Below are 71,361 nucleotides of genomic sequence, written 5' to 3' on the forward strand. Positions count from 1 at the left end.
TCCCCTTCTCCTCCTGCCCCCAATCCCTCCCAGCATCAAAATCTTTTCCAATGAGTCAACTCTTCTCATGAATTTTTCCTTTAAAATAAATCAAAAACATTTTCCCATGTCACTATATACAACTTTGGGCTTCCCAGGTGGTGCTAGTTGTAAAGAACCCTCCTGCCAATGCAAGAGAGGTAGGTTCGATCGCTGGGTGGGGAAGATCCCCTGCAGGAGGGTATGGTAACCCACTCCCCTATTCCTGCCTGGAGAACCCCATGGACAGAGGAGGCTGGCAGGCTGTAGTCCATAGGGTTGCAACAGAGTCAGACAGGACTTAAGAGACTAAACAACCACCACCACATATACAAATTTACCTATCCTTTAATAAAATCCACCTCACAATTTTCCATTATATAATGGATACAGTTTAATTCACTTAAACTCTCCATTTAAACAATTTCAATGTTTTGCTGAAAAAAATCATTTTCTTCTTTTGCAGGCAAGGCTTGAGATTATTAATCTGGAGGCAAGCAAAAAGCGGGAAATGGTGGATGAGAGGTTCCTACCATAATTCAGCTTTGAGTTTACACCAGAAAGTGGCAGTGCCTTTTTCCACCATGCTTACATCCATCAGACGCTTTTGTCAATCTGGAAGTTGCGACACTTCTAGAAAACACGTACCTTCCCTCTCTATCTTAGCTTATACCAGTCCTTCTCTGGCGTTTTATCTTTGCCTTTTGAAGTTCTATCTTTCCTTCACGATAGCGAACACCACACTACCATGATTAGCCCTGGAAATTATAACTCTCCTTCAATTTCTGATAAAGAGCTGAGTCAGCTCTTTTTTCCTTCCTCCTTCCCTCTTCCTTCTCTTCCACAAAGTACTTTTCTTCCAAAGGCAGGGCGATGCAGGGTAAGAGCAAAGCCTTTGGATCCACCAACGTACTATCTCTGTGACCTTGGTTGCTAACCCACATTCTCAGTGCCTCAAGAGTCTGACCTGTAAATTGGGGAGAAGTGTATTTGGGCGTGATGGGGATTAAAGCAGTTACCAGATGTAAAGCGCTGAGAACAGTGCTTGATGCACAGGAGCACTGAGTATATGTTGACACGCGTTTGATTTCTGGTGGCGAGCAGTCCACTGGGGCAACTAGCCAGGAGAGACGCCCGTCGGCCCGGAGCAACGCAGGCCGAGGCGTGGCGGATGCGGCGAGCCCGCGCCCGCGCCCGCGCCCGCGCCCGCATAGAGGCCGGGGCAGGGGAGCGCGGTCACGTGATAGAGTCAAGATGGCGTTGTCCAGCTGCTTGTGGCTCTTGGCTCTCGCTTTCCTGCTGGGTTCCTGCACTTCCCTGGCGCTGGGGCATCTCGACCCGCCGGCTCCCCTGCCGCTGGTGATCTGGCATGGGATGGGTGAGTGAAGGAGGGAGTGAGAAGAGAGTCAAAAAGGTTTGGCGACCCTTTCCCTCTCCAAGCCTGGGTTCGCGTCTGCAAAGTGCAAGTGTGGAGGGCGAGGACCGTGGTCACACAGCACCGGACCGGCTCCACGTTTTAGGATTTAGGGGTTACCCTGCATTGGAAAGGGAGATGATGAGGAAGGAACTGTCTTTTGGTAAGCGCTCACAGCGGGCTGTGCACTGCGGTAGGATTTTACGCGGTGTCCTGGTTTAATCTCAGGGCAGTGGCGTCAGGGTGCTGCATCCGACTCTCACTCGGGAAGGCAGGGTTGTGCCTGCGTGACCGCGGCATCTCCATCCTTTTGTTCATTCATGCATTGAACAGAGATTTCTTAGGCACCTGTAATTCGTTTATACTTTCGACGCGTAGCTATTGATTACCTACTGGATCCTGAGGATACAGTAAACTAAACAGACTAAATTCTTTGCTCTTTTAGAACTTCCCAGTGGAAGAGACAAACGATAAACAAATAAACATATGTCAAACGGTGGTTCGTGCAATGGAGGGAAATGAAGCAGGGGAGGGGGAGGATAGAGAGTGCAAGTGGGGGCTTGCAGTTTCATAGAGCAAAGTCAGGATTTACTGAAAAAGTGATTATCTGAGCAAAGGCCTGAAGTCCATGAGAGAAGATGCCATGTGAGTATTCGGTGGAAAGATAGCAAATGCAAAGTCATGAGGCGGAAGTATATCTAGTATGTCTACTGTGTTCAGGGAGCAACACTCAGGTCAGTGTAGCTGAAACGCAGTGAATCAGAAGAAAATAGGGGTAGGAGGATGGCCTGCATGTGTTGTTGGGGCTACTAAGGCTACTGTAGGAACTTTGGCTAGAAGAGACGGGACATTATTGTGAGTTTTGAGCAGATGAGTGACATGATCTGATTTGCATTTTAAAGGCACTCTAGTTCTTATATTCCTGATGCTGGGAGTGATTGAAGGCGGGAGGAGAAGGGGATGACAGAGGATGAGATGGTTGGATGGCATCACCGACTCAATGGACATGAGTTTGAACAAGCTCCGGGAGGTGGTGAGGGATAGGGAAGCCTGGCATGCTGCAGTCCATGGGGTCAAAAAGAGTTGGACACAACTGAGTGACTGAACAAAGATAAGTTGCTATATTGAGACTAGATTGTAGGAGGTCATGGACCTTTGCAGGGAAAAAAGTTAGAAAGATTTTACAATAATCTAAACAAGTTGCTGGGAAAGATTGAAGGCAGAAGAAGGGGACAACAGAGGCTGAGATGGTTGGATAGCATCACCGACTCAATGGACATGAGTTTGAGTAAACTCTGGGAGTTGGTGATGGACAGGGAGGCCTGGCGCGCTGCAGTCCATGGGGTTGCAAAGAGTCAGACATGACTGAGCGACTGAACTGAACTGAAACGAGGTGACGGTGACTTGAAAAAGTACAGTAAAAGGGGAGATGTTGAGAAGTAGTCAACATTTGGATACAGTTTGAAGATAGAACCAGTAGGATTTGCTAACAGATTATATATGAGATAAGAAAGGAGTCAAGGATGGTTCCATGGTTTTTGGCCTGGACAGCAAGAAGGATAAGGTTGTCATTTTACCAAAATGGAGGAGCCTGTAGGGTGAACAAATTAGGGGTGAAAATCAAGAATGTGCTTTGGGACTTACTAAATTTGAGATGTTTGTTACATATTCAGGAGATGTAGAGGCATTTGGAGTGTGAAGTCTTGAGACAGATACAGGCTGGAGGATTAAGTTGGGAACCTTTGGCATATGGCTAGTATTTAAAGCCGTGAGACTGGACAGGATCACGTAGGGAATGACGATATTCAGAAGAGGAAAGAGGTCTAAAGGCTGAGTTCTGAGGCATTCCCAGCACCTGGAGGATGAAGAGATGGAATGCATGTGTGCTAAGTCGCTTCAGTCGTGTCTGACTCTTTTGAGCCTGTGGACTGTAGCCCACCAGGCTCCTCTGTCCATGGGATTCTCCAGGCAAGAATTCTGAAGTGGGTTGCCATTTCCTTCTCCAGGGGATCTTCCCAACCCAGGGATCAAACCAGGTTCTTTACCCTTAAGCCACCAGGGAAGCCCCCAAGGGGATGGAGAGGAATTAGCAAAGGAGACAGAGATAGAACAGCTAGGGAGAAGGTGGAGTCAGAAGAGAGCAATGTCTTGAAACCACGTGAAAATGTTTCAAGAGGAAGGGATAGCAAACTGAGAAATGCTGGTGATAGGTCAACGAAGATGAGGCCTAAGAATTGGTTCCTGGATTTAGCAATGGGAAGATCACTAATGACCTTGATTAAACCACTTTTAGGGGAGTGGTGAGAATGAGAACCTTATTGGAATAGGTGAAAGAAACATGTTCAGAGAGGAATTAGAGTCAGTAGTTAGAGACTGTTTTTCAAGAGTCTGTGCCAGGGCCTCGGGCTACTGCAGTGGAGATAAAAGAGAACATGAGAGCTCTGTGTCCTCCCAGAGCACAGCCAGTCTATTTGGAAGCCACCTAAGTAACCCATGATTATAGTTCAGTGTGAGAAACAGAACATGCTTGAGCTCTTTTTCTTCTTTAAAAACGAATTTTTAAGTTTAGCTCTCAGGTTGAAAATGGAATGATTAAGTTCAAAATGGAAAATGATCTTAGCCCACTTATCCTACTCAGCAGTCACTTCGCTTCCTTTTCTTAATTCTTGGTTCCTTGAAACAGGAAGAAAAAAAAGTGCAGAATGTAAGTTCAACGTCAGCACTTACCTGAGCTTTCTTTACTTGTCGTGGTCTAGTCCTGGCCCTAAAGAGAGAGAAGATTTCAAGGTGCTTTGGGGCCTGTGAACCGCAGATGTTCTAGATGATAAGGGACCATGCACCTCTGCTTATTTTCAATTGTGAATTTGGGGTCCCTATGATACCATATTGGGCTTTTGAAGCTATTACGTGAGCTGAGCAAAAAATGTTGTTCTTTTTGTTGTTGTTGAGGGGAAACTCATGTAACATACACTTACCCAGGTTAAAGTACACAGTTCAGTGGCACTTAGTGTATTCATGTTGTACAACCACCGCTTCTCTCTAGTTTCAAAACTTTTTCATCACTGCAGAAAATATGTGTACCCCGTTTTAAGGAATCACTCTTCACCCCGTCTTCCCGTCACCCCAGGAAATGTTCAGTCTGCTTTCTGTTTCAATGGATTTGCCTATTCTGGACGTGTCATATAAAAGGAACTATACAGTATGTGACCTTTCATTTCTGGCTTATTTCACTTAAAATAACGTTTTTGAGGTTCATCCATGTTGTAGCATGTTTCAATACTTTGTTCCTTTTTATGGCAGAATAATATTTTCCTGTATATATCTACCATAATTTGTTTATCCAGTCATCCATTGATGGACTTTTGAGTGTTTTCCACCTTTTAGCTATTACAGATAATGCTGCTTTAAATATTCTTGTACAAGTCTCTGTAGGGACGTATGCTTTCACTTTTCTTGGTTGTGTATTTAGAGTTGAAATTAATGGGTCAGATGGTCATTGTGTCTTTAACTTTTTGAGGAACCATCAAATTGTTTTCCCAGTGGCTGCACCATATTACATTTCCACCAGCAATGTAAAGAGTTCCTATTTCTCCCTATCTTTGCCAACACTTGTTATTTTCTATTTAAACATATATTTATTTATTTATTTATTTTTGGCTGCACTGGGTCTTCGTTGCTGTGTGAGGGCTTTCTCTAGTTGCAGTGCGTGGGCCTCTCATTGAGGGGGCTTCTCTTGTGGTGGTGCACGGGCTCTGGGGCGAGGGGCTCAGTAGTTGTGGCACACAGGCTTAGTTGCCCTGTGGCATGTGGAATCTTCTAGGACCACGTCCCCTGCATTGGTAGGCAGATTCTTAACTACTGGACCACCAGGTAAGTCTGTTATTTTCCATTTTTAAATAAGTTAATTTTTAAAAAAATTGAAGCCTTTAAAGGCATCTTAGTAGGTTTGCATTGGTACCTCATTGTGATTTTGATTTGCATTTCCTTAATGACCAGTGGTGTTGAACATAATTTCGTGTGCTTGTTGGCCATTTGTATATCGTCTTTGAAGAGATGTCTGTTCAAGTCCTTTTCCTATTTTAATGAGATTATCTTCTTGCTGACTCGTAGAGTTCTTTGTATATTCCAGATATTAAACTCATATGAAGTATGTTTTGCAAATATTTTCTTCTGTGTGTTGTCTTTGCATATTTTCATTAATGCCTTTGAAGTACAGAGTTTTAAAAAGTTAAATAATGTGTTTTTACTCATAAGTTTCCATGATTGTCTTTGTTGTCTAGGAGACAGCTGTTGTAATCCCTTAAGTATGGGTGCTATTAAAAAAATGGTTGAGAAGAAAATACCTGGAATTCACGTCTTATCTTTAGAGATTGGGAAGACTCTCAGAGAGGTGAGGCGCTTCACAGTTCTGTTCCTTTGAAGGTTTGCTGACTGATTTCGTAGAATGTACTATTAAAATGCTTTACCTTGCATTTTTAGCAGAAGACCATACAATGATACTTAAGTTCTTGAGTGGCTTATGAGGGTACCAGCCTAAACAAGTTTTCTTCTTAGAGAAGGTGCCAGTGCTTGTGTTCAGCCCTGTCCTTTGATTTCTCTGTGGCTTCTCTTTCAGGATGTGGAGAACAGCTTCTTTTTGAATGTCAACTCCCAAGTAACAACAGTGTGTCAGATTCTTGCTAAGGATCCTAAATTGCAGCAAGGCTACAATGCTATGGGGTTCTCCCAGGGAGGCCAGTTTCTGTAAGTCCCTTTCTGTTACATCATACCACTTATATATCGTATCACATGAAACTGACTGTTTGCCCTTTGATGCAGATAGATCTATCCGTTTAGTGTTTTTGGAATCTTCATCTTCCTTGGATGGGAAGCTCTTCTAAAATAGCCCCTTGAAAGAAGCTCTGTGGAACTTAATTTATTTTCTATGAAGGAATAAAGATTTGTGTTTGGCTGTATCAGAGGAAACTAAATCCTGAAACTTTGTGGCTTTGGGGAACCACAGATTAAGTAACTTAATCTGGGAAGTTTTTTTTTTTTTTAACTTAATTTTGTATTGAGGTATAGTTGATTAGCAGATAATGTTGTTTCAGGTGAACAGTGAAGGGACTCAGCCATACATATATAGGTACCCATTCTCCCCCAGACTCCCCTGGGCAGTTGATTATTGATGATCTATTTCCATCTGACAGTGGAAAGTGATAACCTTTTTTTTTCCTCCAGGCGGGCAGTGGCTCAGAGATGCCCATCACCTCCCATGGTCAATCTCATCTCAGTTGGGGGACAACATCAAGGTAACTTTGTCCTTTTTACCTAAAATATTCTAGCATCTCTGTTTGTACAAGAAGTCAGCCATCCTCCCCCAAATCCTGTTTTTCTAAGTTATAACAGACTAGCCAGCAATGATGACAAAACAGGATCCCAGACACCTGGAACACAGGGGAGTCATTACATTACCACCTACTTTTCTCTAATATAATTGACATGATTTCCTGCAGTTGAGATGGTTGCAGCCGTGTAGCAGGCAGTGGTTGAGGAATTTGGAAAGTCCAACAATCTTTCCTGTTTTCTGACATGAGTGGTGTCCTATTGAATTGGGACTTAGGCAATGATTAGTGTCTAGGCTTTTTTTGTCTGTAAAATTAACAGCAGAGATTAAATCTTTCAAAAAAAAAACCCCAACAGGTTTGCTATTTAGACAGAATTAATAAACTTTTGGGGCAGATGTGTCTTGGGGTAGAACTTTATTTCTGTTCTGATGGATTTAGCTGTTAAGCTGGTTGAGTGTAGGAGCAGGATTCCCCTTATAATCAGGAGATTGGATTCATCCAATTAAGTGTTAATTGGGCAAGTAATTTGGTATCGTAGGGTCCCTTTCACAGAGAGAAGCTAAAACAAGACACTGCCCATCTTATGGGAATTTTTCAGAGGATGAAATAAAATAACAGGTAGGAAAATACTTTTTAAAAGTATATGTTTTATTCAGATGCAAATTGGTAGAAACAGCTTTATCATTCATTCATTGATTCCATGAATATTTATTGAAAACCTCAAAACAAGACAGATAAGGTTTCTGCCTTCATGAAACTTCCATCCTAGTGTGGGGAGACTAGACATGAAACAAGTAAGCAAACAAAATAAATATAGATAGTAGTAACTGTGATAAAGAAAAAAAATACAATAATGGAAGAATAGTGGTTATATTTGTGAAAGGCCTGGGCACTGGAACCAAACTGCTCATGTTCACGTCTTGGCTCCATCACTTACTGTCTAACCTCAGACAAAGTATCTAACTTCTCTATTTAAAAGTTTCCTATCTATAATATGCTCTAAATCATGATTTCTACTCCACAGGGTGGTTGTAAGGATTAAGTTAATTATTGCCAATATATGCTTAGAATTGGTATGTCTGGTACCCCCCAAAATGTTATTGATGAGGACACAGGTATAACTGGGTTGGGGGAGGAACAGGGGTTGAGCACTGCTTGAGACCTGGGCTTCTCAGATATGACTTCTCTAAGCCAAGACCCAAGAGATGAGAATGAGGCCCCCCAATGAAACAGTAAGAGAAGCACATCCTCCGGAGGGGAGTAGGTGCAAAGGGCCTGAGGCAGAAAGGAGAGGGAACACCAGGAGGAAGCTGGTTAAAGTATCAACTCCAAATGCATTATTTCCTTAAGAAATGAATGAATGAAATCAGGATCTATTTCTTGTTTTTGTTTCTCTCAATGCCCTGCACATAGTAGGTATTCAGAACACGATTATGAAAGGCATGAGTATCTGTCTTCTACTGCTGTAGGTGTTTTTGGACTCCCTCGGTGCCCAGGAGAAAGCTCACACATCTGTGACTTCATCAGAAAAACACTGAACGCTGGGGCTTACAACAAAGCTATACAGGAACGGTATGTACGGTTAGCCGAAAAGGATGCAGAACTGTCACTGCATGATAACGTCATGCGGACTCTCATGCTAACCGTGATGCTAGGAGTAGCTGCTAGTGATATTTAAATGATATTCAGATGACTGTGAATATACTATCTGCTTCATTTTATTGTAAATCTAAAACTGCTCTAATAGTAAATTTAAAGAAAGGGAGGACATTTTTCTATATAAGAAGAATGTAATTACATTTTCATCTTTAAAAAAAACAAGCCTATAGAAATTACTCAGGCTAAGAAACTACTGTTAATATTTGAAGGACAGATTCTTTATACTGTCAGCAGCAAAGGCATAACCTCTTACATCAGTGTCCTCGACTACCTATGTTTGGGTGTTTCAAAATATTCAGAATTACTTTTGGAGTAGGTTGTCCTTCAGTTGTTCCCAAACCTAAATTATATGTCACACCCCCTGGGAAATTCGTTAAAAATGAATTCCAGAGCTTCGTCCCTAGAAATTTGGATTTAGTAGGTCTGGAGTATTCTGGGTGATAGCTGAGATTTGGGATTAACTAGTATGGTTATGGGGCTTCCCAGGTGGCACCAGTGGTAAAGAGCCTGCCTGCCAATGCAGGAGACGTAAGAGACTGGGTTTGACCCCAGGGTCAGGGAGATCCCCTGGAGGAGGGCATGGTAACCCTCTCAAGTATTCTTGCCTGGAGAACCCCTTGGACAGGGGAGCCTGGTAGGCTATAGTTCATGGGGTCCCAAAGGAATCAGACATAACTTAGCAACTAAACAACAACAAACCAAAGGAATAAACTGTGATAAACTCACAAGGGCAAAGAGAACAGGAGAGGAGAGAAGAGATGATAAAAAAGATGTCAATATGTTTTTTGAAAGAAAGCAGATGAATGAGTGATCATTGTTTTAGCAGAGCAGAAAATTCGGAAACCTTTATGTCTGTTGAAGGAAACACTGACAAGAAGGGACCAGTTCACTTTTTATAATCTCAGAAAGAGTCAGGAGTTTAACATCTAAGATACTTTGGTGGAGTAAGTGCATGAGACTCTTCGTTGAAAATCTGTAGAAACAATGATCAGACTCCCCGAATCCCTTAAGTGTATGTCCAAGTGACTGCTCGTCCCCAACCCTGACAAGAGAAGCCAAATTTATTTTCTGGAGCAGTTTAACTCAAGAAGTACCAGACTTTGGGATAATAAACACAGGATGGTGATAAGACACCGTATTGAAAACCCACCTCCTCCTGTTTGATTCCCAGAATGATAGCAGCCAGGTTCTTATCTTCTTGGCAGAAGTTTGATGGATCCCTCCCTGAAAAAACTGGTCCCAGAGAGATCTGCAGGTTGATATTTTGCAATCCTCCAACAAATCAGGACTCCTTTGACTACCACGTAGTGAAACCACCAGTAGATAGTTGTCTAAATTAAAAGATGCTTACTCCTTGAAAGAAAAGTTATGACCAATCTAGACAGCATATTAAAAGCAGAGACATTACTTTGTCAACAAAGGTCCATCTAGTCAAGGCTGTGGTTTTTCCAGTGGTCATGTATGGATGTGAGAGTTGGAGTGTAAAGAAAGCTGAGCGCAGAAGAATTGATGCTTTTGAACTGTGGTGCTGGAAAAGACTCTTGAGAGTCCCTTGGACTGCAAGGAGATCCAACCAGTCCATTCTAAAGGAGATCAGTCCTAGGTGTTCTCAGGAAGGACTGATGTTGAAGCTGAAACTCCAATACTTTGGCCACCTCATGCAAAGAGCTGACTCATTTGGAAAGACCCTGATGCTGGGATGGGTTGAGGGCTGGAGGAGAAGAGGACGACAGAGGATGGAATGGTTGGATGGCATCACTGACTCAAAGGACATGGGTTTGGGTAGACTCCGGGAGTTGGTGATGGACAGGGAGGCCTGGCATGCGTCGGTTCATGGGGTCGCAAAGAGTCGGACACGACTGAGCAACTGAACTGAACTGTGTGAAGAACGTCTATTCAGCTCAGTGAAAGTGAAAGTGGCTCAGTTGTGTCCGACTCTTTGTGACCCCATGAACAATACAGTCCATGGAATTCTCCAGGCCAGCATATTGGAGTGGGTAGCTTTTCCTGTCTCCAGGGGATCTTCCCAGCCCAGGGATTGAACCTAGGTCTCCCGCATTGCAGGTGGATTCTTAACCAGCTAAACCACAAGGGAAGCCCAAGAAATCTGGAGCGGGTAGTCTATCCCTTCTCTGGCCGATCTTCCCCACCCAGGAATTGAACCAGGGTCTCCTGCATTGCAGGCAGATTCTTTACCAACTGAGCTATCAGGGAAGCTCTTGTTTAAATATGAACAGTGAGCCAAGGACTGCCACCCCACCCCTCTATCAGACATCTGAGGAAAGCTTCCAAAATAGAAGACAGATCAAAACAACAAAAAGTAAAAAGGGACTTGGAAGAAACAGATGGCAATTCAAGAAGCTGAAGGAAACCTTAAACAAAAAAAAGCCTATATTATTATCTTCAGAGATAAAGAGATCATCCATGACTCTAGAAAAGAATTCAAATAAAACCAGTCATTAAAGAGTAAGAGAGAGATCTTGGAAGTTCAAAATAAGATAGCCCGGGGACTTTCCTGATCCAGTGGTTAAGACTCTGAGTTCCCAATGCAGGGGAGCCTGGGTTTGATCCCTGATCAGGGTACTAGATCCCCCTTAGTACCAGCTAAGGCTGTGGCAGAAAGAAACAAGGTGCAGTGATGGACAGTAATGGAGGAGGTGCCTAGTTTGGCCAGAATGGTCTTTGAAGAAACGATATTTAAGCTAGGTCTCAAGGACAAGAAGGAAGGAGCATAGGAGATGCTAAGGAAAAAGGGATCAGGCAGCAGGAACAGAAGGCTCTTGTCTTTTGTCCCTTCGATCTCTTGGTGGCCTGTGCCCAGGGCCATGCCTCGGGCATACTGACTAATGTGCCGCTTGGTCACCTTTCCTTCTTTTTCTCCCACAGCCTGGTGCAAGCAGAATACTGGCATGACCCCATCAAGGAGGACATATACCGCAACCACAGCATCTTCCTGGCAGATATTAATCAAGAGAGAGTAAGTACCCAACCCAGGCTACCATTATTGCGCATTCCCTTTCCTGTTAGGGGCATTATAAACAGATGAGCAGTGACTGTCCAAAATATCCCAGGCAGAACCCAGGAAACGGAAGTTCTGTATTGGGGGAGGCCGTGCTTATGAGGTTCAGTTCCTTCTAGGGAGGCTGAAATTCACTTGGCTTTCTTCCTGTGGATTCTTCCTCTTGCCTAGTGTTGAAGCAGCAGGGTAAACTCAATAGGTGCTGGCTGGCAGGAACCTCAACTGCCGCCTTACTGAGGGAAGCCTTTCCAGTGGATCGCTTTGGGGTCATATTTTTTCAGAAGAGTGATTTACTTAAGAGACAGACTGCACAGGGGACTGAGTGTGTCCCAGAGATGAACATGGGAGATTCTGGCTCAATTTTTATTGGCTTATCTGGAGGTTTAAAACAAACAAACAAAACCAGAATTTGAAGAGGGGAGCGATGGGAACAGAATAGTATGGCAGAACCACTCAGAGTTTGCAGTTTCTTATTTTGCCTTGGCTTTCTCTGGCTAGCAGTCTTTGACCTATGTGATGGAGACCTGTAGAGCGCAGTGACAGATTCATGGTGGCCATTCATGGTTGCCATCTGTACGCCATGGTTGCTGGGAGCATTGTCAATCAGATGGCATGTTAAGAAAAAGGCTGTACCTGGTGTATTCTGGGCAGGAAGGGAGAAAAGCAGCCCACTACCATGGAGAAGATACCCAGGGTCAGGCAGACCAGAGCACTGTACGGTTTTAATTCCCTGGCTAGAATCTGATGGTAATGATGGTAATCTGATGGATCTTACTATTGACTTTTCCTCCAGGGTGTCAATGAGTCCTATAAGAAAAACCTGATGGCCCTCAAGAAGTTTGTGATGGTGAAATTCCTCAATGATTCCATCGTGGACCCTGTGGATTCTGAGGTAAGACGCTTCTTAGGCCACAACATGCCAGGAGACTGGCAGAGAAAATAGCATTAAAACACAGCTGCCTGGGGACTTCCCTGGTGGTTCAGTGGTTAAAACTCTGTTCTCCCAATGCAGGGGATGCAGGTTCAGTCCCTGGTCAGGGAACTACGATCCCACATGCTGCAACCAAGACCCAATGTAGCCAAATAAATAAATCAATTTTAAAAAAATGAGAAAAAAAAAAAACCCACAGCTGCCTGCTGGGAAGAATTGTCAGTCCCTTCCACCCACATTTGTGTAGAGCAGGGGTTCTGAGGTCTATAAATGGGACACTCAGGGTTATAACCCCCCACAACCCAAAACTGCAAACTTATATACAGTTGACCCTTGAACAACATAGGGGTTAGGGACGCTGGTGCTTTGCACAGTCAAAAATCTACATATAACTTATAGTTGTCCCTCAGCATCCACAGTACTGAACAAAACCCACATATAAGTGGACCCAAGCAGTTCACACCCATGTTGTTCAAGGGTAAGCTGAAGTTGCATTCTCTGAGGAAGGGTCTAGAAATTTTTTATCAGATTTTCAGAGATCTGTGATCCAGAAAAGGTTCAGCAGCACCAGTCTAAAATCTGTAACTCCCTGAGGTTCACATTCACGTTCAGCCTTGACTTGGCTTTGATTTCTTTCCAACCTAATCTTACTTCATTGATCACTTCATCCCCTCTCTGACCAAGTCATAGTGCACTACTTGAAATGCCCTGCTCTGGCAGGTGTTTCTTCTTTTGTGTTCCTTTGTTCATGCTTTAGTCTCTAAAATGCCCTTCCCTGGCCTTCTCCACCTGACGAGCTCCTGTTCAGCTCAAATGTCATTTCCTCCATCCAGAAAGCCACCCTTCTTCTAGGCAGAATTTGCTCCCTCTTAAGAATTATCAGTGTTCATCACACTGTGTCAGAGCACACCACAGCCTGTGGGCTGAATCCACCCTGCACCTGCTTTTGTAAGGCCCACGAAGGAAAATGGTTTTTTTTTTAAATGGTAGAAAAAAGTAAAAAACTTTGATAATGTAAAAATTACATGAATTACAAATTTCAATGTCTATAAATAGTTTCATTAGAATGCAGCCATATTGAGACTTCCCTGGCAGTCCACTGGTTAAGACTCTGAGCTTCCACTGCAGGGGACGTGGGTTTGATCCCTGGCCAGGATCCCACATGCCATGCTGGGATACAGCTGGGGGCTGGTGGGGAAAGACAGAGGAAAAAAAGAATGCAGCCATATTCATTTAAAAAATATTGTCTCGTGGCTTCTTTCGCATTACAATGGCAGTATTTAGTAGTTGCAACCACGTGGCCCCTTAAAGCCTAAATTATTTTGTGTTTGTTGATTATGGAAAAGTTTGCTGACCCCCATGCTAAACAATTAGTTGTGTCTGTGCATTGGACCAGAGCTGCTTAAAAGTTGGGACTGTATACATAAATTCATCTTTGAATGTTTATACAGCACAAGGATTTTCAGAGTAGGTGCTCAGTAACTGTAGGAAGCAGCAATTCTAGGGAATGGGAAAGCTCTTCGGAATGATTAACTCATACCTCAGGATCCACCCTTAAGAAAAAATGACTCGACATGCTTTGTTGTCCCTCCTTGCTACAGCCTTAGGGAGTTGTCAGTAGTCTTAGCTACTAGCCAGTCTTGAAATAGTCTGGCAGTGTGCGCATGTCTGATCTGACCTCCTTTCTTCCTCCTCTCCTGTAGTGGTTTGGATTTTACAGAAGTGGCCAAGCCAAGGAGACCATTCCCTTACAGGAGAGCACCCTCTACACACAGGTAACTGGGGAGGAGCGGTGCAGTCCTTGTCAGCCCGACGCTGGGAGCTGCTAGGTATTTTGGTGACATTCCTGATCCTGTACACTCCGGCACAGCAGGTGCTGTGGGCACGGCTCGTTAGACTACTGATTGTGGCACCAGCTTATCAGGCACTGGTTTACTGGTCTCCATCCTGAAGGTTGAAGGACCTGTTCCTCATGTTTTCAGGCCTGGGCAAGGGACATATCTCTAACTCCTTCTGATAACAGGGTTAGAACTGGCTTCCTTTGCTGAGGCGCAGTCCATCACAAATCCAAAGAGCCCTCACATGACAAAAATATGGAGGGCTGTTACTTCAAAACACTAATATCAATAGATGCTGAAGTCCTGTTTTTAAACCAGGCACTGACAGGGGAAAGCTCCTCCTGCAGGAGACTGGGAGGAACAGAGCTATGAATTTTGTTCAGCAGTGGCAACCCACTCCAGTGATCTTGCCTGGAGAATCCCAGGGACGGGGGAGCCTGGTGGGCTGCTGTCTATGGAATCGCACAAAGTCGAACACGACTGAAGCGACTCAGCAGCAGCAGCAGGCCTTTTTTTCAAGCAGCTTTTCACCACTCCCAGTTCTGGAGTCTCCCACACTCTCAGGCTTTTATCTTGGAGATACTCTTCCTAAAGTGCAGAAATGATGCATCTGAACCACTTGCCTTCTATTCAGATCCCAAGTAATTTCAGAGGCCAATTGTCATCTCTTGACTTCTCTCCTGCCTCTTTCCACCCTACCACGGGTGAGGTAAAAGGAAGCTAGGGTTTGTTAAAAGTTTTGCAAGTTCGAATTAAGAACTTGTCATGAAACTCAAATTGGTGGTTTGATGCTTTTGAACTGTGGTGCTGGAGAAGACTCTTGCGAGTCCCTTGGACAGCAAGGAGATCCAACCAGTCCATCCTAAAGGAGATCAGTCCTGAATGTTCATTGGAAGGACTGATGTTGAAGCTGAAACTGCAATACTTTGGCCACCTGATGTGAAGAGCTGACTCATTTGAAAAGACCCTAATGTTGGGAAAGGTTGAAGGCAGGATGAGAAGGGGACAGAGGATGAGATGGCTGGATGGCATCACTGACTCAAAGGACATGAGTTTGGGTAAACTCCGGGAGTTGGTGATGAACAGGGAGGCCTGGCGTGCTGCAGTCCATGGGGTCGCAAAGAGTCGGACACGACTGAGTGACTGAAGAGCAGGAGCAGCATCCTGGCAGTATCCTGACTGCTCATCTTCCCAACTCCTGTTCTTCAGCACCCCAGCTGTCATGACTTGTTCAGCTGCAGAATGTGGAAGTGTCTGAGTTTTGTTATCTAAGAGTTGGGTATGTTTTAAGTTCTCTAGCTAATATTCTCCCATCTTTGGCTCAGTCCCACTTGACATTTTGAGGCAGTTTTGTCCATGGCTTGCCCACTTATAGGTGGTCCTCCAGAAGCTTTGGGAAACTTTCCAGAAAGCAGAGTATAAAACCCTGTATAGAACCACCTCAGTGGCACATAACTTTTTTTTTTCCCCCAATTATTTGACTCCATAAAAATCAGAAGACACTAGTGGACCACCAACCCATCCCCATGGTGTCCTAAGAGAAGACAAGTCAGCTTAGATACATGGTGGACTAAAATCCTACCACCTAAGGCTTCAAGCAGTGAGAGGAACAGCCATCAAAAACACGTTTTTAATATTAGGGAAAAGAATGGGAGGGAAGTATCCTTGTTGGCATTTCATTTACCTAAATTTTAATACTCAAGAGAAAATACTGCATTTCTGAGAATATCTCATTAACTGTATGATTTTACTGTGAAACCATTAAGCTTAATTATGGCCTTTTTCTCTGCAGGACCGCCTGGGGCTCAAGGCAATGGACAAGGCCGGACAGCTGGTGTTCCTGGCTCTTGAAGGTGACCACCTTCAACTGTCCGAAGAATGGTTTTACGCCCACATCATACCCTTCCTTGAGTGAAACCCTTGTAGTCTGAACCAGAGCTCAGGGAACCCCTCCCACTTCCAAACCAGTTCCCTCTATGCCCAAGCCTGAGCTCAGATCCAGCTAGCAACTAATCCTTTTCTTTAGTCATCATCGAACATGCCCCGCTTGGAAAGATCCAAGATACGAGTCTTATCCTTTGCCTCATCCTATCAGCAGATGGTGTGGAATGTCAGTTTAATTAGCTAACAGCCGTGGAGCTTGTCTTACCACCTTTGATATGGTCAGACTCTTTTAGGAATCAGGAGTTTGCTGCAGGTCAGTGCCAGAGCTTTGCCCAGGCCTGGAAGAGACTGAACAAACTAAACCGATGAGATAGTCTAAGATGAATGACTTTCTCGGGAAAACCTAGCCACATCTCAAGCCGAGGGTCCAATACCCAGGCCTGAGGTATTCACTTAAAATGCTTTCTTAACTGTTCTGGTGATATGACCAGTGCTCGGAAAAGTATTGCTTGGCTAATGCAACCATGTAATTTCTTTAAGGCTGCCCTCCTCTGAGTATGTTACTTTCTGTGTGTCTTGGGTATTATTTTACAAATTCTGGCAGCCCACGATCTTGCCTTGGTAGCACTGTCTCCTTAGGTAGTGATGAATTAGTTGCTCTGTCACAAAAGGAGGGAAGTAGCACCCAGTTGGATTGCTTAAGGCAGGAAGTATACATATTGCTAAACTTAGATGGGGACGGTAGGGAGGTTTAAAGAAAAATGTAAAAATTTAAAAAGGAGGCAGTAGCTGGTTCTTTCCATTCCACCCTTGACAAAGCTATCCCTTCTGAATATGACTGGTGGTCTGGATTCCAGAGTTACTTTATTGCTGGCATTAGCAAAGACTGGGAGGGGAAAAAATGTGAACAGATCAGGCTTTCTAACTTCATCTCAAAAATGTGTATTACCAGCACACTCCAAACTGCTTCTGATGTGTTCTGTGAAAAAAAGATTGCTCAAGAAAGCTTAGGGAACATTCCATAACCCTCTTCTCTTGGAGATCTACCCACCTTAGAATATTAAGGACTCTTGAGAATTTCTGCTGAAGACATCTTAGCCCGACTCCCTTACCCCATGTAATCCTAGCACCACTTTTGGAAGACTGTTCTGCAGAATGCTCTGTCTGTGGAAACGATTTAGCTGCGTCTGAGGGAAGCACTTTATTGAGTGCTACAAAGTTTACCTTCTGGTTTTCCTTCATCTTTCAAGACTTTTCAACTAAAACAAGGGGATGAAAGGCAAGAAGTGGGGACGGGTGAAAACAATTTTATGAAGTTGTCTAAAATAAAGAGTAGTTTCTTATCCTTGGTGTCATTTTTCTTTTCAAAGTTCTTACATTTCTGTTCAGCAAATATCATACATAAATACTAAGTGAGTTTGGTATTAATTTTATTCTATTTTCTGTATAACTTTAAGTACATAAAGGTTTATTTCCACAGGCCTCAGGAAATGGGTAGAAATCACAGGACAATCTCTCTTCCCACCAAAAAAAAGTTGCATATTTTGGTAAAGTGTTTGTCCTAGAGGAAAAACTGAAAGTTGCATTAGCAAGGCTGTGCAAGAGTTTTACACAAGACCTAAAAACAGCCTGCAGTGGAGATTTTAGTCCTTTGTTCAGGTGCCCAGACAGAAGCCCAAAGTTGTGAGCATGACAGTGCCACGGAAGCAGTGAAGGTGGATGACGGGCACCTAGAGTGGAAGGGGAAAGGGGAGCCCGATTTCTGGGAATGGTGCGGTTTTCCTTTTTTTTCTCTCTTTTTAAGTCATCTCTGTAGGAAGGTGCTGGGCAGGGGCCCGAGAGAGAAAGGGTCCGAGACTCCTTTAGCTGGCCTGGGTGCAGGGCACCACCACAGCAGCTAACACAGGACAACCTATGGTCAGGTTTGGGCAGGTGCGGGATGGAATGCAGAAGAAAAGGAATGCTTGTAGGAAATCATTTTGCTAGGAATGCTAGATGGCCAAGCTTCAGCCTTTGGTCCCGTGCAACCCTTGCCTCACTTGTCAGTAGTGAAAATTAGTTTAAGTTAGAAGAACTAACTAGGATCAGCTGCTGTTACCTTCACACTCGTTGTTAGAAAAAGGTTAACTTGTGTGAACATTCTGACCTGTTAATTCCTGGGACTGCTATAGTCTTCCCAAAAGACTATTTGTTGGTCAAATAACCCCAAAGGCTGAAAGCTAAAACACACCTGTCCTGGTCTGCAGTTGCTTAAGAATGGACTGGCGGTGTGGTTGAGCTGATATGAAAGAGCTGCACCTTCCTGCGGAAGATCAACTGACCTGCTAGTCCACCCCAAATCTCAGCCTGAGGTATATTTCAGTGAAGGCAGGTAGCTGTGCTTCTCAAAGCAGAGAAGCAGTTTAAGAGCAGAAAGGTAGAGGAAATCTAAAAAAGAACCATCTTGATACAGATTTATCCCATGGTGTGAGGGAGAGGGCAAGGAACCCAGTGGCACTTCGCTTATCCAGCAATTTCTGTCACTGTGGTGACCAACTTCTGCCCATTCCATAGGGTCTTGAACTGCTCAGGGACTGGGAACTCATTCTGCAAATAGAGAAACAACAAGTTTAAACCTGAGCTAGGCAACATGGAGTTAATTAAATCTTAACACTTTTCTCCCAATGCCTGTTTGCACTAAACTGTGAGAGCAAGTAGGATGTAATGAGAGAAATGGAATCCTCTTGTGAAAGCCTGGCTATGGGGGCTATGGAACTGGCAGCAGCACGTCTCAGAGACCACCTCCCCCACCACTGCCACAGTGAAGGAGCCGTGCAGTGCAGGAATGAGAGCAGGGCCTCCAAAGCTAGACGGAGGTTTGAGTCTATTTCCTACTGACCAGTAACCCTGGACAGCTGTTAACCCTGTGAGGTACAGATGGGAATGTGAATGGCTCAGCAGCGTGCTGTGACTCAACCCCAGTCCTTTCTGCTACCCTGAGCATCTGCTCAACCTAAAAAAGCCAGAAACCACTCTCCTTAGGGGGTCTACTTTGTGGGACCATCTCAGGCTACCATGTGCTCGAGGTGTGCACAGCTGGGTTGGACCCACGTGGTGCAAAATGTCCATCAACTAGCTTTCTCCAACACTAGCCTTTTCGGGCCTTCTGTTTTCACATCATACTACTAAAGGGATCAAGAAACTTACGAAGTCACCGCCTTCTGTAGGAATGAGGACATTCATCTCAGAAGACTTGGCACTGACTATCTCACAATCCAGGGAGTTCTTGCTCAGGTAAACGTGGCAGCCATCTGTTTTGTTGATGGAAATGGTTGGCACTTTACCCATTACCTGCAGAGGAAACCAAGAGCACTGAGTTCTGGCCTCTGGAAGAACAGTTAACTGTAGGAAAAGCTTCCCCTGTTTCACGGGAGCACAGGAACAACTCACAGGTGTACAACAGATACTGGATACTAGGGGTGGGTGGGGATGGTGCTGGAAGCAGCTCACAATAAGGGCCAACTCCCTTCCTGCCACATCCAGAGCAGCTCAGCTTACAGACCCCAGAGAGTCAGATTTCTACCACAGCAACATCTGTGGGTCGGCTGTGTCTCTTTCAATTAATCCCCGAGACCAAAGGAAGGAGCCAAGGTATCGAGTTACCTGAACTTTGACATCCTTACTATTGATTATCTCCACAATGCCCACCACGTCATCAAACACCAGACCAAGTTTCTTACAGTTATCTAGGAGAAGAAAGGGAGCAGGTTAATAGTATAACTTTAAAGGAAAGCACTCTATTAAGAATCTCTAGAAATAGGGGAGGTAGGGTGCCAGCCTTCTTGAGCTCTAGGACAGAGCCTGCCTTGGCCAAGAAGAACTCACCTACTGTAATGGAGTTAATTTTGCCCTTGATTTGCAATGTCGAGTTCACACACTTGAATATGTAAGCCACCTGTTTCAGCTCTGTATCCTCTATCACCAGGTTGGAAACATTCTCCTGATTTTCCTGTTAAAGAGATCCCCTTTTAGGAACCTCATCACTAAGCACACCCCAAAAACCAGACTATGCCAAACTTTCTTTCTTATAATCAAAAGCCTGCACTTGTTTGGCTGTGCCCGTTTAGTCTCTGCCCCTTCTTGTTCCCCCACTCTGGGTATTTTTAACTCACCACTCTCCACTTCTTGCCCTCCAGTTCAAGTAAAGCTGGCTCCTTCTTTGTGACTGGTTTGGGGGGATCTGGTTTAGATGCAGAGAAGGGTTTGGGGCCACTTCGTATCAGACCACTCTGAGCCTTCAAGGCAGGGTTCTTGTGAGTCTTCATGTCATCAGATACGTGTTTCAGGGCTGTAAGAACAACAGCTGCTTTGTTCCTGTCCTTCATACCAGGGCTTTGAGCTGAAGCAATAACCAACTTCTGCTATCAGAAGTTACACTGATCCTTAACCAAAAATTCAAAGCCAAACCCAGAGCCTCTGAGATGTTCTCTCTCATAGCGCTGGAGAAGCACTTTTATAATTCTCTTCTACCTCCAGGTTAAATTATAAAATTCCACTAAAAAATAAGTAAAATGCAGAATATGTATATATGGGGGAGATGGGGATAAAAACACAAGAAAAAGATCTAGAAAGGCACTAAGTATATACTCACAAAATACATACATAGTTTTTGAAGCAATAGAGGAAGAAAAAGTACTATGTGATAATAAAAAAAATTTGGCAAAAGGAAAAATAACCTCATTCACAGCTAACTTACCACCCACCCCCAATCAGTGCTGGCACTTGAAACTTCCCTTCCGATAATTTTTCTATTCATAGTTGTTTTTTATTTAGATGTAAGCATACACACTTAGACCAAAAAAATTTGGTTTAACCAATTAACAGTAGAATTTTTCTCAAGTTAGCCTATAGTTTCTAAAAATATCTTTATTTTTTTAAGGGAAAAAAAAATTCCATAATCACCCTCAATAGGCTGACACATGCCTTGCTTATGAACAGAGCCCAATCTACATAACCAATGCTAGCTTTTTAGCATCACCACTCCATGTGGTTAGTTTTTTTTCTTTAAACACTGCATGGTTCATGGCAGAAAAAAGACTTAACAGTTGCATAATACTCCATCATGAGGAACATACCACAGTTAACCATTTCTCTTAAAGTTGGATATATAGATTGTTATACCATTCTTAGCTACTATAAATAATAATGCCTAAAACTTGTCCTTTGAATATTTTTATAGGTAGATTCCTAGGAGAGTGTTGTATAATTTAGACTTCAACCTACTGTATATGAGAGTGCCTACCTTTTCTATGCCAACATTCGGTCATTCTTATGCAAGTTTTCCATTATGACTAATATACATCCTCGGAGGAAGTTAACCACCCCCTTCCATGATGACTTCCCAAAGAGACCATGTGGTAACATGGAAAAAGCTCTAGGGAAAACCACTGGCACCATGCCTTGGCACAATACAGTAGGTACTCTATATGTGCCCCTTAAATCACTTTCCAATGGGAAGAGAGATTCCCACAACTATAATGACCCATTTTCAATTTCCATTTAAGCCAGCTCTGCTGTCCCTTTAGGCAACCTGAAAGAATGTAACACCCCAAATGAATCTCCCATAAACAAACCATGATTCTGGTTTACAGACTGCCAGGTTGCTAGCTGGTAAGTTCTTGCCAAAACAAGTTGTTTACTGACTCCTCTTGCCAAAGCGTTCACTTACCATGTGTGATGCTCTCCCCCTGATTAATCTGCGCAAACAGTGCTGAGCGTGAAGCAGAGTCATCTGAACCTGAACTGGTGGGGACTGGGGGTGGAGGTGGGCCTGGTGGGGGAGGAGGAGGACCAGATCCAGCAGAGGGTCCAGATGGCAAGCCACTCAGTTCTTTTGCCACAGGCCCCTGGAACAGTAAGTGCAGGGAACACTGTCAACTTTTCTTCCCCTCGGTACCTGCCCCAACAGGACCTTACATGTGTCCAAGATACATGGGATTTTCACTGTAGTCCTTGATGCAATGATTAATGCTCCTGACCCACACCCAACTCAGCTCCATTTTTCCAGCTCTAAACCCAGAGTTCTAAAAATCTTAGTGTATCAGCAATACCTCAGACTTACAAAATCCAAGTTTGATTTTACCATCCCCTGCCTGCTCCCCTTCCTGTACAATCACCCCATTTCTATTTTAGCGAAAGGTATCACCGTCCAAGCTTGGCTGTTAATCATCTTCTCATTAACTCATTCTGTTCTCTTGGTTAGACCTCCCTAAATCTGTTTGTATCAGCCTTTTGCACCATGAGTACTTACATAGTCTGAGCATAAACCCTTGCCCCCAATCTATATACTAAGACTCTTTTAAAGACAAATCTGATCATTACCACTATTTTACTCAAATACCTATTATAGTTTCTTATCATCAATTTAAAAAAAACTATTTATTTGGCTGTGCCAGGTCTTTGTTGTGGCACGTTAGGATCTAGTTCCCTGACCAGGGATTGAACTCAGATCCCCTGCATTAGGAGCGCAGAGTCTTAGCCACTGGACCACCAAGGAAGTCCCCTTATCACTTGTTACAAAGACTAAATGTCTCAACTACTTCCTTTTCAGCCTCTCCTCCTAAAAATTTGACTCTCTCTTCTTACTGAAGGCAGATGACCAATCTCTACATTTATTCTGCGTTTACTTTAAGCTTCGCTGTTACCCATCTCTCCCACTTCCATCCTATACCTGACAAGTCTCAGATGAGAATATGACTCCTGCAAGTACAGTCTCTCCCAGTTGAGAATCACTTTCTCATACTCTGTAGTGTGCACCTTTGTAATAGCACTTGGCTTGGTGATTGGTACTGGGGTTTCGTATCTCTATATTTAAGCTTCCTGAGGGTTGGGATGTTATCTATTCATCTATCTCCCCTCCAGCCCAAGCATGTCCCTGACTCATGTTTACCGACACTGAATAGAACTGAGTAGTCTTTCCCTTACCCTCGCTTTCTTTACTCTTTTACCCCTTTTCCTTCTCTCCTACTTCCTGGAGGAATGACAGGAGGGGATGAGAACTCACCGTTCTGCTCCAGGCCAGTCCGGTGGTATGGAACTCCTTAATGTAAGCCTGCAGCTCTGTCCATATACTCAAGTAAGCTTTGACCCAGTCCACGTGCTTTTTATCCCTGGGAGAATTAAACAACAACTCACTGCAGGCAGTCAGAGTACATTACAACAATGATTCCAGATCCTTCCTATGTATGAGCTCACATTTTCTTGCCTGTGACGCTCCTTAGGCTCTGCTCAATGGCAGCTTTTCTATCATAACTGAGCTTCTCTTTTCTTTCTTAAACCTATTCTCTTACCCTAATTAGACCAAAGTCCATACCGACAGGAACTCTGTATCTCTACCTCTTATAGCAATAAGCCTTAAACTTTTTAAAGTAACAAACTGTTTTTTCAAAGCGTAAGACGTTAGGCATAATCTTATATAAAAAACTAAAAAGAGCATATATTCTGTGCCTGAAGCCATGGTCAAGAGGGCTCTCAAGCATCACTATGGATCTTCAGGACTCCAAGAAACTCAACTGCCTTGTAACACAATGCCTCAGGTCAAAAATATGCCTTCCTCCAGAAAATTTAAAAATAAAACACTTCCCTTTAGGAGGAAAGATGATGCTGTAAAAGTGCTGCACTCAATATGCCAGCAAATTTGGAAAACTTAGCAGTGGCCACAGGACTGGAAAAGGTCAGTTTTCATTCCAATCCCAAAGAAAGGCAATGCCAAAGAATGCTCAGACTACCGCACAATTGCACTCATCTCACACGCTCGTAAAGTAATGCTCAAAATTCTCCAAGCCAGGCTTCAGCAATACGTGAACCGTGAACTCCCTGATGTTCAAGCTGGTTTTAGAAAAGGCAGAGGAACCAGAGATCAAATTGCCAACATCCGCTGGATCATGGAAAAAGCAAGAGAGTTCCAGAAAAACATCTATTTCTGCTTTATTGACTATGCCAAAGCCTTTGACTGTGTGGATCACAATCAACTGTGGAAAATTATGAAAGAGAAGGGAATATCAGACCACCTGACCTGCCTCTTGAGAAACCTATATGCAGGTCAGAAAGCAACAGTTAGAACTGGACATGGAACAACAGACTGGTTCCAAACAGGAAAAGGAGTACATCAAGGCTGTATATTGTCAGCCTGCTTATTTAACTTATAGGCAGAGTACATCATGAGAAACACTGGGCTGGAAGAAGCACAAGCTGGAATCAAGACTGTCGGCAGAAATATCAATAACCTCAGATATACAGATGACACCACCTTTATGGCAGAAAATGAAGAGGAACTAAAGAGCCTCTTGATGAAAGTGAAAGAGGAGAGTGAAAAAGTTGGCTTAAAGCTCAACATTCAGAAAACGAAGATCATGGCATCTGGTCCCATCACTTCATGGGAAATACACGGGGAAACAGTGTCAGACTTTATTTTTTGGGGCTCCAGAATCACTGCAGATGGTGATTGCAGCCATGAAATTAAAAGACGCTTACTCCTTGGAAGGAAAGTTATGACCAACCTAGATAGCATATTCAAAAGCAGAGACATTACTTTGTCAACAAAGGTCCATCTAGTCAAGGCTATGGTTTTTCCAGTAGTCATGTATGGATGTGAGAGTTGGACTGTGAAGAAAGCTGAGCGCCGAAGAATTGATGCTTTTGAACTGTGGTGTTGAAGACTCTTGTGAGTCCCTTGGACTGCAAGGAGATCCAACCAGTCCATTCTCAAGGAGATTAGTCCTGGGTGTTCTCTGGAAGGAATGATGCTAAAGCTGAAACTCCAGTACTTTGGCCACCTCATGCGAAGAGGTGACTCATTGGAAAAGACTCTGATGCTGGGAGGGATTGGGAGCAGGAGGAGAAGGGGACGACAGAGGATGAGATGGCTGGATGGCATCACCGACTCGATGGACGTGAGTTTGAGTACACTCCGGGAGTTGGTGATGGACAGGAAGGCCTGGCGTGCTTCGATTCATGGGGTCACAAAGAGTCGGACACGACTGAGCGACTGAATTGCATCAGTATTAAAGTACACAAGTAGCACTGCGTTGTAGTTCAAGTCTCCTCTCTTACGTATTATTAGCTGGAAGACTTTATGATTACCGAGTGCCAAAGAATTGATGCTTTTGAACTGTGGTGTTGGAGAAGACTCTTGAGAGTCCCTTGGACTGCAAGGAGATCAACCCAGTCCATCCTAAAGGAGATCAGTCCTGAGTATTCAATGGAAGGTCTGATGATGAGGCTCCAATACTCCGTCCACCTGATTGAAAGAACTGACTCACTGGAAAAGACCTTGACACTGGGAAAGATTGAAGGCAGGAGAAGGGGACGACAGATGATGAGATGGTTGGATGGCACGACCGACCCAATGGAGATGAGTTTGAGTAAGCTCTGGGAGTTGGTGATGGACAGGGAGGCCTGGCATGCTACAGACCATGGGGTTGCAAAGAGTCGGACATGACTGAGCGACTAAACTGAACTGAGCATAAAACCCAATTTCCTCAACTGTAAATTGTGGAGTATAATAGTGGGATATAATCAAAACATTGTGATGCTTAATTCCAGATTACTGGAAGGATCAAGGAACTGCCTGGTGTTCTGGGAGATATTTCAGACCCACATGAAGGCTCATTCCTTCAGAGTAGTCACTCAACATATGCTGATTACTGAGGATGAACATAGGGAAGAAAAGAAGGGTTTGGAGAGTACGTAGCCAAGTAACAGGTGTCTGTAGTCACTCCAGCTCAAAACCAGTGATGGAGAAGTTCACACTGGTGGACACATGTGGTCGGACATACAATAACTCCCCTTATTCAATACCTGCAGTGGTCAGGCAGCCTTCCTCTCACTTCACCTGACTATAAGAATAGTCAGGGTCACTTTATAGTAAATCTTGTTGTAACTTTTGCCATTGAGCCAGTTAGAAGTTTTCAACAAAGGAACAAAATATCCACACAGGCAAAAAAAAAAAGGTGGGGGGGGGCATTAGTTCATTTTCATATCCAGCAAAAGCTCCTAAACCTGTAAGGGCAAGGATGAGAAAACTCAAAAGCCCTCTACAAACCCTGGAGAAAAAGCAGAAGAGGAAGAAGAAACACTTCCTGCTTGCAAATGCAGCTTCTATGAGTCAACATCTATCACACTTTCCAAAAAGCAGCCCTGAGAGAAGAGAATCAACACAGCAGCCACAGCCAGTCTTAACTTAACCCAAAGTCCTACTCTAGCAAGTCAAGTAACCAGCTGGGTTTGTTCTTGACCCCTTGAGGACAAGCTGGACTTACACATCTTTGTACTCCTTGAGGACTCGATTTGTATAAAACATGGCAGCATCATTCATTTCCTTCACATAGGGACCAGGCTTGGGAGCCTAGAAAAAGAAAAAGCTGTCAGTGACTCAGGGCCTTTCCAGTCACATTTCCTGGCCTCTGTCCCCTCCCTTCCACAGAGGCTGCGCAGCTCACCATAGCCACCCAACCCAGGGCCTGGATACTTTCGCTGACAGCTGACAGGTGATTGAACAACTTGCTGCCTCGGTTCTTCTCCCGGAAGGTCACCACTTCTTGGATCTGCTCGGAGATGGGTGCCAACAAGTCAGAAAGCTTGTTCTAGAAAAAAAGAGGCAAGAAAAGACAGAGGTTAGAGTCCTTTTATGTTTTATGTTGCTCAACTCTAATCTTGTAAAGCAAGAATTCTTCATGAACTACAACAAGCATGCAAATAAACTCTGTATTTATCTCCAAAGATTCATATGGCTACACTACTACTCTACACCTCCTCAGAGTTCCAACTCCTCAGGCAGGATTTTGTGGTTCTTTATGATCAGGACCCATACACCAGCTGTACCACAAAATTCTACCGTTTCTGTCATTTGTCTTTTCTGTCCCACTAACAGGAGCTACTAGCTCCTTTCTGGGCCCTCACTCATGATGGGCTCCTCTCTCTCCATCCTATCCGCACGATCCTCTGCTTCATGAGGAAGAGCCCTCCAACCCCAGCCACACTGGCCTCCGACAGCATCTCTCATCAGCAGAGCCAATTCTGACCTTACCACGCAACATTTATTAATGGACCCATGTGAACATGTTTTTCTTTCTCATTAATTCTTCAAACACAAGGGGCTTTGTTTTAGCCCTATTTTATAATCTGCACAGCCCTCAACACAGTGCTAGCCATATAGCAGCTGCTGAGAAGAGATCTGCTGAATCAAATGCAATTAGAGGACTTGGCATTTGAGCAGGAAGCTTAGCATAATGGACGAATCTTGTGTTTCTGTGTTTTCATCCTTCTCACAAAGCTTGGTTTCCTGAACATCTCGATTCTCAGATCTCAGTATGAGAACAGTCTAAAGCAGGAGTAGGTAAACTTTCTGTAAAGAGCCAGACCGTAAATATTTCAATCTTTGCAGGCCATACGGGCTCTGTTGCTATTTCTTAACTCTGCTGTTGTAGTGCATAGAGCAACAACAGACAATACTTAAAAGAATGGACATGGCTGTGTTTCAAAAAAAACTTCACTTAAAATAGGTGGTGGGCCAGATCTGGCCTGCAGACTACAGTCTGCCAATCCTTGCTCTAAAGTAAGGGAAATATAATAATATCTCAGCTGCCTGAATTGTTGTGAAAAGTGTGGGGTTGGGAAAAAAGGTTTAGACAAAATGCTTTAACCTTTTGTCTTTTAATTTTTAAGATTAAAAATTAGAATCTAACATATTTAACATTACTTCTGCTACTTTTACATTGTTTAGGCATGTTGAGGGTTCACAGGTTTTAATACAGCATTAGCACGAAAACTTATTTTATTACCCCTCTACCTAGGAGAGCCAAATGCAAAAAAGAAGAAACAAAACAAAACTAAAATGTGTGGCTCTAAGAAAAATCTAAATTTTCTCTAATTTATTTTCATACTTTGGCAGCATAAAATATTGAGGTAAGAATAAAGTTAAAGAGAGATGTCCAACCACTTAGAGTGAGGGGAGAAGCAATTCTTTTATGATCTCCCCAGCAGTCTTACTAATAAAAGCACATCCCCAGTGGAGCAAGAAAATCACTTTCTAGGGCCTAATCAACTTAGGAGACAATATGATGAATCTGGGCTAAGCCAAGAGGCTAGAAAAGACAGTCAGATGGCACATTCCCATAGTGGGGCTTAAAATCGGACTCTCCTGGGACTTGGTGCCTGGTAGGTCTATCTTAACATGTTGTGATAGCTCAGCAGAAAGCCCTCAAGCTGTCCTGCACATCAAACCATAACAAAACCAACCAGTAGTGAACTTACCCCTGCTGGCTGCTGGCACTGAGAGGCTGTAACCAAGAGAGCTCGCTCTAACTTCAGACCTGTGTGGACCATCTCCGCCTGAAAACAAGAGGACAGGAAAAGAATCAGCTATCAGCGACACTTCACAACTGGACGAGTCTTGATAAGAATAACCTGAAACCTCCACGTTCATGTATTCTGGCAGCAACCCAGGCACTTCATGTTGATTTCTTTAAGTAATCCAGATTTCAGGGACTGATAGCAGAATTACATAGACCATTGCTCCTGTTGGAACCAATCAGGGTTGTATATCCAGAGTTGGAAATGAAGATACTTAGGGCTTTCAAAGAAGTCAAGTTTGCAGCTGCACATGTGGTATGAAGGGCACTGAAAAATCTTTCCTACCTCTCATCACCAAAAAAAAATTGTTTTGAAAAACCAGAGGTAGGAGTAAAAGCAAAAGCCTAAGCTTATGCCTCAAATTCTTAAGGTATTTACTCCATAAGGTTAAAGCTATTTTCAAGTATTGGACCATGACCTATCACAGATAATTAAATCAACTTTGTGACACATAATGAGTACTTAAGTGAAGTATAGTAGAACAATGAGTGCAATAATTTCAATTAGAAATTATATATTTTTTAAAGTGCAATACAGGTTGCATAAACACTATTTTGTGAAACATCTATCTTAACTGGTCTTTCCAGGTGGCGCTAGTGGTAAAGAACCTGCCTGCCAACGAAGGAGACGTAAGAGACACGGTTTCCATCCCTGGGTCAGGAAGATCCCTGGATGAGGGCATGGGCAACCCACTGCAGTATCCTTGCCTGGAGAATTCCATGGACAGAGAGCCTGGCAGGCTACAGTCCATAGGTTCGCAAAGAGTTGGACACGACTAAAGAGACTTAGCACACATGCATATCTTGGTTACAAGTATGTATTTCTTACTGAGGGCCATGGACAAATGAATTTTAAGAAGCATGAAGCTATAAGCACTACCACATATAAAACTTCAAAGTCAAGTCATATTTTTTTTTCTGGGTCTGTATTTTTTAAATGTAGAACTGATATATTTTAAACTTTTTCAAACGTTATCTACTGTATAAAGTAAAAATGCAAGCCCCATACTCCTAAGTCCCAGTCCCACTCTCTAGAGTTAACACCACTGCCAACAGATGGTATATAAGAGGCTTCAAACAGATCTTCCAAAGATCAGGCAAACAGTTTTACTGAAGGGTCAGGCTGATCCTAAACATGGTTACTGCTTACAAAGGATCACTGAAAGACTAGCAGGAGGGTTCCGGGTCCCGAAGAGAAAGACAGAGTGGGAGTGGCGGTGACACGTGGGTAGCAGCAGGAAGGGAGGCGGGTGGAGAGCACCTGTCATTGCCTACTTCATATTCTTACTGTGGGCTAAGTGTGAAAATAACTCACATTAGCATAGCTTTAGCATAACTATCAAGCACAGCTTCATAAATGCTAAGTCATGATGATGAGTCCTTTGAATAAGCCACCCCAGGGTTGGTTATATAACATGGTGGGGTAGCATATTCTCACTACCAAGATGAGCAAAGCAAGCTATCTATATAAAAGAAGCCTATCAGAGCATGTGATAAAAGCAGAGGGCCTGGGAAAAAATGTGGAAAACTGTTTCAGTGCATAGACTGAGTTCCTCAGTGCAGGTAGAAGCAGCTAGGAGCCTCTCAAGGGGCTCTTAAACCAAGGATGACTAGGATTTGAAGAAAGCCACCAGTCCTTAAAAGATGGAAAAAAGGGCCAAACCTCCTTACATGTTTCTGCACATCTCCCCCGATCTCTTTACTGATCTTGAGGTACTCTGCCACAGGACCGGCCAGCAGTGAGTCAAACGCTTGCACATATGGAGTTGTTCCTGCTAAAGACAGACACACCACCAAGAATGGTCACACACGAGAAAGAGAGTTTGTTAAAGGCACTTCCAAAGCGGAGAGGCAAGGTAACACAGTAAACAGAAGGCTTGGGGTATAAGTCAGGAGCTTAGCTCCAAAATCACCATTAACTTCTTATGTGATCCTAGCTAAGTCCTCTTTCCTAACTAAGCTTGATTTTTTTAATCAATAGAATGAAAATAAACAAAATTACCCCCCACCAAAGTTCCTTTTAGCCTAACATTCTATAATTCAACTGGTACATGTGCAAAATGGTCAATCTGCCAATAATTTGGAGAGAGGAAATTTTAATATCACTTGTCATTTGACTTATACTAGAGTCATTTTGCTAAAGAAAGAACAGGAAATAGCATACAAGCAGGAAGTTCTCATGTTAAAATAACTTTACCACAGGCCTCCCGGCACAGAAGTCACTTCCTCCCTTATCTTACAGGTGATGAACTTTCTAGACTAAATGTTTCAGCAAGTTAGCTCCAAAGAAGAGAATATACCAAGATAGAAAAATTGCAGGCCAGGACACCAAGTTTCACTCAAAGCATTCTACTGGCATGCATACTGCTTACCTTTTGCAGCACTGTCTCCATACCCACAATGTGTGTCAGAGGCATGGGAGACTGCCTCCAGGCGGCCCACTACTCTCTCCAACCTTTCTACCAGATTTCGCATGTCAGCCATAATGTACCACCTGCTGAAATAGACCAAATGTTATTTGTTGCTTTAATATGACACAGAACCTAGGGAGGAAAAAGAAAAAAGAATGCCCTGGAGATGAAGAAGATGCCAATTCTGAGGAACAGAATCATTTTACAGTAAAATAAGATGGAAGATAGTCTAGCATATTTGCAGAAGCACAGAGACCTCATTAAGCAAAAGAACTACCCAGGAAACAGCGTTAACTGAAAAGCAAATACTTACTCATCCAAATACTTACTGAATATTTACTATGATATCATCAACTAAGTATTTGTGTAAGAATTTAGAAGTTACAAGGAAAAACCACATATGTTTTCTCAGTTTATTAAGCCTCTCAACAACTACTTATGAATGGAAAGATAACTACTACATTCTTAAAGACAGGAAACAATTTCAATGAAGTTAAATGACTTGCCTATAGTCACAAAATTAGTTAGTTGGGAAGCCAGTACTCAAATCAAGTCTTCTGGCTCTAAGTTCAGTGTTTTTTCCTACATCCTGCTGCCTGCATGCAGAATGCCCAAGGCCAAGATGAACAGGATATTTATCCTACCCACAATAACTTATAGTCTAACAGAGAACTATACACTGTGCACTAAAACTATTAAACACAAACAGAAAAAAATTTAAGGTGACATAAGTTGCAGGCAAAATAACAGGATTTCAGAGGAGAGAAGAATATATCAACTGGAAGCGTCAGATAAGGCTATCAAAGAGAAGCTGCCAATTGAGCCAGGCTTCAAAGGAAGATGGGCAGGATCTAGACATGCAGTAGGGAAGGAAAACAAGACATATCCAGAAGGGCTTGTTATAGATCTTTTCACAAATACCAACTTACTGAACTAGCCTCATTCAATGTCTAATATCCTAAAGAAAGGAAGCGCCTCTCTCCTCAAAAGAGAAGGGACCTTTTCTGGTTTGTTTCCTAAACAAGTTTATCCTCTACCATCTAGACCACTACCTGGCAGGTAGAAAGTGTTCAATAAATATTTATGAAGTCAATGAACCTGAAGTATAGAATCTCAGAACTCCAGAGGGACAAGGGTTCTGAAAGTTGCCCACAAACACATATAAGTAAGTGTTAACGTTATCAATATACATCAATATAAAGTGGCTGAGACTGTAAGTGATCTTGTAAAAATCAGTCAAGTGAAATTTGAGCCAAAGACTTGGAGAGATTTCATTTCAAAGCGTTAATCTGGTCAGGTAACTAAAGATGAATGAACTCAACTCCCTTGAAGCCACCTAAAATGACGACAGAATCACAATTCCCTCAAAGATGACGACATGACAGAATACCTCAATTTAACACATTGTCTTCCCTGTGGAAGAGAGAAGCAACTCACGAGATAAACTAAGATCATCCCTGCCCACTCTTTTCTGTGTACAGGCTCTGATCTCTCAGAGGAGTATTGCACCCCAATACTCATTGCAGCACTACTTACAACAGCCAGGACATGGACGCAACCTATATGTCCATCAACAGAGGAATGGATAAAGAAAATATAACATACACACAATGAAATAATACTCAGCCATAAAAAGGAACAAAACAGTGCCATATGAAGAGACACGGACAGACCTAGAGACTGTAATAGAGTGAAGTCAGAAAAACAAGCATCATACAGTATCATTTATATGTGGAATCTAGAAAAATCATACAGAAGAACTTATCTGCAAAGCAGAAATAGAGATACAGATGTAGCGAATAAACTTATGGATACCAGGAGTGGGGAGGAAGGGGGATGGGATGAATTTCGAGATTGGGATTCACATACATACACTACTATATATAAAATACATAGGCTGTATGTTGTTAACCTGCTTCTTATATGCAAAGTACATCATGAGAAATGCTGGACTGAATGAAGCACAAGTTGGAATCAAGATTGCCAGAAGAAATATCAATAACCTCAGATATGCAGATGACACCATCCTTATGACAGAAAGTGAAGAAGAACTAAAGAGCCTCTTGATGAAAGTGAAAGAGGAGAGTGAAAAAGCTGGCTTGAAACTCAACATTGAGAAAGCCAAGGTCATGGAATCTAGTCCCATCACTTCACGGCAAATAGACGGGGAAACAATGGAAACAGTAACAGACTTTATTTTGGGGGGCTCCAAAATCACCGCAGACAATGACTGCAGCTGTGAAATTTTGCTCTAGGTTATGACCAACCTAGACAGCATATTAAAAAGCAGAGACATTACTTTGCCAACAAAGGTCTGTCTAGCCAAAGCTTTGGTTTTTCCAGTAATCATGTATGGATGTGAGAGTTGGACTATAAAGAAAGCTGAGCACTGAAGAATTGATGTTTTTGAACTGTGGTGTTGGAGGAGACTCTTGCGAGTCCCTTGGACTGCAAGGAGATCCAACCAGTCCATCCTAAAGCAAATCAGTCCTAAATATTCATTGGAAGAACTGACGCTGAAGCTGAAACTCCAGTTCTTTGGCCACCTGATTCGAAGAACTGACTCATTTGAAAAGACTTTGATGCTGGGAATGATTGAAGGCAGGAGGGACGACAGAAGATGAGATGGTTGGATGGCATCACTGACTCAATGGACATGAGTTTGAGCAAGCGCTGAGAGCTGGTGACGGACAGGGAAGCCCTGTGTACTGCAGTCCACGGGGTCGCAAAGAGTTGGACACAACTTAGCTGATGTATAAACTGATGTATAAAATAGATAACTAATGAGAACCTACTGTGTAGCACAGGGAACTCTACTCAGTGCTCTGTGGTGACCTAAATGGGAAGGAAATCTAAAAAGAGGGGATATATGTATACATATAACTGATTCACTCTGCTGTACAGCAGAAACTAATACAACATTGTAAAGTAGCCATACTTCAATTAAAAAAAAAAAGACAGTAACCTGGAAACTGTTAAGCAGTACAGTATAGTGGTTAAGAGCATTATTCTTTAGAGAAGTCAGATAGGTTGGGAGTCTCTGTGTCTGAGTGTTACCAAACTTTTTGAACCTCAGCTTCCTTATTTGTAAAACAGGAAGAACAGCATAAAATCCAAAGGGCTGTAGAAAGAATAGGTGAGGAAATACACGTGGAATTGCTTGACTGGCTCAGTCCTGAAACATGGCTAGGATTCCATAAACATTAACTAAATTGTCTTCTTACTAATCTCAAGTCATCACAATCCATAGGCTCTATTTTGTGTATCATAAATAGATGCCCCTTGTCCTCATCCTGATTTATAAAAATTCAGCCATCATGACTTTGCCTAGATTACTGCAATAACCTCTTCACTAGTCCTCTAATTTCAGTAACACACCCTCTTATCCATTCTTCTCCTTATTACCACAGTGACTCAGAGTAACGTCCAAACAAGGGTTTCCACAATCTGGCCCTGTTTTATTTCCCACCACTCCGCCAGTTTTATCTCCTGCCACACCTTTACTCAACATTCCACAGCAACCCAAACTACTGGCATGTTCCAGAAAGAGTTCTGCTTTCTCTCACTTTTAAGACTTTTCAATGCTATCCACTCTGCTTGGTTGCTTTCCCATCCCAACCTGTTCCTTATCTCATAACTCCTACTGCCTTTTTCAAATTCAGCTATGCTTTCACCTCCTCTAGGTTTCTTCCAGTTTGGTATGCTTTCCAGTACTTTGGCCACCTCATACGAAGAGTTGACTCATTGGAAAAGACTCTGATGCTGGGAGGGATTGGGGGCAGGAAGAGAAGGGGACGACAGAGGATGAGATGGCTGGATGGCATCACTGACTCGATGGACGCGAGTCTGAGTGAACTCCGGGAGATGGTGATGGACAGGGAGGCCTGGCGTGCTGCGATTCATGGGGTTGCAAAGAGTCGGACACGACTGAGCTACTGAACTGAACTGATGCTTTCCCTTGTCAATCTGCCCCTAGAATTCTTACCATCCATTAAATCTCAGCCAAGATATCAATCTCACCAAGAAGCATTTCCATATGTCTCCCACAATATTTCATTTTGTACTTATTTCTACCATACATTTCACACACAGCTTTAAAATCATTTAATAGTCAACAGGCAATTAGTCACCCTACAGAAGAGACCATGTCTTGCCTTTGTAATTCCAGTACTATAACTGTGGTAGGCACTATAAACACAATAGGTTAATATAGGCCCTTGAAAAAAATGATAATAATGAGGGCCTTTACCCTCTCTCCCCTCAACACAAGTCTGGCTGTCTCCTCTCTGTGTCAAGTCTGAGGAGAAGTGTGGGGTGTTTTTCCCCCTTTCTTAAAAAAAAATTCCCCCTAATTGTAGGATCTAACAAACACTGTCTTTCAAATAAACACGGCCTTCTTGGGCACAAATTACACTGATATGGAGATTGTCAAACCAAATACCTTAAGGAAGATAACCTTATTAGATGATATAATATCAATTAAAAACAAAATTCCCTGACTTCCCTGACAGTCCAGTGGTTAGGACTCCACAATCCCAATGCAAGGGGCACAAGTTCAATCCTCGGTCGGGGAACTAAGATCCCACACGCCCCAAGGTGTAGCCAACAAAACACACAAAAAATTTATAAAGAAAAAAACAAAACAAAACTCCCGTATAGTTGTGCTTTACATCATCAAACTACTGCTTCTTTTGTCTAGTAATTCTATGATGTATGTTACAAAGATACTGATCCCCATCTTTAGAGGAAAGAAACTGACAGAAGTTAAAGTGAGGAGAACACAAATTCTCAGGCTCTTCCCGCCACTCCACATGGCTTTTAAGCGCTTAAGGGACTAACAGGTTCATCACAGCATCCAACCCCAGCTGTGGCTTCAAGGTCTCTTTATGGTATCCTGAGTCACATTATTAGCAGCCTTCAATTTCTCTGCTCTCAATTTCCTCCATGGAGGCCAATATTTTTTTCACCTTCAGTAGAGATGACACATACTTGGAAGGTAAATATTTACAATAAGATTTTTCCCAATACAGAATTGCCAAAGCAGAGAACTACAGCTGTGCCTAATCTTGTTCCCTGCCATTTTTGGTTGCCAGTAGCCAAGAACTGTATGTAAGTGTCTATAAATGAATATACAGATTCCCAACTATTTAAGCGTTCATCATAAAAGCCTCAGAAGGCAAGGCAGTCTTAATTACTCAAGTCTTAATAAAACTAGGATTCTGGAGGCCAAGGTTTGAGTCCCAACTCTGTCACGTATTGGCTGCGTAACTTCAGGACAGTCATTTAATGGACCATCACCTAGCACACCTGGGGCTTCCCAGGCGGCGCCAGTGGTAAAGAACAAGCCTGCCTATGCAGGAGACCCAAGAGATACGCATTCAACCCCTGGGTTGAAAAATGGCAACCCACTCCAGTATCCTTGCCTGGAGAATCCCATGGACAGAGGAACCTGGCAGGCTTCAGTCCGTATGGTCACACAGAGTCGGACACGAATGAAGTGACTTAGCATGCGTGCACCTAGCACACAGAGATGTAAGGATCAAAGGAGTTGGTTTTATAGACGAGTAGCTCAGCTGGTAGTAAAGAATCCGCCTGCAATGTAGGAAATCCCAGTTCAATTCCTAGGTGGGGAAGATCCCCTGGAGAAGGGAAAGGCTATCCACGTCAGTATTTATGGGATTCCCTGGTGGCTCAAACTGTAAAGAACCCACCTGCAATGCAGGAGACCTGGGTTTGATCCCTGAGTTAGGAAGACCCCCGGGGGGAGGGCATGGCAACCCCCTCCAGTATTCTCACCTGGAGAATCCCCGTGGACAGAGGAGCAAGGCGGGTTACAGTCGCAAGGAGTCAGACACAACTGAGCAGCCAAGCACAGTCTCTTTGGGAGCCTTACAATGCAGTTCAAATGTGAAATGTCCTCACTGCCTACCACGTGCTGGAACACAGGCTCCAGAAGCATGGGAGATTTCTTCATTCTCCCTGCCTCTGCTCCCCTAACGGCCTCCCCCAACTAATGTCCAGCATCTAGAAAACCTGGCACATAGATGCTCATGCCAGGAAAGTGTGCAGCACTGTCATGGCTACTGAAGAAATGGCAGACCCACGGTCTCTGCCATCTAGAAGCTTTCATTCCTCTTGAGAAGGACAACACAAATGGAATAAATACTGAAGACTATATTTTTTAAAGTTCTGTTAAGAGATTAACTAATTTCATTTGGATTGGGAAAAGTTAAAGTATCAGCCAATACACTGGAGCTTTTTCTTTGTAAGATGTTGTATGGTCCTAAATTACAGAGTATAAATGACTATATGCTTGGAGTTCGGAAGAAATCAATGAGGACTAGAGTTAAGTCTCAGGGGTTTCAGGAGAGAATTGGGGCAGAAAAAGTAAAAGAAAAAAGAGAAGACATTCGAGAGCAATGAAAAGCAAATAGAGACCAAGGAGGCTCAGTACAGAGCGTGAGCAGACAGTCTACACAGTACTACGGGGATACGCAAGGTGGGCTCGGTTATGGAGGCACTAAGAGCCAGGCAGCATTTGAATTTCGTGCTGTGATAAATGTGAAGCCTTTCAAGGATGTTGAATGAAGGAGTAATATGATGAAAGCAAAATTTTTATAAGTACTGAAAGAATCGGTTTTGGGGGGAAAGAAGGACGATATTAGGATTTAGGTTAGGTTGAAAGCTGTTCAACTAGCTGTAAAATAAAAGTGCTACTGCAAAAAACATTTTTGATATTGCAAAGGAAAAAAAAAATCACTTTTAGGCCACTAAGTGACCAGCACCTGAATTAACAGTAAAATAGTTTTTCTGCTCTGAGGGAGTCTAGCAGGAGTGACAAAGCTATCTTTCACTGAATCACTGGCTTTCAGGATCGGGAAGGAGTCTAGAAAGCATAATCAGAGTCTAGAAAGCATAAGCAAGAACAAATCTTTCAAAATCCTCAGCAATTAGTCAGGTAGCCTCTGTTCAAACGCCCTCAGTGTGGAGAACTCAAGACTTCTGGAGGCAGCCTATTCCATTCGCACAGCTCAAAGTATTTAAAAGTTCTTCCTTATATGGAGGCAAAACCAGTCTCCCTGCAACTTCCACCCACTGATCTTGGTTCTGCCCGCTGAGGTCACACGAAACAAGTGAGCATTAAACACAGAACAAGTATTAACTGTCTGGTACTGTTGAGTATAGTAGCATTCAGAGAAGGAAGTCAAAGATGACTCCAGAGTGGCAAATCCAAGGGAGTAAGAGAATGATGATGCTATAGGCAAGAACACGATTTCTGGCATGTTCTAGCTAAGGCAAGAACATGAGGTCAATCTTGGATATACAGTTTGAACAGAAGATGAAGTTTCCAAGTAGGAATATCCAATAAATAGTTAGAAATAAGCTTGGGGAAGGATCAAGGCTGGAGATCAATGTTTACAAGTCATCAGCAAGGAAACATCATTAAGTAATGAGAATGCATAGGCTTTTGGAGGGATATTATGCAGAACAAAAAGAAATGAGGAGCTTGATTCTCCAGCAACTTCTTTTGTGGTTTTAAACTAAGTGAAATCAGAAATGGTCAGTGACTCCTGCCAAAGCTGCTCCATATTCTCCTCATTCTAACAATTCAAACAACCCAATTCCTTCTACTGTCATTCAGAAGTAAATGGAACCAGGTTACTCCTGCAGTTCTTGCCTCTTTTCACTAGGCAATTAAGGCAGTGGAATGAATTTCTACTTTCAAAAAGCTGCTATGGTCAAATGTTTTCTGCTTTGTCTGGTAGTTGTTCCTGTAGGTCATACCCTTAAGTAGAATTGAAAATAAAGCAACTATACAAGTCACCCTGTATATTATTGTAGCCCACCCGATCTGCTTCAAAATGCTTCTGCTGGCCTTTACTTTGGAATTCTGTTCCCAGGATGTTATCCTAAAGAAGTAATACTAACATGGGAAAAGTGATAGGCATGAAGATGTTCACTGCAGTGTTAGCTTAGACTTCTAATTACAGGGAAATAGCTACATGCACTGTGGAAAAAGACTTGAAAAGAACACAAAATTTACAATATTTGCCAAGTTAGAGTAATGGATTTTTGCAAAAGTTCCCCTTCTGTTTTCCAAGCTTAAAAAAAAAAAAAAGTTATATAATTCCTTTTAAACAAAAGACAACAAAGCAGTTCCACTTGGACGTCTCTTCTAAGCTACACTAAACCATAAGGCATTAGTTTAGTTCTGTTCCTAACAGTGCAGAAATTCTCACCACCAGGCTCTAACATGTTACAGAGCAAAACCTACACAATGCTAACAGGTTACTTACAAGTTGGCTTGTAACTCAGAAACCAAAGAACAGACAGCACTTTGCCCCAGTAAAGATGCTATCTAAATCTAACCCAAATCAGGAGCCACTGTTCTTCCCCAAGCATTTGGTTTCTCTGATGAAACCAATGACATTTAGTGCCCAAGTCACTGCCACCCCAGAAAGAAAGATGTGTCTTCTAGGGAGGGAAAGAATTCTGCCTAATATCAGCACTTGTCTCCCATTCCCTCAATAAACATGTCCTCTTATCTAAAGCTCCAGGAGTGAGTCAAGTTAGTAACTGCACAAGCTGAAGTCAGATTTAAGAACTAGCTGTTTCAAAGCTTTGGGGCAAAGAGATAACTTTGTGTGGTCATAGGTTACCTTCTCTCTTATATTCAATGAACATTCATTCATTTTATGAAGACTAACAGCATAAAAGCATTCAGTAGGCATCTTTTACATCATATAAGGAAAAACCACATTGGTTGATTTCAATTGGTAGTTGCTTTAAACAGAACAGCATTTCCCATTCTCATGCATAAAGACAGAGTCAAGGATGTCATTTGTCCCTAGCCATGATTCAGCTACAGCTACAGATATGAAAAGATCTGTGACTGTACCTCTATAATTAACTTAAGTACAGGAATTTTACTGACCCCTGGAGGGAAAAAGACAACAACAACAACAAAGCTCACTCTTTCCACTAAATATTTCAACTATGTTTTGCAGTGGAATGGAAAAATGTGACACAACAGGTCTGGTAATATAAGGCAAACAAAGCTGCATTGTAGCTGAGGAGTATTTTTAGAGCTTTGAGAGTTTTTATTATGTTTACGTGATGGTATATTAAGAACAAATAGTTTCATGGTGAATGCTAGAGCTGCATTAACTTTACGGTCATGAAACTACAGTCGACCCTTGAACTACTTGGAGGTATGAGCACAGGCCCTCAGTGCAGCAGGAACTCCACAAATAACTTTACAGCCAGCCTTCCATATCCATCGGTGTAAATGAACTCTTGAAAATCCATGTTGTACGAGGGTCAACTATATGACAATTTTATCAGTCAAAATAAATGTTGAGTAACATCATAAACTGCATGCAATTTAAACTAAATGATAGGGACTTTCCTGGTGGATAAGAATCCAGAAGATAATACAGAGGATAAGAATCCACCTGTCAATACAGGGGACACTGGCTCCATCCTTGGTCCAGGAAGATTCCACATGCCTCAAAGCAACTAAGGCCATTCAACACAACTATTGAGTCTGAGATCTAGAGCCCACAACCACTGAGTCTGAGTACTGCAACTGCTGAAGCCCATGCACCTAGAGCCCATGCTCCGCAACAAGGGAAGCCACTTCAATGAGAAGCCCATGCACTGCAACCAAGGGTAACCCCCAGTCGCCGCAACTAGAGAAAGCCTGTGCGCAGCAATGAAGATCCAGCACAACCAAAAATAAACAAATAAAATGAGAATCCCTGTTTGCCAAAGAAAGCTGCCTAAGTGCAGGCAAAGAAAACAGGAAATTTATATACCTCCAATATAGGAGAAATATAAATCGGCTGACTTTTGCTGTCAACTAATACAAATCTCATTTCTAGTGAGTGCCTAAACAATGGCTTTCTTCATTAAGATCACATTCTCTGAGAGGAAAAAACCACAAAACAGCCACTCCTTCAAAGCCCACCCAGAAATTCCTTGAATAAACAATTCTTGACGCTTCAATGAAACCCATGATCCATTTCTTGCAAAGTACCCTGCGCTTATCATGTGCCATACACTGTGTTAATCACGGCAATGGAGCCTGCTCTCGGAGAACTGAATTGAAGATAAGACACCACACAATCAGAGCTAAGATATTTTCTCATACACTATTCTCCATCTGGGAGACATCTGGCAATATCTGAAGACATTTTTGGTTATCACAGATGAAGGACTGCCCCTAGCATCTTATAGGTAGAGGCCAGGGATACTGCTGAAATCCTACAATGCACAGCACAACCCTGCAAAATGAAGAATTATTTGGCCCAAAATGTGAATTATGCTGAGGTTGAGAAACTCTGTTCTAAGGTAATCATGAGCAAAAGGTAAGTGCAAAAGGTACAAATAAAACGCTAATAGTTTGGAACTCTCTAAATCAGAATGTCAATCTGTACCACCCCATGAAAACTAAATTAAGGGTCTGACTCTGGAGAATTCTGTAAATTGGACAAAAGAGTTTAGACTTGATTTTCTGGGAAAATGAAGCCAGTGAAGGGGTAACAAGATGAAAACGGTTCTTTTCAAAAAAGCAGTCTGGTTTGGTTGAAAAGCTTAAGTATCGATATGAAAGCCAGCTTAATAGAAAATAAACTGATGAGGGTAAGGCAAAGAAATAATCAGTAGGACAGCCTAAGATATGGCTTGAGGAGCCTCAGATTTCAAATCTCAGGATTAAATTTCAAACCAGAAGGTTCAACTTCCAATGACACTGCATTTGCTTAAGTAAAATGTATCTTTGATTCACCACGCCTCACAGAAAACTGAAAGAAGGAAGTCACTTTTTAAAGGCTCAGTTCCTAGTTGAAAAATAACTGCAACTAAACAAACGTATGTATAAGGAAGAAAAGGGATTGAAAAAAAGGCTTCAATCCTTCAGGCTGGAAACATTTTACAAGCTAAACAGCTAATCTCTACAAATCAAAAATACACACACTGAAGCTTAGCAATACTACCACTTTTGATTTGTATGACAGGTTGTACCTGACAAAGTACTTTCACTACTACCATTTTATTTAAACTCCCCCAAAACATCTGACTGATGAAGTATTTCTGGGGAAGGTGGAAGAAAATTCAACTGAAATTTCTTTATACTGAACAGCAGTAACTCAAACAATAAGCAAAATGGCAACCACAGAATAAATCCAAATGCATTCAAACAAGGCATCAAAAGCCCCTGACAACCTGGCAGCACCTACCTTTTCTTTCTGGTCTTATCTTCCCCTACAAACCCGAGGCCCCAGTACTTCACTGAATAATATAAACCCCCTGCCTCCACATCTTTGTGCTGTTTCTTCTAGCCGGGATACCTTATTAGACATCTTTGCCTAGATGTACTGCAAACACCTCAAACTAAATACGTCCAAAATTTATTTTCTTTCCATGTCACCGCTCCAATTAACCTTCTTCATAGAGTGGTAAATAGTACTACCACTTCCCTAAACCAGAAAATCAGACAATTGTCCTACGTTCTATTTTTTCATTTCCGTAAATAATCAGCCTCCAAATCTATGGATTCCATCTTTTTCATATTGCTCAAATTTGATCCCTCCTCTTCTTTTCATTCTCACTGTCTTAGTTCAAGCCATTGTTCAACCTTCCGAACACCCGTCTACTTCCCCATTAAAGTCCTTCCCCTCTCCCCAACAGACAAATTATTAATAAAACATCAAGCTGACCGTATCATTTTCCTACGTAAGAGCGTTCAAAGCCTCCCCACAGCTTTCAGGGTAAGCTCCAAATTCTTTAGCAGGGTTTACAAGGGCCTTCATATTTGATCCCACCACTGCCCACTTCCTCCACTTCTCTGAGCTTTACTGGAATTCCAGTCATGGTCTTTCAACATCCAGTCTCCATTTCTTGCATTGGACTCTCTGGCTGGAAATTCCTTTTTCAGATTCACCATATGGCTAAATAAATCCTCCAAGACTTACTCTCCCACTTCCTCCCCAAAACCTGGCTCAGGTAGTCTTCCTCTCAGAACCCTGCGCTCACACAGGGCACCTCAACACTGTAAGCTACCCACGATTTACTTGTCTGCTTCCTCCTCCACTCCAAGAAAACTACTGTATTCTTGGTCACCAGGGCCAAGTGCCTCATTTCATATGTGCCTCACACATATTCAATAAATGACTAGTGAATGGTTAATGTGCTGGGCTCCCCATCCCCGTTTTTCACTTGAACAGGGATCCCTATAAAGAGCTTCAACTGACACAGTTCTGATACTAACCTCTGCTTTAAGTTTCTCATCCTGTCTTCATCGAGCTCTTCGTTGTTTGACACTCATCTTAAACCCTGCTTCTGCAGAAGTGATTTTCCTGAGCCCCTTGTTACATACTGCCATAGTACCCTGTTCTTTCCTAACATGCATCACATTTATAATATTTGTTAAATTCCCTGTGACCAATGTCAGATCCATGAAGGCAGGGTCTACCTTATTTTGTTTCTGCAACCCCTGGATATGGCAGAGTCCCTAACAAAGAATAAACATAATTTGTTACACTGAATTTAATCTTGTGAGGTGAGCAGAGATCTTCACTTAGAAGATGAGTAAAAATGAGGCTCAAACAATAAAGCACCTATGGCTACCGAGGCTTTGCAGTGGAGCCAGACCAAACCTGAGCCAACAGATTTTATGACCAGAAGTATGAGATACCTTCAATAAAGTTAACTTGGGTTTTCAAGATAAGAACTACAGACTAAGAGAAAGGGGAGGCTCTCAGACTGCAAACACAAAGACCTGCTCCACTCTCAAAAAACAACAAAAAAACTCCCCAGGCATTCCAAACATGCTGTATTTTTAAATAAAAGTTCCACGCAGCGGGTAGCCTTTAAACCTGCAACTGCCTGAGAGACACCTACCGGAAGACCACCCCAAGGTACAGAAAGGTTCCTGGGAAATAAACGGGGGAAGGATCTGGGGCTGGTAAAACTAAGGAACTGAGGTCTAGATTCCGATTGTTTCGCAGTAAGACCTTAGACAAGCCTCGTCTCTTCTGGAATCAGTTTACCCATCCAAGCAATGGGGGCGAGACCAGGAATAGTGAAGACTCTAAGGTCTCGGAGGTATCTTTCAGTCAGAGCTCCTTAGGCATCAGGCTTCTATTGATAATGACCTCCAGAACCGCTAGGTCCAGCGGAGGGAGGGCCTTCACAGGAGAGCCCGGCTCAGTTGGTCACCCCGGCCCCACCTCAAGAGACCGCGCCCAGGATCCGGGGTCGGCGTAAGGGCCCCACCGCGCCGGCCCCCTCAGGAGGGCTCACCGCACGCACCTAGGTCAGAAAGGCCATTAATAACGCCAAAGGCCAGTGGGCCGAAGAGTGGACCCCAGTCACTCCCCACCGTGCACACTCACCTCAGACTTCTATCTCACCTCCGGACTGCAATCAGCCTCTCTCCACTTCCGGCAAGAACCGCCCAGCAACCTTCGCGCGACCCACTTCCGGGCCCTCACTGGGCGCGGCACCCCCACCGGAAATGAAGGGCCGGCTAAAACGCCAGCCCAGTGGAGGGACCCGGGAGGAAGTCGGGCCGCCCGGCTGGTGACTCCGCCCCTTATCCGCCACGCCCGGGAGAAAGAATTCCCCTCTAGCTTGGTAAAAGAGCCCCGCCCCCAAGGCGGGAGCGACGGGGGCGTGTCTAAGACTAGACCACGCCCTCCAACTATAGTAGACCAAGCTAAGCTCCGCCCCCCTCTGGGCGTGGATACCTCGGTTTCGCCGTTTGTGATGTAGGGAGGCCATTGGTCTGGGCAGTGTTTCGGGAGGACCTGCGGCGGCTGCGTGTGGGGAGGGGTCGGCGGGGGCGCTCAGGCATAACCCAGGGTTTCTGGGCGTGCCCGCCGCCGCCGCCCCGCTTGCTCTGGCCGGCGCTGGGAAGGTGGAAGCGCAACTCACTTCCTGTTAGTTCGGTGCGCTCTGTGACCATAGATGGTCAGGTCTGGGGCCGCGCGGAAGCCTCCGCCCCGCGGTTTAGGAGTCCTTCTTCCCCGCACTCAGGGTGTGGTCCCCTAGAATAAGAGGATCGAGAGGGGAAAAAAAGAGCAGAATTAGAAGAGATCCTTCTTCACCTTGCTAAAACCTGGCTTCTGAGGCATCTTTGCCCCGGGCTGGGCGTTCCCAGCCGGCTGCCACTCAGTCCGGGGGAGGTTCAGCACGGTGGCCGCTAAGCGCAAGGAAGACTTCGCTTCCGTGCTCCTTGGGCCCGGGGATCTGAGCTTTGTTCTCTCAAGGCTCACGCTTTCCAACCAGTGATTATCCTCCCACAAAGATTTTATTTCCAGAAAAAAATTGGCAAGTTGCCGCCCCTTCAGTTGAACGCCTCTGACAGCTCCAAGCGTCAAGTTCAATGCAAGCGTTATATGCCAGAGTCACTCATTCAATAAATACAATTCTTATAATAACGACTGCCTTTTACTGCGCGCTGAGTACATGCCAGGCCTCTGCTGAAAGCTTCAAGCTCATTTTCACTTACTTCTAATAGGAACTCTCCGCGGTAGGTACCATTATGGCCTCCAGTTTTCAAGCGAGGATACTGAATTATTTGCCAAGTTCACAAAGTGTCAGAATTTTAGAGGAAACACATTTATGTGACTAAACCCCAGAGCGTAACTCCGGTGATAGACCATACTGGAATCATCTGCTGCAATTTGGAGGCAGTGATGGCCCTGGTGGGAAGACACCAGGGGTTCCAGTCATGGCTTAGGTGCTTTACCAGGGGTCAGAATTTGGTCAGGTTATCTAAGTTCTCTAAACCTGGGCCTCTTCTCAATTTTATGACTCTCGGAATATTTAAAAGAAAAAATCACATGACAAAATATGGAACAAAAATTGGAGTATATTTTAAATACTGACATTTAACAAGAACAGTGTCTCACACATAAACTTTATTCAGACATAACATCAAAAGTTGGAAAACTCAGCAGTGGCCACAGGACTGGAAAAGGTCAGTTTTCATTCCAATCCCAAAGAAAGACAATGCCAAAGAATGCTCAAACTATCACACAACGGCACTCATCTCACAGGCTAGCAAAGTAATGCTCAAAATTCTCCCAAGCCAGGCTTCAACAGTCCTTGAACTGTGAACTTGCAGATGTTCAAGCTGGTTTTAGAAAAGGTAGAGGAACCAGAGATAAATTGCCAACATCTGCTGGATCATCGAAAAAGCAAGAGAGTTCCAGAAAAACATCTATTTCTGCTTTATTGACTATGCCAAAGCCTTTGACTGTATGGATCACCGCAAACTGTGGACAATTCTTAAAGAGATGGGAATACCAGAACTCCTGACCTGCCTCCTAAGAAATCTGTATGCAGATCAGGAAGCAACAGTTAGAACTGGACATGGAACAACAGACCGCTTCCAAATTCGGAAAGGAGTATATCAAAGCTATCTATCATCACCCTGCTTATTTAACTTATATGCAGAGTACATCATGAGAAATGCTTGGCTGGAAGAAACACAAGCTTGAATCAAGACTGCCAGAAGAAATATCAATAACCTCAGATATGCAGATGACACCACCCTTATGACAGAAAATGAAGAAGAACTAAAGAGCCTCTTGATGAAAGTGAAAGAGGAGAGTGAAAAAGCTGGCTTGAAATTCAACATTGTAAGAGCCAAGATCATGAAATCTGGTCCCATCACTTCATGGCAAATAGATGGGGAAACAGTGGAAACAGTGACAGACTTTATTTGGGGGGGCTCCAAAATCACCGCAGACAATGACTGCAGCTGTGAAATTAAAAGACACTTGCTCCCTGGAAGAAAAGTTATGACCAACCTAGACAGCATATTAAAAAGTAGAGACATTACTTTGCCAACAAAGGTCCATCTAGCCAAAGCTTTGGTTTTTCCAGTAGTCAGGTATGGATGTCAGAGTTGGACCATAAAGAAAGCTGAGCACTGAAGAACTGATGCTTTTGAACTGTGGTGTTGGAGGAGACTCTTGCGAGTCCCTTGGACTGCAAGGAGATCCAGCCAGTCCATCCTCAAGGAAATCAGTCCTGAATATTCATTGGAAGGACTGATTTTGAAACTGAAACTCCAATACTTCGGCCACCTGATTCGAAGAACTGACTCATTTAAAAAGACCCTGATGCTGGGAATGATTGAAAGCAGGAGGAGAAGGGGACAATAGAGAATGAGACGGTTGGATGGCATCATGGACTCAATGGATATGAGTTTGAGTAAACTCTGGGAGTTGGTGATGGACAGGGAGGCCTGGCATGCTGCAGTACATGGGGTCCAGAGTCGAACGTGACTGAGCGACTGAGCTGAACTGAACATCAAAAGATTATATTTGAGTGCTTTGTGTGTGTGCGTGTGTGTGCACGGGCACACGCCTGTATGCATGCTAAGTTGCTTCAGACTCTTTGAGACCCTCTGGACTCTAGCCTGCCAGGCTCCTCTGTCCATGGGATTCTCCAGGCAAGAATACTGGAGTGTGTTGCCACGTCCTCCTCCAGGGGATCTTCCTGACCCAGGATTGGAACCCAGGTTTCCCAGGTTGCAGGCAGATTGTTTACCATGTGAGTCAGCAGGGAAACAAGCCTGTGTGAGTAGCCCAGGGCAAGTAGCCTGCCTGGCCCTCATTGTAATCAGCTCTACATTTAGCCCTTCTAAGTCTCTTTCTGGATTAGAGACAGGAAATGCTTAAACTATACATGCATCCTAAAGGAAGGGGAGAGAAAGGAGGAAACAGAAAGGAGAAGGAAGAAAATAAGGAACAAATCTTCCCCAAATATAAATTGGGGATAGTAATTCATGTGGTTGTAATGAGAAACAGAACCAATAACCCATGTAAAACCATTTGGTAAAGTGATTCTTTGTAAAGAGTGTACACATGAGTATATCACCATGCCTGCCCTTCAGGAACTTCTAATCTTCTAAGGAGTCTGAACATAGGCACTTGTGACTCCAGTGCAAGACAGTTTAAGAATTTTTTAAAATCTGTGACTTTTATTTTTTTCATTTATTTATACACTGAAAAAAATTATTGAGTTCTGTGCTAAGCTCCGCACTACTTTGTACCAGGCACAAACAGGAGTACAGCAGCAGACAAGTCAGACCCTGTCACTGCCCTCATGGACCTTTCACAATGTATTGTGGAAACCAGTATCACCAATGGGGGATATTATCAGCAGATGCGCTAACTACTGGTTTCAGCTTTTCCTCCTCACTGATCTTGTTCATTGCCCAGTACTCAGCACCTCATCCATGCTGGACTCTCATCAAGCCCATATTCAGTGAGCCCCTTGAATTCAGAATAATCTTTCCCTGGGCTGAGATGAATTCATTGCAGGGCAAGCATGAATAAACAGTAGGGGAGATGGGAATCTGTGCCTGGATGAGGTGAGAGTTTCCTGGAGGAAAGGGATAGGAGATAAGTCTGAAAAAAGAGGTTGAGTAAGTTGTTCCAGGCAGGAGATGTGAAACCCTAATGTGAAAGCGAGAGAGAGCAGGTTAGATCGCATTTTAGAAATACACCTCTATGGTGTAGAGCATGGGCATAAGTGAGTGAAAAAAAAGGAAGGGAGACCTGTTAGAAAACAGCTATAAAGATGTAGTGAGGTCTGAGTCAAGGCTTTAGCATGGGGATACAGCAAAGAAGACAGTGCAGGAGACAGCATTTGTACAAAGGGGTCGGTGAAGAGGAGGCAGACAGGAGGAAAGAGGATGATTGGAACAAGAACCTTCCCTGTTGGAACAGGACCCCTCCCCAGGGGTCCACTCCCATTGAATGTTACTTTTCCTTCTTGGCAGATAGAACAGTCTTAATTAAATAATTATTTGTGCGATTATCTTTTAGTATCTTGTAAGTACCTTGAGGTTAGAGTCCTTGCTTCCCTGGCACAAAATTGATACTCAATAGATATTTATGGAGAGTGTGACTAAACGAAAAGGGTGAGAGGGGTTAAGGTGGTTCTGAGACTTGGAGATGGGTAAATAGGAGGTGAGTGGAAGACTGGATTTGGGGGGTTTCAGCCTCAGAGCTTCAAAATCTAGCCTGGGAAGAGAAAGGGAGAAAGGAGCGCAGTTATTTCTCAAGCAAGAATTGTCAGCAGAGAGTTGGTTGATTCTCACATATGCCCCTTATTTCGCCTGGATTTCAGCAAAATTCTAAACCTGCAGGATCGCTTTGTCTCAGAGGGTGCCACACAAGATTCTTCCTTATCACTCAGAGTTTCAGACACAGAGCCTGCTGGTTCATCTGGAGTGTTTCCCAGCCTGGCTCAGAGGAGTGTCTGCATCTGTGCTGCCTGGCCCCGAGCCTGTCTGTGTTTGGGCAGATCCTGTATCCTCCTGCCAGAAAGGGCTGACAGACAACGATCTATGTGAGCCCATCTTTCTTCTCCTCCTAGGATAGAGTCCCTGAGTTAAGCTCTCAAGTCCAAACATTACAAGTTGGCAAGAGATATTGGCGATATGACAATACAGTGGTTAAGATCTGACTTTGGCACCGCTCTCATCTGAACCTGAACCACAACACTGCTACTTAATGTGTAATCTTGGTCAAGGTAGTTAACCTCAGGAAAAGATATTAAAATCCAGGAACTTCCCTGTTGGCCCAGTGATTAAGACTTTGTGCTTCTACTTCAGGGGAAGTAGGTTTGGTCTCTGGTCAGGAATCTAAGATCCCACATGCTGCAGCCAAAAACTTTAAAAAATATATATGTATGTTAAAATTCATCTAAGATCCCACATGCTGCGGCCAAAAATTTTAACATATATGTTAAAATTCATCTTGAATCATCGATATGACAATTAGAAAAAAATATAAAAACATTAGGCTCACTAAATATTCAATGAGTAGTAATAATTATTATTTGATTCTGAAAGTCCATTGTCTCTGTCCCTGGTGAAGGTAACTAGGAGGCAAAATAAGATCTGAAGGGTCAACATTCTGGATGGTGCCACTGGAAGCACTGCCACTACTGGCCCATCATCAAAGAGCATCTGCTTTTTAAAATTTTTATTATTTTATATTTGGCTGCACTGGGTCTTCGTTGTTGCACACACGCTTTTCTCTAGTTGCAGTGTGCAGGCTTCTCATAGCGGTGGCTTCTCTTGTTGCGGAGCACGGGTTTTAGAGCATGTGGGCTCAGTAGTTGTGGCTCACTGGCTTAGTTGCTCTGAGGCTTGTGGGATCTTCTCAGACCAGGGATTGAATTCGTGGCAGGTAGATTCTTAACCACTGAACCACCAGGAAAGTCCCAAGCATCTGCTTCTTTATATCACTTTTTTTTTTTTTAACCTCACCCTGCAGCTTGTGGAATCTTAGTTCTCCAATCAGGGAATGAGCTCAGGCCATGAAAGTGCCACGTCCTAAACACTGGACCACCAGTAAATTTCCTTTATATCACTGACTTTTGATTCAAAGTCTGGGCCTGTGTGCCCTTGGCTGCAAGACTAGATAAGCCAGGAATACGAACGCTTTTGACTGCGGATAAGAGAAAAATTGACTAGGGCAACATTTTTTTTTTTTTTAAGTATGTTTTGCTCACAAGAATAATGTCGGTGGGCACTTTTACTGGCTCGCTAGTGTCCGAGCTGATATCTCTGTGATTCAGTTTGACTCACTTTCAAAGTTGCAAGTTCGCTGCTGTAGCCCAAGCCATCACATCATGTGTAAGTAAAGAGAAAAGGGAAAAAAAAAAAAAGAGAGAGAGAAAAGGGAAGTTGCAGCTTCTGAGACTGGAAAACTAGAATTTCCTAAAGAACTCCACAAAGCCTACTCTGCTTTCTGTCTCAAAGCCAGAACCAACAGTCAACAAATATTGCAGCTTCCTTGTCCCTTGGAGGGACATTCTCAGGTGTGTGTTTCACAGTGTTTTTAAGGGTCCCCACTCGGACACGACTGAAGCGACTTAGCAGCAGCGGCAGCAGCAGAGGGACTGAGCTCCAGCTGTCCACAGTAGGAACCCACTCATTAATGAACTTTTAATGGCTTTTCTCCTTTCCCCAGATCACTTGTCTCAGGGAACTCAAACTAAAGAGAATGGAGTTGGCTGGGTCAGCTATACAAGGACAGTGAGCTCTGTCAGCTTTGATGATAAAAGGTGCACTCTCTTTGTTTGGGATAGAATTGCCCAGATATATGAAGGGCAGGCCGATGCTGAGTGCCCGTTAAGTGATAGATGTCATGATAATAAGCCCTGGATGGCCCAAGAGCAATATATCCTCTTCTTTCTATATTAACACTTTAATAAATGAAACAAACAAAAACTCCTAACTAAAACAACCCTCCCTTTTATAACCAAATTGTCATCACTATACTTATCCTCCTACTACCCCCCGCCCCGCAAAGGAATCAATCCAAGTCTCATCAATTACTTCATCCAGATCCAAGTCCAGGATTTTGGAATAATATTCATCTTCCTCCATTTCCACAGTGACCCTTCATCAGTGTTTATCAGACTATGAATTGAACTTCAAAGAGCAACCACCACAACATGCCACACCCTATATCTGTTGGAAGATGGGGATAAGAAAATTAGATGCATTATGTAGCTACTGAGAGTTTCCCAAGGGGCACAAGTGGTAAAGAATCTGCCTGCCAATGCAGGAGACATGAGAGACGTGGGTTTGATCCTTGGGTCGGGAAGATCCCCTGGAGGAGGGCATGGCAACCCACTCGAGTATTCTTGCCTAAAGGATCCCATGGACAGAGGAGCCTTCCAGGCTACAGTTCATAGGGTCGCAAAGAGTCAGATAAGACAGAAGCAACTTAGCTTGCACACACACATACCTATTGAGCTGACATGACACAATCTTTCTGGAACTGATCACAAGGCCTTAGTTGATAATTTTGACTTCACATATCCACTACACATTCCATATTCTCTTTGTTTTCAACCAACACCTACGTTCATCAGGATCATAGTGATGGAAAAAGAGATAGGGCATGAAGGAAAAGTCCTGATCCAGAAATGGCAGATATCACTTCCACATATACTGCGTTAACTTTAACTTAATCATATAGCCTCTAGATGGAGCCATAACTGATTTTCTGTAGGTCACCCAAAACTTTTTTCTTAAGGGATTGAAGGAAGACCTTGGTGCTCCTGCCTATATAAAATTCCCACAATTTTTTGCACTAAACATGGCAGAACTAGGAGGTGCCCTAGGTGTCCTCTGGATTATATCATAATTCTAATGGCTCTTCACCTCAACAAACCATCAGGACCAGAGGTATGCAGTAAGACTTTAGCAGTATGTGCTCCACTGGGGAAATACCTGATTTGTAGCATTTGCCAATTTCTGTATTGTAAATACTCCTATCATGGCCAGTTTTAAGCTACCAATTTTATATTACTGAAGAAAAATGCTCTGTAATATGTGGGATAATGGACATCCAAAGATGTCCACGTTCAAATCTTTGGAACCTGTGAATATGCTACCTTACATGGCAAAAGGGATTTTGAAGAGGGGATTAAATTAAGGATCTTGAGATGGGGAGTCGATCCTGGGTTATTCGGGTAGGCCAAATACAATCACATGGAGCCTTATAAGAGAAAGAAGGAAGCAAGAGAATCAGTCAGAAAAAGAGATATGGGACTTCCCTAGTGGTCCAGCAATTGTGACTCTGTGCTTCCAATGCAGGGGTTGTAGGTTCCATCCCTGGTCAGGGAACTAAGATCCCACAAGCCACATGGTGCTGCCAAAGAATTTTTTTTTTTTAAAAAAAAGAGAGAAATGCGACCATGAACGTTTTACTGTAAATGTGTCAAGTGACACTGTTCAGTGTGTCAGTAAATTGCCACAAGATGGCAGCCTTGCTAACTTTGGCTGCACTAAATATGCTCCTTCAAGTTATAGTGGGTAGGAGGGACTTCTAACAAGACTTTACTCTTAATTGTTAAGCATTTGTTGAAAGCCTGCTTAATACTGACCCTTTAAATATATTAATATTGTTTTTTTAATACTTGCAAAAGTTCAGCTCCATTTGCAGAGGAGAAAACTGAGTTGAAAATGATTATTTGCCTGAAGTCAGGACATGGATTTAAAACCAGTTTTCTGACTCCAAACGCAGTTCTCTTTCCATTACATAAAAGAATTTCAAGCTGCAACAGTATTATTTAAGATGTTTTTGTTTTCGAAAATTACAAGTAACAGAAAACCAACTTGAGTCAGCATAACAACGACACAACAAAGTATTTGGGAGTGTCTCATGGAAACCCAAACAGAAAATGATGTCCTGACTTGAAAAGAGAGAATGGAGCCAGGAACTGGAACACCTTCAGGACCTGTAGGAGAAAAGATGAAAAGTGGGGGAGGGGAGAGAAAGGGAAAACTGGGGAGGCCGAAAAGATGAAGCTCTGCCCCCTCCCATGTTCACCAGAATAGCCAAATTTTAATGCATCTTACTTTGGGGTCCTATGTGAGGTTCTATTTGAAAAACAAGGCTTAGATATATTAGGCAGTTATTTTAAACCACTGGTTAATGTATGAAGCCATTCCCATAATGCTGGACATTTAAGGGCTATTTGCTTTTAAAAAATTTTTCACGCTAATAAGTATAATTGTGATGAATACTCTTTCATATTGTACAAGACAGTGCATGAAGTCACCCAGTACTTCCTCTGGTCCTTATAACTTCCCTTAAGAGAGGAAAGGGTGGGGGTTATAGCCTCAGGCAAGTCTAGTCTGTGCCCAAGACCAGTGATACTTGGGCCCCCCAACTGTCAGCCAGTCCAGAAATACTCAGTGAGTATCTAACTACATGCTTATCTACGATGGTGAATAAAATAAACAGGGTCTGTTGTAACAGAGCTAATACTCTGGTGGGGAAAGCGGACATGAAACAGATACTCTACTAACTGATTACAAGAATCACAAGCAAATTGTTGCCAAGCAGAAGTTCCAAAGGTTAAGAAAACACACAACAGAGTGAGCTGACGTAATCTGGGGCCTAGGGTCAACTGCCCCGAGGAAGTGTTATTAATCTGAGGCTTGAAGGATGAGTGAGAGCCAGACAAAGAGAATGGAGAAGAGCTGTTTAAGCAGAGGAAAAGTGTGAAGGTCCAAAAGTGAGAAAATCTTGGCATGTTCAAGGGATTGAGAGCAGATCATTGTGACGGGCTCCAGAAAAGAAAGGAAGATATGAGGTTGAGGTGAAAGAGACAGCACAATCCAGATTATGCAAAGTCTTACGAGCTATCTTAAGCAACTTGTGGTAAATTCCAAGGATGTAGGGGATCATTGACAGACTTTAAACTGAGGGAATGCACCGTCCTGTTTGTGCCTAAACAAGCAAACAGCATGGAGAGCTAAAGTGAATTCAAGGAGGCTGCTGGATAGAGGCAGGGGGCTGATACAAAAGTCCAGGCAAGGGATGATGATGGCTGGGCCTACATCTTGCTTGGCAGCAGTAGATAAAAAGAAACGGACAGATTTGAGAGTGAGTGATCCAAGACGCAGAATTACAGGAACTAGTGATTGATTGTATATGTGTCAGAGAGGGTGAGTAGCCAAGACTATTAGCTTTCTGGCTTGAGCAGTTGGGTAGATGGTATTTCCTTATAGAGACTGGGGACACTGGAGGAAGAGTAAGTTTGTTGGGGAACGTGATGACTCCTACAATCACACGTTCAGTTTGATTTATCTGTTGGATTCTTGAATATGGGTAGACATATAGAACTGGAACTCAGGAGACAAGTCTGGGCAGGAGGTGTTGGTTTAGAAATCCTAGGATTGACAGACTATAGAAAAGGGTCATTCAGAGATATTGATCTATATTAATAGTGTATTAGAAAAGAATCCAGAAGAGGAGAATGAGAAGGGGCAACCAGAGGGGTAGCAGAAAATCAGAAGTACCTGGCTCAAGAGAGCCAAGGGAAGAAAATACTTCAAAAAGGCAGTGTATCTGCACTAAATGCAGCACAGCGACCAAATAAAAAGAAAATGGGTTGCTTCCATGTTCCAGCTATTTTAATTAGTGCTGCAGTGAGTACTGGGGTGCATGTGTCTTTTTGATTCTGGTTGTCTCAGGGTATATACCCAGGAGTACCAATTGCTGGATCATATGGTAGCTCTTTTCCAAGTTTTTAAAGGAACTTCCATACTGTTCTCTATCATAGGTGTACCAGTTTCCATTCCTGTCAACAAGGAGGGTTCCCTTTTCTCCACACCCTCTCCAACACTGATTGTTTTCAATAGCCAGAACATCAAACAACGGAAATGTCCATCAGCAGAGGAATGGATACGGAAGGGGTGGTACATATGTACAATGGAATATCAGTCAGTCATCAGTTCGGTTCAGTTCAGTCGCTCAGTCGTTCTGACTCTTTGTGGCCCAAACGACAATACTCCCTGTCCATCACCAACTCCTGGAGTTCACCCAACTCATGTCCATTGAGTTGGTGATGCCATCCAACCATCTCATCCTCTGTCATCCCTTTCTTCTCCTGCCCTCAATCTTTCCCAGCATCAGGGTCTTTTCAAACTAGAAGCTCTTCAGCTCTTCGCATCAGGTGACCAAAGTACTGGAGTCTCAGCTCCAACATCACTCTTTCCAAAGAACACCCAGGACTGATCTCCTTTAGGATGGACTGGCTGGATCTCCTTGCAGTCCAAGGGACTCTCAAGAGTCTTCTCCAACACCACAGTTCAATTCTTTGGCGCTCAGCTTTCTTTATAGTCCAACTCTCACATCCATACGTGACTACCGGAAAAACCATCAATTCAGTTCAGTTCAGTCTCTCAGTCGTGTCTGACTTTTTTCGACCCCATGAACCATGGCACGCCAGGCCTCTCTGTCCATCATCAATTCCCAGAGTTTACTCAAACTCATGGAAAACCCATAGCCTTGACTAGATGGACCTTTGTTGACAAAGTAATGTCTCTGCTTTTTAATATGCTATCTAGATTGGTCATAAATTCCTTCCAAGGAGTAAGCGTCTTTTAATGTCATGGCTGCAATCACCATCTGCAGTGATTTTGGAGCCCCAAAATAAAGTCAACCACAGTTTCCACTGTTTCCCCATATATTTGCCATGAAGTGGTGGGACCAGATGCCATGATCTTCGTTTTCTGAATGTTGAGCTTTAAGCCAACTTTTTCACTCTCCTCTTTCACTTTCATCAAGAGGCTCTTTAGTTCCTCTTCACTTTTTTTTTTTAGTTTCTTCATAAGGGTGGTGTCATCTGCATATCTGAGGTTATTGATATTTCTCCCGGCAATCTTGATTCCAGCTTGTGCTTCTTCCAGCCCAGAGTTTCTCATGATGTACTCTGCCTATAAGTTAAATAAGCAGGCTGACAATATACAGCCTTGATGTACTCCTTTTCCTGTTTGTAACCAGTCTGTTGTTCCATGTCCAGTTCTAACTGTTGCTTCCTGACCTGCATATAGGTTTCTCAAGAGGCAGGTCAGGTGGTTTGGTATTCCCGTCTCTTTCAGAATTTTCCACAGTTTTTTGTGATCCACACAGTCAAAGGCTTTGGCATAGTCAATAAAGCAGAAATAGATATTTTTCTGGAATTCTGTTGCTTTTTTGATGATCCAGCAAATGTTGGCAATTTGATCTCTGGTTCCTCTGCCTTTTCTAAAACCAGCTTGAACATCAGGGAGTTCACGGTTCACGTATTGCTGAAGCCTGGCTTGGAGAATTTTGAGCATTACTTTGCTAGCCTGTGAGATGAGTGCCGTTGTGCGGTAGTCTGAGCATTCTTTGGCATTGCCTTTCTTTGGGATTGGAATGAAAACTGATCTTTTCCAGTCCTGTGGCCACTGCTGAGTTTTCCAAATTTGCTGACACACTGAGTGCAGCACTTTCATAGCATCATCTTTTAGGATTTGAAATAGCTCAACTGGAATTCCATCACCTCCACTAGCTTTGTTCATATTGATGCTTCCAAAGGCCCACTTGACTTCACATTCCAGGATGCCTGGCTCTAGGTGAGTGATCATATCATTGTGATTATCTGGGTCGTGAAGATCTTTTTTGTACAGTTCTTCTGTGTATTCTTGCCACGTCTTCCTAATATCTTCTGCTTCTGTTAGGTCCATACCATTTCTGTCCTTTATCGAGCCCATCTTTGCATGAAATGTTCCCTTGGTATCTCTCATTTTCTTGAAGAGATCTCTAGTCTTTCCCATTCTGTTGTTTTCCTCTATTTCTTTGCATTGATCACTGAGGAAGGCTTTCTTATCGCTCCTTGCTATTCTTTAGAACTCTGCATTCAGATGCTTATATCTTTCCTTTTCTCCTTTGCTTTTCACCTCTCTTCTTTTCACAGCTATTTGTAAGGCCTCCCCAGACAGCCATTTTGCTTTTTTGCATTTCTTTTCCATGGAGATGGTCTTGATCCTTGTCTCCTGTACAATGTCACAAACCTCATTCCATAGTTCATCAGGCACTCTATCTATCAGATCTAGGCCCTTAAATCTATTTCTCACTTCCACTGTATAATCATAAGGGATTTGTTTAGGTCGTACCTGAATGGTCTAGTGGTTTTCCCTACTTTCTTCAAGTTAAGTCTGAATTTGGCAATAAGGAGTTCATGATCTGAGCCACAGTCAGCTCCCAGTCTTGTTTTTGCTGACTGTATAGAGCTTCTCCATCTTTGGCTGCAAAGAATATAATCAGTCTGATTTTGATGTTGGCCATCTGGTGATGTCCATGTGTAGAGTCTTCTCTTGTGTTGTTGGAAGAGGGTGTTTGCTATGACCAGTGCATTTTCTTGGCAAAACTCTATCAGCCTTTGCCCTGCTTCAATCTGTACTCCATTGCCAAATTTGCCTGTTACTCCAGGTGTTTCTTGACTTCCTACTTTTGCATTCCAATCCCCTATAATGAAAAGGACATCTTTTTTGGGTGTTAGTTCTAAAAGGTCTTGTAGGTCTTCATAGAACCGTTCAACTTCAGCTTCTTCAGCGTTACTGGTAGGGGCATAGACTTGGATTACCGTGATATTGAATGTGTGCCTTGGAAATGAACAGAGATCATTCTGTTGTTTTTGAGATTGCATCCAAGTACTGCATTTCGGACTCTTTTGTTGACCATGATGACTACTCCATTTCTTCTGAGGGATTCCTGCCCGCAATAGTAGATATAATGGTCATCTGAGTTAAATTCACCCATTCCAGTCCATTTTAGTTTGCTGATTCCTAGAATGTCGACGTTCACCCTTGCCATCTCTTGTTTGACCACTTCCAATTTGCCTTGATTCATGGATCTAACATTCCAGGTTCCTATGCAATATTGCTCTATACAGCATCGGACCTTGCTTCTATCACCAGTCACATCCACAACCGGGTGTTGTTTTTGCTTTGGTTGCATCCCTTCATTCTTTCTGGAGTTATTTCTGCACTGACCTCCAGTAGCATATTGGGCTCCTACTGACCTGGGGAGTTCCTCTTTCAGTATCCTATCATTTTGCCTTTTCATACTGTTCATGGGGTTCTCAAGGCAAGAATACTGAAGTGGCTTGCCATTCCTTTTTCCAGTGGACCACATTCTGTCAGACTTCTCCACCATGACCCGTCCGTCTTGGATGACCCCACACAGCATGGCTGTTTCATTGAGTTAGATAGACAAGGCTGTGGTCCATGTGATCAGATTGGCTAGTTGCAAAATAATGCAATATGCAGTAACATGGATAAACATAGAGATTATCATACTGAGTGAAGTAAGTCAGAGAAAGATAAAAATTATGGATAAGATGTATGTGGAATCTAAAAAAAAAATGGTACAAATGAACTTCTTGACAAAATAAAAAGAGTTACAGATTTAGAAAATAAACTTATGGTTCCAGGGGATGAGAGAGAAAGGGTAAACTGGAAGACTGGGATTGGGTCACTACATGTAAAATAGGTAATAATAAGGACCTACTATCTAGCATGGGGAACTCTACTCAGTACTGTGCAATGGTCTATATTGGAAAAGAATCTAAAAAATAGTGGATGTATATATATGTGTAACAGATTCACTTTGCTGTACACCTGAAACCAACACAAAATTGTAAATCAGCTATACTCCAATATAAATTTTTTAAAGCAAAAAAAATAAAAGAAGATGGGAAAGTGTCCACTGGGTTTAGAAATATGGTGGTCATTGGTAATATTGTCAACAGCAATTTTGCAGAGGTAGTAAGCAGAGACTAACTAGGAGTGGGATGACAAAGTGGGAGGTGAGAAAATGGAGACAACAGTGTAGGTCATTCTGGAAAATTCTGCCCTGAAAGGAGGCAGACAAAAGGGGTATGAGTGGGACATTCATTCACCCGGTTCTTCCAGGGCTTCATATTCAACTCTTCTTTTTTTCTCATGTCCTAACTCAAAGCCTGTTGGCTCTGATTTCAAAATACATTGAATCTCACCCCTTAATCACTTTTTCCACTGCTGCCTATTCAAAACCACCACTGTCTCTTGCTTGGGCTATCTTAAGAGCTTCTGAATTTATCTCTTAATTGGTCTCTCCCTCACACCCCTTCTGTATATAGCAGACCTGTAAACTAAAGAGGCAAGTTATCTCTTCCCTACATATGTTGTTCATACCATACCGGGAAAGGCATCAGATAACCTCAAAAAGAGGGGAAGAAAGAGGTACACAACAGAGCCAATTCTGAAATGTTTGTTGGATTAGAGCTTTGCCCAACTGCCTGAGAGTCATTCTTGTTCACTGTGGTTTCTGGCTCCAGTGTCTGGGTTCTTGTTTCCACCCTCTGAATCATCCTTCCTTTCCCAAAAGAAAAACTGAGTTTGCAACCAAGTAGTCTTCTCAGCCTGCTTCTTGCCTATAAAAGGGTTGCAAAGGCCTCTTTTCATTTTGTGCCTGTTAGTCTAAGCTGATAATGCTGCTGGCAGGGCAGTTCCCTTAAAGGCTTTGTGGGGTTTTAATGCATCAATTTTTATCACACTCCTTTCAACAAAAGCCATAACTCTTTGAGATCAGCTCTTCTCTACCTTGGGCTCACTAAAAGACTACTGTGAGTGAATATCCTGAAGATATCTGGGGAGACTTCTTTCTATTGACAGGTTCTGTTGGACACCTCCTTAGATCATTTTGTAGTGTTAACCTTTCATTTCATTTTTAGATAAGGTTTTCCTAATAGTGTCTTGGATTTTATTTTTGCAAAGAGACACTTTTTTTTGTACCCCCACACCTCGTGGTTTGCAACATCTGAGTTCCCTGATCAGGGGTTGAACCCGGGCCATGGCAGTGAAAGTACCAGAGTCCTAACCACTGGACCACCAGGGAATTCCCAAGAGATACTTCTTAATTTTAGAATAATTTACCATCTGGAGATGCCAACAATGAAAACCAATTTTAAATTTGAGTCCAAGTCCTGGTCCTGAGTATTCAGGAAGGCTTTGTTAAGATGTACTTCACATTCCATACGATTCGTCCATTTAAAGTATACAATCCAATGGTTTTTAGTACACTCATAGAGCTTTTAAGCCATCACCACTATGAGTTTTAGAACACAGTCATCACTCCAGAAAATAACCCCATGCCCATTAGCAGTCATTTCTCATTTCCCCACAGTCCTCAGTGTCCAGCTATAGCAACCACTAATCTCCTTTCTGTTTCTATAGATTTGCCTGTTCTGATTCCATTTCATATAAATGGAGTCATACCATACATGGTCTCCTTTATTTTGCTTTGTGCATGTGCTCAATCAAGTTCACCTCTTTGTGACTCCAAGGATTGTAGCCCACCAGACTCTGTCCATGCAATTTTCCAGGCAAATCCCAGCCGTACTGCAGTGGGAAGCTGTCACCCACCTACACTCCTCACAGCAGTATGGCTGCACTGGGTCTTCCTTGATGTTCATGGGCTTTCTCCAGTTGCAGTGAGTTGGGGCTATTCTCTAGCTGTGGTGTGAGGACTTGTGGTGGCTTCTTTTGTTGCAAAGCATGGGCTTTAAAGCATGAACTTCATTAGTTGTGATGCAGGAGCTTTTTTCTTTTAGCTCCCTGGCATGTGGGATCCTTCTGGACCAGGGATGGAACTGATGTACCCTGCATCGGCAGGCGGATTCTCAACCTCTGGACCACTGGGAAGTCCAGCAGTTCTCTATTTGAATATAGACCTAAGAGGTCATGACACGACTGAGAGACTGAATTGAACTGAACTGAACTGAACTGAAGAGGTCATAGATGCAGTCCATTCCTTGCTGACATAGTCTGTTCCTTGCACAGCTCAAGGATCAGCTCTTCCACACAGCTTTGGAAAGCAGCTTCTCCTCCAAGGCTCTCCTAGGCCCCTCTTCCTGAGGGCGGACAGAAGAGGGAGGTTAATGAGATGAACTATAGCCTCCATTGCTACAGAGCGTGGAGTTGTCTTTTTAAAAAATGTTAATTTATAGACTCATTGTATATTGCAGGTATTAATCCTTATTCAATTTCACGCATTGTAAACATTTTTTCAATCTACTTTTTGCTTTTGTTATCTTTTCACATTAAAAAATATTTTTATGTGCTATAATAAACCTAACATTTTCTTGATCTTCTGAATTTTTCTCCTATTTAAAAGGTCTTTCTACTCACAATCATAGAAATCAGACTTTGGTTGCCATGCTGGGGTGGGGAGGAGAAGGAGGGAGAGGGAAGGTTTGGGAGGTTGAGATTAGCAGATGCAAACTATTATATTAATATAAAGAATGGATATATATAATATAAAGAAAGGGTCCTACTGTCGAGCACAACACAAGAAATTATATTCAATATCTTGTGATAAACCATAATGGAAAAGAATATGAAAAGTATACATATATATGCATAACTGAAACACTTTGCTGTACAGCAGAAATTAACACATTTTTAAATCAACTATACTTCAATAAAATAAAAAAATCAATGAAAGATCTTTCTAAATCTTAAATTATATGTTTAGAATTTAAAATATTATTAAAATTTTTTTCTTATCTTTGAAGTTTCATGTATCCAGGTTTTATTTCTGAATGTAGTGAGTCTGGGAGTCCAATCTTACTTTTTTTTCTTATGGATGGCTAATTGTGCCATTTATTAAATCACCTATACTTTCCTGCCTGAGGAAGGACAACTGTGTTTTCATTCCTGACATTTTCATGTACACTGAAATGTATGTCTGAATTCAATCTTTTTCTATGCTAACATAAACTTTTTTATAACCATTTAAAAATTATTTTTGTTTGATGATCAGAACATAAACTGTGACCAGTTTGCACGTAATTCTTAATCTAAGTATTGAAAATCTCTACAAGTTACATGGTTGTAATAATTTTCTGAAAAATTTTGCAATGACATTCCAGCTTAAAATTTGGAGTCAATTGTTTCATAAAAAGAAGATATCAGGGGAATTCCCTGGTGGTTCAGTAGTTAGGACTCTGGACTTCCACTGCAGGGGACCCAGGTTCAGTCCCTAGTTGGGGAACTAGGATCCTACAAGCTACATGGTGCAACCAAAAAAAAGAAAAAGGATATAAAATACTAATATCTTAAAATATTAACAAATTATTACATATAAAACTCCATAAATTAATAGTTTAATATCAAACATACTGCCTACACCATAAAAGTTTGGAGCATTTTATATCACACTAACAAAAAAAGGAAAACTGGAATGACACCTGCAAAAGATGTCACCAATGGCATACAATTATGACAGGGGGACCTGAGACTAAGACACAGTTTTAAACTTCTTATTTTATACTGGCATATAGCTGATTCACAATGTTGTGATAGTTTCAGGTGGACAGCAAAGTGACATGTGACCATTTTCCCACAAACTCCCCTCCCATCCAGGCTACCACATAACACTGAACAGAGTTCCCTATGCTATACAGTAGATTGCCCATTTTAAATAGAGCAGAGTGTACATGTCCAACCAAAGGAGCATCATTTTATTTATTTATTATTATTCTTTTTTAGGAGCATCACTTTAAATAGTGGAACACAGTTTTAAGGGGTGACTTAATGTATCTTACTTAGAAAATTTACCTAATACTAGAGAGTATGTATTTTCATTGATCATTTCCATGGAGCTGCTGTAAATATTGAGCATACTCTAGACCATTCTCTAGCCTTGTTGGAAAATCTCAAATACCAAAGAATCAGTATTATACTTACCACATTGGATGTCTAAATCATAATTAGAGGACAATAACAGCAACAACTAAAAATGCCCTGTTTGTTTGGAAAATTTTAAACATGCTGCTAAACTCATCAAAGACATCAGATAAGAAGTCAGAAAATGCTTTTAGGATGAAATGACAAAAAAATACTATACATTGATACTTGTAGGATATATTTCATGCAAAGCCTTGAGTACTAATGTTAGAGCTAAATGTTTAAGTCAAGAAGTTAGGCAGAGAGTTCATTCCCTGGTGGTCTATTGATTAGGATTCTGGGCTTTCATTGTCCCTGGTTGGGGAACTGAGTTCCCACAAGCCAAAGGGTGTGGCCAAAACAAGGAGAGAAAGTTAGACAAAGAACAACAGAACTAACCAAAAGAAAGTGGAAGTAATGAGTTAATAAAAGTAAGAGGAGAAACTAAGCAAAAAGCAAATACATGTGATTTTCAAAGACTGACATAGCCAAAAGTTGATTCCTTGAGAAGGATAACAAAATAGAGAAATCTCTGGTGAAATGATGAAGAGAAGGCACACAAAAATTTTGGAGTAAAAAGAAACTACAGAAGAGTTTGAATGTGTAACAAATTTAAAGACTACCTACCACAACCTACCCTTTGGACAACACAGTTCGCGTCCATTGAATGTGAATCCTCTTCCCACGATTCCCCAAATCTCATCTCATGGTAGCCTTAGCTCAAAGCTCAGGATCTCGTGATCTAAATGAGGTCTAGCTATAGGCATGGTTCCTCTTCATCTGAAGATCTATGAAAAAATAATCAAGTTGTCTGCAGCACAAACACAGCGGACAGTGGTGTTATGGGGATAAGACAAATGCAATAAATACTTCTGTTAAAAAACAAACAAACTAACTTCTGTTCAAAAGGGAGAAACAGGAGACACGTAACAGTGTTCCATAGAAGTTCTCAAATCCCAATCAGGTACATGCTTCCATTTCCATGTTTGGGACCCAGTCCTGCTTCTGTGTGGAGTCGGAAATGGCAACCCACTCCAGTATTCTTGTCTGAAAATTCCCGTGGACAGAGGATCCTGGCAGGTTACAGTCCACGGGGTGGCAAAGAGTGACCGAGCGCTCAAGCACTCCTGCTTCCAGGGAGAGATTCTCTGTAGCTTTAGGCTCTGCCTTCCGGACTCTCGGTTCTTCACATTGAGTCATCCTTCCTTTTCCCTAAAAAGTGGTTCATATGCAGCCTTCACATCCTGCTTCTTGCCCACAGGAAGTTGGGTGTTTCACGGGCTCTTTTCATTTTGAACTGTACTTTTTACTTGAAGCTGATGTTATTTCTAAAAATGCAGTTCTCCTGAACATTTGTGTTTTCTGGGAATTTTATTTAGGTTCTCAAAAGTCACATCCACCAGTGTCTTCAAGATACCTTGGTCTGCCCTTCTCTACCTTGATCTGAGATTCAGTATGCTATAGGAAACACCCTTAAGATATTTAAAAGCTCTCTTGTCTAGTTTAAGAAAAAAAGTCTAAGAGGCATTCTAGCATTCTTAGAAGTGATTTTGTTTACTTCAGAGAAGGTATAAAATATGTACTTAAACTTTCTGAAGTCTTAACAGAGAGTCTTACAGATGCACTCTTGACTTCTTCTTTATTTGAAGATTATTCTTCTTTTGAGAATTTTTAATGGCAGAAAAACTGTCTTGTGTCCTTCATATATCCTCCAAATTTTTCTAAAAAAGCTGATTAGTGCCCTTTTAACTTATCTCTCTCTTAGCTTATCATTGACAGCTTATCATTGTAGCTTGACAGCTAAAATAAACCAGTCAGGCTTGGGACAGTCTACCTAGAAACCTCCTTAGCCAAATTCACCCAAATTCACTACATTTTCTATTTTGTGTTTTACCACTTCTGAACTTTTTGCTGCTACATAACAAGAGTTGCCTTTTCTCTGACTTCCAATCACGATTTCCTTTCTCTCCTTCAAACCTCCGCTTACAGTCTCCCTGAGGCCCTTTCAGCTTCTAAAAACCTCGTGGTCCCAAGCCATTGCCACATGTCTTAGGTTTTTGTCATAGAAGGATGACACTTTTGTTATCAATTTCTGTTCCAGTTATCTACTACTGCGTAACAAACCACACTAACGCTTAGTAAATTAAAACAAAAATTTGCTATCTTTCATGCTCCTGTGGGTTGCCTGGGCCCAGCTGGACAGTCCTCAGTTGGACAGTTCTCTCAAGTGATTACTGGAGCCGGAGCCACCTGAAGGCTTGACTGAGCTAGATATGGCCAGTCAAGGATGGTTCATTCACATAACTGGGAATTCATGTTGGCTCTCTACTGGGAGGGGGCTGTCAATCAGCGTGCCTATAGATGACCTAGCTATGTGGCTTGGGATTCTCACACCATGGTGTCTGGGTTCTGAGGGGAAGTGTTTGAAGAGAAAACATTCCAAGAAATCCACATGGAAGCTGCAATATTTCTTATGATCTAACATTGGAAAGCCCAAAATGATACTTTCTCTGCATTCTGTTGATTAAGTAAATCAGCCTTCTAGTCTACTGATCGAGACATTAAGTCCAGTCCAGGTTTAAGGGGAGAGATAACTCCCATCAGCAAAAGAAGGAATTAATCACATTCATCTGTGGAGACTATCTACAAAATCAGCTTAAAGATCGTTTTGTCTATTTCAAAAAATATTGTTTATACTTATAACTGTATTAAACTTTGATAGACTGGACATTTTAAGTCTTCCCTTCCAAGAATAAGACATGTTTTCCTGTTTGTTTAGATTTTGCTTTATAGCTCAGTTGAGCTACTTCTTACTCTGACTTAAGTAATAGAAACTTCCTATTTGGGATGAGAATATACAAGAAGCAAAGCATTGTGTATACTTAGAATATATTGTATTCCCTTGAATCCCTATATGAGGCTACATTATCCAGACTTATAATTATTATGTTTAAGAAATGTTTATAATTATAGAATAGACCTATCAGTAACCTTGTGGGAAAAAATGTCTTCATGCATTTAAATAATGGATGATGACTAAAACAGTGGCTTAAAGTCAGAAAAATCCAGTGATTTCTGGATTTACATTCATTCATTTATAAGTTGATTGAACTGAGAAATAAGCCACTGTCCTTTACTAGACCTGACTCCCCATTTCCAGCCCACAAAATTAAACCAAAGTCAGGTTATTGGTCTTAGATGTACTCTTTGAGGGCAAAGATGGGTAATCTCTACCATGATTAATATCATTTAATGAGTAACTATGATAGGTAATGGCCAGGTGTTTTGCAACTATTATCTCATTTAAGATTAAATCACACCATTAAAACTAGATCTCAGAGATAGACCTAGGTATAAATATGTGAATTTAATATAGATAAAAATATAGCACAAATAAATGAGAATATGATTGTAGCAGACAGGGTCCCACCACGGGACAGAAACCATACATTATTATGAACAGGAAAAATTTAATATAAAGATCTAGTAACTATAGCAGGGGATGAAATTACAGGAGATTGAGTAGTAAGAAATACAGAGAGCACCTAAAGGATACACGAATCTCAACTGTCAGGAAAAGCTACTACCTCTAGGGCAATGCTTGCAAAAGAGTGTTCCTTGCCCTCCAAACTGAAACCCAGAATGTGTTGACAAAGTAGTGGCCTCTTCACTGGATGATGAAGTTGCACCAGTGAATTTTGCTGGAGATCTACCTGAGAAGGTGCCAGGGGAAGCTGCTATATACAGCACATTGCAGGCCGCTGCACAATCCAGGAACCAAGTGCTGGAGAAGTTATGTGCTGCAAACCTGGTATCACAGAGATTGCGTACTGCAAGAGACTGGTAAGGGAAGAAAGCAGGAAAAATCTCTTTTTCCCTCCAGTATTCCCCTGGCATCCTCTACTGATTAGCTTAATATTATGCCAGATGTTAATAGAGAATGGAGAAATATTTAAAGGGACCATCATAATTTTTGCTGAGCAGGCAAAGAAGGGTAGATTTGGAACTATGAGGCAATACATTGAAAACTGGCACAAAGGCTAATTGGATTGTTTAGTAGATAGTTTTTGTAAATTGTCTCCCTATATGGAGAAAAATGCTAGATTTCTCTATTTAACACTGTATCTAAAGGTGAGTTCCAAATTAGTTAAAGACCTAAACATAAAAGGTAAAAGTATGAATTTAATAGGGAAAAAAAGTCGGAAGGTATTTTTGTAACCTAGAGGCAGAACAGAAATCATTTTTTAAACTTCAAAAAAGAGTAACCTGAGGTAAAAAAAGAAAATATCAGTGGATTTGATTACATTAAATTGAGATTTTGTTGTTGTTGTTGTTCAGTAAAGGACTGTATAGGCAAAGTTCAAAGATAACAAAACGAGAAAAGAGGTTTATCATGTCTGACGCCAATAAGAGATTCTTAACTAGGACAGGATTTGGCAAACTTCCTGTAAAGGACCAAGTAGTGAAAAATTAAGTCAACTTAGTAGAACAGATGATCTTTGACACAACTGTTCATCTCTACTCTTGTAGTAGAAAAGCAACAATAGATGATAAGTGAATGGGTGTGACTGTGTTCTAACAAAACTTTATTTACAAAAACCGGAGATGTGCTAAATTTGATCTATGGGCCATTGTTTAGAAATTCTTGATCTAGAAAAAACAAAGAAGTCCTGAATATTTGCTAAAAGTACAACAACTTCAATTTTAAAAATGGGAAGGGAGATGAGTAGGCAATACACAGAAGAGGCAACTCAGAAGGGTAGCAAGCATATGAAGAAATGTTTAAATTATAAGGAGAAAAAATAGAAATGAACAATGAAATGTTGCTTCACATCTAGTCAAATAGCAAAAATTCGAGACTAATCATGAGCTTTGTTGGGGAACTAGGAACTCTTCATAGTGGGAATAAATACTGGTGCAACCATTCCAGAGTGCAGTATGGTGGCACCATAGTCCAGTACTGTATATGTCTGCCTAAAGTGAAGTCGCTCAGTCGTGTCTGACTCTTTGCGACCCCATGGGCAGTAGCCTGCACCAGGCTCCTGCATCTGTGGGATTTTCTAGGCAAGAGTACTAGAGTGGGCTGCCATTTCCTTCTCCGGGGAATCTTCCCGACCCAGGGATCAAACCCAGGTCTCCCACATTGTAGACAGATGCTTTACCATCTGAGCCACCAGGCAAGTCCCTTATGTCTGCCTAACGACCCAGCAAATCTGCTCCCGAATCTACAGTGCAATGAAATTCCCACACAAGCTCGTAAAGAGTCAAGAACTCGACTGTTCATTCCAGCATTATTTGTGATGCAGAGGAGTGGAGATGATCTGAGTTTCTGCATTTGAAAAGAAAATAGGTAAAATGTTTATCATGAGTAGTACATATAGCAGTTGGGAACAACGGATTAAATGTATACTCAATAACATGGATGGATCTTAAATTAAAAATAGCATTGATTTTTAAAAAGTCAGAATAAGTTATACATATAAAACACTTATGCAAATTTAAAATATGTGATCACAAAGCAATATACATTTTGCAAGAACACATAGACAAAAGTATGTATTAAACCCATTACAGAGGTGTCTATAGGGTGGGAAGGAAGTGGGTTATCTAATGAAGTGAAGTGAATTGAAAGTCGCTCAGTCATGTCTGACTCTTTGGGACCCCCCATGGACTATACAGGAGAAGGCAATGGCACCCCACTCCAGTACTCTTGCCTGGAAAATCCCATGGGCGGAGGAGCCTAATAGGCTGCAGCCCATGAGGTCGCAAAGCGTCAGACACGACTGAGCGACTTCACTTTCACTTTTCACTTTCATGCATTGGAGAAGGAAATGGCAACCCACTCCTGTGTCCTTGCCTGGAGAGTCCCATTGACAGCAGAGCCTGGTGGGCTGCCGTCTATGGGGTCGCACAGGGTTGGACACGACTGAAGCGACTTAGCAGCATGGACTATACAGTCTATGGAATTCTCCAGGCCAGAATACTGGAGTGGGCAGCCTTTCCCTTCTCCAGAGGATCTTCCCAACCCAAGGATCGAACCCAAGTCTCCTGCATTGCAAGGGGATTCTTTACCAGCTGAGCCACCAGGGAAGCCAGCTGAGCCACAGATGGAATGAAAGGGAATATAAAATATACATGAGAGGCATTGCATGAACCAATGATGATAATGCGCCATGAAATGAAGAAAATGATGAACTGCATCTGAAGCTAATATTAAAATATCAGATAATATAAGAGGACGATGCGTGTCAAGAGGAAGAGGAACGTCAGCAGGGCTGTGAAATTCCCATTCAATTCTTCTCACTGGGGATTAGCCATCCACACAGCAAGCATGTGGGAGAGTACGCTGGATGGTGTCTGTGCCAGCGTGAACACTGAATAACAGTGGTGGAGCGTAACAAGGTGTGAACCTGTGTGTTCTTAAACTCTGAATGTATACGGATGACAAGTAAGTGTAGGTTATATCTGAATCAGCGACCATGCATAGTGTCTGATGTGCATGGTGTGACTCCATTTTCATTACAAAATATTGTTATATATTAATGTATGCATACAAAGGAAGTTGGAGGACTTTGCTCTAAACTGTTGATAGAGTTAACCAAGGGGTGGGTGTGGCAGAGACTGGCCAGCAGTTTAATAAATCTTTTTCCTCTTCCTCTGGGGCCCTCATTAGCTTACATTTCTTGGCCCCCTTATAGAGACAGATAGCCTTGTGCCTGGAATCTGGCCAGTGGAATTATGGACAGTTCTCCATGCTTTTTCTCTTTCTGTGAAAGAGCACCTTTGGAAGCTCTGTGTTGAAGAAGGAGACACCAGATGAAAGGAGTCTGGTCCCTGAGTCATTGCTTAAGGGAGTACTGCTTATTGATCAGTGAAAAAATCCTGTTTTAGAATTCTAAATTAAAAAATAAACTTTTATTTTATTAGGCACTTGATACATGAGGATTTGTTTAACTACCACCATACATTAGCTTATAAAACAGGGTTTAGGAGACTTTAACTTGCTAAGGTCTGCATTTAGGATTGTTTATATTTAGTAGAATTTTATATGGCATTTATAATTAGTCTTGCATATAATAGAGATGCTTCTAAAATTAATGTTCCATAATTTATAATCAATTCTTTCTCCTTATTCTCTAAGTCTGTGCATTTGGGGAGAAAACGCAAAGTTGGATGGAGTTACCAAATGGCTGATTGTCCAAGATCTAGAAGTATAGAAGTTAGGTTGTTATCCTTTCTGGTTTTCTTCATTGAGGTATAATTCACATAGTAAAAAATTCATCCAAGTGTAAAATTCAGTCATTTTCAGTATATGTATAACAACTATCAGAACTATCTAATTCCTAAACATTTTCATCACCCCAAAATGAAGCCCTATACTGGAATTTCTCAGGTCAGAGAACTAGAATCCCATGTGCTACTTGGCTAAAAAAAAGCCCATACCCATTAGCAGTCATCCTCCTTGTCTCCCACACAGCATTTGACAACCACTAAATTACTTTCTGTCTATGAATTTACTTATTTTAATTTTTTTTAATTAAAAGTGCCCAGTGTGGCATGCAGGAACTTGTAAGGTTCCCTCAATGAAGGATGGAACCCGGGTCCCCTGGAAGCACAGACTCTTAACTTCTTGACTACTGGGGAAAGTCCCTGAGCATTTCATACAAATGGAATCATACAACATGTGGCCTTTAGCATCTGGCTTCTTCATTAAGCAGAATGCCCTTGAGGTTTATCCATGTTCAGCATATATTATTAGTAGTTCATTCTTTTTTTATGGCTGAATATTATTTCATTTATACCACATTTTGTTTATTCATTATCAGTCGAGGCACATTTGTGTTTTTTCCCACTTTTTGGCTATTATGAATAGCGCTACTATGAGCATTTCTGTACAAGTTCTGGTATGAACATGTTTTCAACTTTCTTGGGTATTAGAAGAAAAAAATATTAGTTACTCAGTTGTATCTCTTTGTGACCCCATGGGCTATAGTCCTCCAAGCTCCTCTGTCCATGGAATTCTCCAGGCAAGAATACTGGAGTGGGTTGCCATTCTGTTTTCCAGGGGATCTTCCTGACCCAGGGATTGAACCCAGGTCTCCTGCATTGCTGGCAGATTCTTTACTGCCTCAGCCACCAGGGAAGCCTTAGGAGTAAAGTTGCTGGGTCACATAGCAACTCTGTGTTTAACTTCTTGAAAAAATGCTGAACTATTTTCCACAGCAGCTGCACCATTTTACATTCCTGCCAGCAATGGATCATGGTTCTAACTTCTCCATGCTCTCTCTAAAACTTGTTGTTTGTCCCTTTTATTATAGCCATCCTAGTGGGTGTGAAGTGGTATTTCATTGTTGTTTCCATTTTCATTTCCCTGATGATTAATACAATTTAATTTAA

General features: G+C 42.3%; 2 protein-coding genes and 2 non-coding genes across 9 annotated transcripts; 1 reads left to right on the forward strand and 3 right to left on the reverse strand.

Moving 5' to 3' along the window:
* Positions 1–1,272: 1,272 nt before the first annotated feature.
* PPT1 (palmitoyl-protein thioesterase 1) lies at positions 1,273–17,374 on the forward strand. Of its 3 annotated transcripts, XM_068964890.1 has the most exons (9): positions 1,273–1,396; positions 5,713–5,822; positions 6,048–6,175; positions 6,653–6,723; positions 8,229–8,331; positions 11,305–11,395; positions 12,231–12,329; positions 14,072–14,143; positions 15,999–17,374. In XM_068964890.1, exons 1-9 carry the CDS (start codon positions 1,273–1,275, stop codon positions 16,119–16,121), a joined length of 921 nt encoding a protein of 306 aa, XP_068820991.1. In that variant the 3' UTR covers positions 16,122–17,374. The 3 variants fall into 3 exon arrangements, with proteins under 3 accessions (XP_068820991.1, XP_068820992.1, XP_068820993.1); XM_068964891.1 differs by lacking the exon at positions 14,072–14,143; XM_068964892.1 differs by lacking the exons at positions 5,713–5,822; positions 6,048–6,175; positions 6,653–6,723.
* Positions 15,678–15,825, reverse strand: LOC138074773 (small nucleolar RNA SNORA79). The gene has a single exon (XR_011144583.1). It is a non-coding gene; the product is annotated as a small nucleolar RNA SNORA79 (small nucleolar RNA).
* Positions 17,375–17,521: 147 nt separating the features above from the next.
* CAP1 (cyclase associated actin cytoskeleton regulatory protein 1) lies at positions 17,522–44,368 on the reverse strand. Of its 4 annotated transcripts, none has more exons than XM_068963807.1 (13): positions 44,288–44,368; positions 30,852–30,976; positions 30,151–30,251; positions 28,382–28,459; positions 26,569–26,712; positions 26,389–26,474; positions 23,133–23,238; positions 21,798–21,975; positions 20,242–20,417; positions 19,955–20,078; positions 19,733–19,815; positions 19,277–19,420; positions 17,522–18,676 (listed from the first exon to the last, which is right to left on the reverse strand). In XM_068963807.1, exons 2-13 carry the CDS (start codon positions 30,961–30,963, stop codon positions 18,593–18,595), a joined length of 1,416 nt encoding a protein of 471 aa, XP_068819908.1. In that variant the 5' UTR covers positions 30,964–30,976; positions 44,288–44,368; the 3' UTR covers positions 17,522–18,592. The 4 variants fall into 4 exon arrangements, with proteins under 4 accessions (XP_068819908.1, XP_068819905.1, XP_068819906.1 ...); XM_068963804.1 differs by having other exon boundaries at positions 30,151–30,254; XM_068963805.1 differs by having other exon boundaries at positions 30,151–30,254; positions 30,852–30,973; positions 44,288–44,352.
* A 15,692-nt stretch (positions 44,369–60,060) lies between these two features.
* On the reverse strand, positions 60,061–60,133 carry TRNAE-UUC (transfer RNA glutamic acid (anticodon UUC)). Its single transcript has one exon. It is a non-coding gene; the product is annotated as a tRNA-Glu (tRNA).
* Positions 60,134–71,361: the final 11,228 nt, after the last annotated feature.

Source organism: Capricornis sumatraensis, chromosome 2 (genome assembly GCF_032405125.1).
Source record: "Capricornis sumatraensis isolate serow.1 chromosome 2, serow.2, whole genome shotgun sequence".
NCBI classification, from domain to species: domain Eukaryota; kingdom Metazoa; phylum Chordata; class Mammalia; order Artiodactyla; family Bovidae; genus Capricornis; species Capricornis sumatraensis.

Bases quoted from the DNA above. Each gene is read 5' to 3' on its own strand.
- PPT1 (XM_068964890.1), top strand. From the start codon at position 1,273: ATGGCGTTGTCCAGCTGCTTGTGGCTCTTGGCTCTCGCTTTCCTGCTG. The intron at 6,724-8,228 runs GTAACTTTGTCC...CTACTGCTGTAG, and splicing joins AGTTGGGGGACAACATCAAG to GTGTTTTTGGACTCCCTCGG. The intron at 8,332-11,304 runs GTATGTACGGTT...TTTCTCCCACAG, and splicing joins AACAAAGCTATACAGGAACG to CCTGGTGCAAGCAGAATACT.
- CAP1 (XM_068963804.1), bottom strand. From the start codon at position 30,963: ATGGCTGACATGCGAAATCTGGTAGAAAGGTTGGAGAGAGTAGTGGGC. The intron at 26,475-26,568 runs GTGAGCTGCGCA...TTCTTTTTCTAG, and splicing joins CCCTGGGTTGGGTGGCTATG to GCTCCCAAGCCTGGTCCCTA. The intron at 23,239-26,388 runs GTAAGTCCAGCT...TAATTCTCCCAG, and splicing joins CTCAAGGAGTACAAAGATGT to GGATAAAAAGCACGTGGACT.